The sequence below is a fragment of the Echiichthys vipera genome, assembly GCF_963691815.1.
Source record: "Echiichthys vipera genome assembly, chromosome: 7".
NCBI classification, from domain to species: Eukaryota; Metazoa; Chordata; class Actinopteri; order Perciformes; family Trachinidae; genus Echiichthys; species Echiichthys vipera.
The window spans coordinates 17,707,227-17,779,315 of NC_139832.1; the positions used below are offsets into that span (position 1 = coordinate 17,707,227).

Below are 72,089 nucleotides of genomic sequence, written 5' to 3' on the forward strand. Positions count from 1 at the left end.
CTTGACCTGTCTATTAATGAAATGAAAGGGTGTTAAAAAACAAGAAGTCAGCCATTTTGTGGCTTTGCTTGGTGTTAGGTGTTGCCCAACCATGTTTATTGGAATCCATTTAAACATGCCAGCCTGGTAAAGCAGCTCAGGTCAGAGGCCGGGAAGAGAGGGCGGAGGTCACTCATTCATCAATTAAACACGCACCACTTAGCTAATGAGCTCTGATTCACATTCTCTCTCTCTCTCTCTCTCTCTCTCTCTCTCTCTCTCTGACCTGTGTGTGTGTGTGTGTGTGTGTGTGTGTGTGTGCGCATGTGCGTGTGTGTGTGTATGTGTGTGTGTGTAGATTAATAACATTATTAATGGCTACTTGCATGGAGAGGACCTTGATTGAATTGGTTTAGACACCATTCATATTTAACAAACTGTGTCACGATTTTCTAAACGCATGATTTGATTAGACTTTTGATTTTAAAGGTTGGGATTCAATTCAATTCCTGATTTGTTTTCCCCAGCACTGACAGGTATGTCATTGTTAGACTACGGGGTCTTGATTCATGGTTTTATACCTTTGCTGTCATTGAAATTTTCAAATTCCTCTTTAAAAATATATAGGCCGCATGATATCAAGTGTGATGTGACTGTACCATATAAGGCCAACCTAGACTCCAGCTGCTGAAGACATTATACAACTGTTATTCAGTCAATTGACTTGGACCACTTGGACATGTAAAATCAGTGAACTTTTAAGATTGTTACACATTTTTTTGTCGATCTGTTCTGCAGATTGTGAAGGAAAATGTATTTGCTGCCAAAAGAAGTAGGATAGCAGTACCACTGAAAATGTGTACATCATTGACCTATACTGTGTATTTATTAATGCTTAATTCATATTAACAATGTACATTTTATCTGGCCTGTGCAATTTAAAAGCATGATTTATTTGAGTCATGTGTGTGTGTGTGTGTGTGTGTGTGTGAGTGTGTGAGTGTGTGAGTGTGTGAGTGTGTGAGTGTGTGAGTATATGAGTGTATGAGTGTATGAGTATATGAGTATATGAGTGTATGAGTATATGAGTGTATGAGTGTGTGAGTGTGTGAGTGTGGGCATGTTCAAATGTACATACAGTATCCACAGGCCATGTCATGCAGTCTGACTTGTACAGTCCCATAGGCAAGTTTGCTCCATATGGAAGTTTGTAGCAGAGAAAATGTGCTGCTCTAAGGCAGACCTGAGGCTTTCAGTATGTCAATCAATCTGGACGCTGACCGCTGTAAACACACACACACACACACACACACACACACACACACACACACACACACACACACACACACACACACACACACACACACACACACACACACACACACATAAAATTTAAGATAAGCCACTTTAAGTATAATTGTGTGTGCTTGTGTGTCTCTCCACTTGGGGGCAGTGTTTTATCTGCAGACCGTAACAACAAGGCTGCTGAAACTAGAGCAGCGTCACTGTTGTTCCACAAAGGTGAAGCATCTTACTTGTCTTTGTTAGCGCGCACACACACACACACACACACACACACACGCTGTGACTTCTGTCTGTGGCTTCACTTATGTGTTTGAGTGTACTGTTTGTCCTGGAGCAATTTGCAAAGGGACCCCTGTGCATGTGTGCGTGCGTGCGTGCGTGTGTGCGCTTGCGTATATGTGTGTGTGTGTGTAAACCCCTTTTCTCTCCCCCAGCAGCCACCAGGCAGTGAGGAGAAGTAGGCCGCTTAAAGATAGCTCCTGGCAGCCTCAATACTGGCTCCCAAAATATATCTGCTCATGAGAGTCATCATCTCTCTCCCTCCCCCATCTTTCTTATGCTTCTTTTGCTCCTTTTGAAAAAAGAACAAGAATCCGCCTTTTGAATTTGAAAGTCAATATTCGTAGTGAATGGATGCATATCTATTTGTGTGTACCTGTAAGCGCGCGTGTGTGTGAGTTTTCCTTAACTTAAATTATGTGTTTACTAATTAATTAATTAAATAGTTGTTTTTTGTGAACCAGCTAAAATATGAATTGATGCTTTCTCTATTTAGTTGTGTGTCTCTCTTCACACCTTGGTTTCTTAATATGATATAAGTATATATAACATACATCAATAACATGCAGGTAAACTGGTCAGTTGTCAGGTTTTTTCCTGCATCAAATTAATCTGGTGGCGAGATAGGCTCCAGCCCCCTCCCCCAATCTCCTGTGACCCCGAAAACAATGGTTATGGAAAATAAATGAATAAAGTGTGCCCTTTCACATTAGCTCAATATTCCTTTTGCTGCCTGGATGCACTGAGACCCAGAGTGTACTTTACCCCCCGTTGGCCCACATCCACAGAGAATGAGGACAATAGTTTGGCTCAGAGACATGTGTGCCTAATGTAGTCCTTTTATGTGGGAAAGTGGAACTGTATGGATATCGGAGAGAAAGGAGATCATTGTATTCCTGTTTTCTTTCTGTCTCTGTGTCTTAGGCATGTCTCATGCATCTGTGTTTGCACTATTACGATGAAAATGCATTTTTGCAAAATCAGAACCCATGATGCACCCATATATTTATATATATATATTATATGATTATATTATATATATATAAATATATATATATATTTATATATATATAATATAATCATATAATATATAATATAGATTATATATTATATATATATATAAAATATATGCACCTAATAAAGTGGCCTGCACTTTATTAGGTGCAACTGCTCGTTTAGGCAAATTTCTAATAAGCCAATCACATGGCAGCAACCACATGCATTTAGGCATGTAGACATGGTCAAGACGATCTGCTGCAATTCAAACCGAGCATCAGAATGGGGAATAAAGGTGATTTAAGTGACTTTGAACGTGGCATGGTTGTTGGTGCCAGACGGGCTGGTCTGAGTATTTCAGAAACTGCTGATCTACTGGGATTTTCACGCACAACCATCTCTAGGGTTTACAGAGAATGGTCGGGAAAAGAGAAATTATCCAGTGAGCGGCAATGTCGGCGCAAATGCTTTGTTGATGCCAGAGTTGTTTGAGCTGATAGAAAGGCAACAGTAACTCAAATAACCACTTGTTACAACAGAGGAATGCAGGAGAGCATCTGTGAACACACAACACACCCTACTTTCTAGCAGAGAGGGAACAGCAGCAGAAGGCCACACTGACACGTTATTAGGCACCAGGTGCACCTGATAAAGTGGCCGGTGAGTGTATATACATACAAACATAAATACATAGAAACAGCATTACTATAGTATAATGATTTATATTGGAATTGTATCGTGACTGTGTGTTTTTTTGTTTTCTTATTGTCATCTGTCGTCCAAATGAATTAACCCAAATTAAAACCAGAAATGACTTAAAATGAGTTATTGAGATTTTTATTTACACGACTTTTGTTCGATTTGATGCAAATCATTGAAGCACAGCTGCATTAAAGTGTGTGTGTGTGTGTGTGTGTGTGTGCGTGTGTGTGTGTGTGTGTGTGTGTGTGTGTTTGTGTGTGTGTGTTACAAAAGAGCAAAAAACACAATTGTCAACACACATAGTGACCATGAACGTGACAAGATGGAGGCTCTGAAATAACAGGTTCACCTGCAATTACATCTTACCGCCACAGGGGTTGCTAGAAACAACGTATCTCAAATCTTATGGAGTACAACTTTAAACATCGATCTGAGAAATAGGCTGAGATAAGAAATAATTGATGTTAGGCTATTGCTTATCTAATATGGTCATTTTTTACAATATACACCTACATGTAATTTCTGAGACATATTATGTCCATACCATAATGCTAGCTAATGCATTTGGAAATGAATGATTTCCTAATGTTACACTGACAACAAACTATGTTTTTCCCTCTTTTGTACTCGACTTCTATACTTCCCCAGTTGCTCTCTTTGTATACATTATCTTTATAGTCATTACTTTTTTTTTTTTTTATCAAAAAAGCCCTATGTTACAAGACCAAATGGATCTAATGATCACTATCCATGCCTATTGCTCTATGCTCTATGCTACCATGACGACATCCAAGAAAATCAATAAACTCTGTGAGCAAAAGTCAATATTTAATTGTTTGGTATGTCTTAAATCAATCCAGCTTTTAAATTCATGCGTGGTATATTCATAGAAACTATTTGCTTTTGTTCTGAAAAGAGTCTACAGCCTCACTAATGGTGTGGTGAGCTAAAGGCTATTGTCAGCATACTACTCTTTGGCAGGTATAATGTTTATCATGTTCACCATCTTAGTTAAGCCTAAACAGAGGAGGTGTCAGGGCATCAACAAAGTCATTGGGATGCATCCTCTGGAGACCATGAATGTAGATAAAATTTATTGACATCCATTCAATAGTTGTTGAGATATTTCAGTCTTGACAAAAGTGGTGGAACAACCGACTGTCTGACCAACCGACAATACCCAGAGCCATGCCACAAGCATAACTAATATTCAGATAATTGTGCCTTCTTTTGGAATACCCACCAAATTAAATATCTGACAAAACAAGATACTTTATCACACAAATCTAATATTGCCATAAACAGCCATGCTTATTAATTAACAACATGCTTGCACTGGCCTAAAAACACAGAGAGATAATTAAGGGATAGTTACCTTGCTAAGATCTCTTTCGGTAAACAAAACTTTGTCATCTAACATTAGGCTATATTTGACTCCTATTTATCCATAAACCTTTGCTGTTTGAAAGTCTTATGCACACCGCATCATTTGAAAAATCGCAAGCGTTTTAGAGAAAGAACCTGTAGATACTGTAAACACTTGTCCTGTACTGTATGTGTTTCCCCCTTTCTCTCCCTGGATATTTAGTCCCATATAACCTCAGGATGCCCTTTCAACCCCCGCTGTGTATTTTCAAATGCATTCACACATACATACTGTATACATGTGTACATACATGCACACACATACATCTGCATACCCACACACCAATATTGAGGTCAGATTGAGATAAAGAGACAGACCCCCAATCATGGCACACCCTCCGGCTTCCTCTCTGTGAACTGTTCACTCATGTAGAAGAAGATCCATCTGCCTAGAGAGATGATGAGAAAATAGAGACGGACGGGGATAGAGGCAGAAAAGGATGTGTGTGTGTAAATACTGTATATGTGTGTGTATCCAGCATCCGAAAAGACAGAGGTGAAAATGGGGTTTAGAGAAAAGGAGGGAGGATGCCAGATAGAGAGGAGAAGAGGGGGGAGAAGCAAGGCAGCTCTGTGCGGCGTTGCCCTGAGATACAGGATGTCGTAATAAGGCAATTGGGAGAGAGAGAGAGTGAGAAAGACAGAGAGAGAGAGAAAGGGATTGACTAATTCAGAGGGGAAAAGGGGGGGGAGAACGTGCCTGAAGGAAAAAGACATTTATTTTCCTGTTGCTGTGACAAGCCAACACCCCTCTGCCTGTGCAGAGAGTGGAACGTTCCAGCTTGCTCTGGGCTCTGTTGTTGTGCAGAGCTGCAGAAGGCCCGATAGAGCCAGCTAGACAGACACAGAGAGAGAAGGAAGGGAGGGATACACAGACAGAAACAGACGTACACTGTGGATCTAGAGCTTGTGTATTTATTTCATCATCATCACCCAGTTCAACCAGCAACACCAGAGAGGAAGGACACAAAGGGAAGAGGAAGACAAAAAGGAGCTTCAGTGAAAGCAGGGGAAGTGAAAGAGAGGCAAGGTGAAAGAGGAGAAGGAAGGAAGGAAAGGGAGGGAGGAAGGAGGCTGGGGCATGAGGAGGGGCGACTGACTGACATTGCTGCTCTCGCTATCACCTCACACACTCACACACACACACAAAGCCAGATTGTGCACTGCACAGTTGCTGCTCTTTTTTTATCCTTTTGCAGAGATTTGTCCTCCATCCTTTCTTCTCCTCTGAGCAAGAGGACAAGAGAGACAGAGAGAGGAGGAAGAGGAGGAGGGAAAAGGACGGGGAGGAGAAAGAGGAGGAGGAGGAGGGGAGGCAGTAACCCTCTCCTCTCTTTTACCCAGACACACAGAGAGAGATAGGGAGAGAAGAGTAAAAAAAAGAAGAGAGAAGCCGCTTTCTGTTGTATTTCGCCGTCTCCTGTGGTCCCTCGGCCAGCGAGCGGCTAACAGGCACCGCTCATGTCCGTGAACTCGGAGAAATCCTCGTCCCCCGAAAGGTAACACCTTCTCCCCTATGTCCTTATCTACCATTTCATTCCCATATCTCTGCGTGCATGTCCTTCTTTCTGTCATTTTATTTTGTATTCTTCCTTTCCCCCAAAACCCCCTCAGCACCTCTTTCTGTTTCTGTCTGTGTATCCTAAGCTGGTTTCTTCTATTGTCTGGGTCACAGCAGTCTGACTGTATAGAGGGGGAGAAAACGCAGTAGTTGATTGTTGCATGGTGCTGTAACCTTTAATTTGACTGCCTAAACAGAACAATCTTACATACATACTGTACACACACTTAAATATCATTTGTAAACATAGTCTCCTTTCACCTCTTTGACATAGCTGTTACCGCCTTCTGTGGCTATACATCTATGACAACAACTACAAAAACACATTCTCATATACACACCAACACACACATTCTGTCTCTTTATGGCAGAGGAGCACAGAGCTTACACAGCAAGAGGGTCAACACACGTCAAGATTAGCAGCAGCAGCAGCAGCAGCAGCAGCAGCAGTAGTGCATCTCAGCAGCGATGCAAGACAACAGCTCGCCACATGACGCACCTCAGTGCATGGCATTACTGAACAATGGCACCTCTGAATGCCACACAACTTCTATACAGCACACAGGCAGTTTGATCATATCTTGACCAGCTGTAATGCATCGTATATTTACATTACACACTGAATCATCCACTAACTGTGTTGCGCTTGAATAGCAAAGTCACAAGGCCTCACCAGTCACATGGCACACTGTAGCTAATTGAAAATACACACACACACACATATACACATACACACACACATGCCCACTCAAATTGTCTTGACAGATTATTTTACAATACATGACGAGCATGTGTATCTAGGTTAGCCATCCACCCTTGTTATTCAATAGAGATTAAAGGCCTCTTTAATCATTCTTACCTATTCATGTCAAAGTAGATCCTCCCATGCAGACTTACAAGATCAAAGTGAGCACTATTTTATTTCTTACAGGTTGTTTAGATGATCCTAATTTAGAAAATCTCTGTTGTCATAGTGGCTCATAGTTCTGGGAGTCACTTCAATTGTCAATTAAGGAAGTTTTTTTTATGTTTTTTAATAGAAAGACAGGTGAGGAGACAGATGTCTGAGAACAAAGGCTCTGTTGTTGGTAGTTTCCATCTCTGACAGATTTGCGTTTAAATTCACTGCTCGAAACAAAGTTGTGACATTTGTCCAAACCTATTGACTCTATACACAAGAAACTGAATCCATTCAGATTTAATCGGACCAAGCCCACATTCCTCTATCAGTGTATGAATGCGGAAAGAGCTTGATCTGTAGGGTGCTGGAGGGTGAGAAGGAGCAGGCAGACTGAATGACTCAGGTAGCCACTGATGCTGTGCCAAGTACGATCGGGCAGAGCCGCTGCCATCCACACAATCTAGCGCCAGGCCCCAGACTGGCACACTCAAACACAGTACAGTGGGCACACAGATAGGCAGAAGTAAATGGGCACTTCCAATATCAGGCGTTATTACATGGGCAGTTGGGCACAGAGGAGAGCAGCGTTACACTGGCAGTTTTGTGTGAAGTTTAATTTGGAGCAGCAGGCAGTGAATACAGATACATACTGCAGAAAGGCATCTAAGAGTGAAGTGATAGATGAAAGTGTTCATATTTACTCACATGTTTAGCCTCTAGACAAGGAAAATAGGATTCCTGACCTTAAGACACACACACATAAATACAGAGTATCATCTGGCAGCCCACGTGTGGTGAGGTTTGTGGATTTCATCACTCAGCTAGTTTTTCCCTTCCTCTATTGTTTGGGTCACAGGCGTCTGACTGTAATTAAGAATAATGCAGCGGCCCCTTGTTGCATGGCAGGTAACAACAAAGAGCTACACTCATACACAAACTGCTGCCCTCTTTAACGGCTCACAACAGCAACAATGCATGCATGTCATCTCAGGTTGCAGTCTGAGAGTATCCAAACAAGTGTGTTACTATAACTAGTTATGAGGTTTTATCATCTTCTCTCTCTGAATTAATTCATAGATACCCAATAGCACTGTCAGTTATGAATGTCAGGAACAGACAAGCTGCTTATACCCCCATGCTCAAAGCTGTATTTGAATGCTGGAGCTGAACTGTGTGCCAAGGATCAGAGAGGGATCTGGAGCTTTGTGAGTGTTACATGGACAGCTGGGTTGCCTTTTGGGCTGGTTACATGCAGATAACAAACACAGCAGGTCTTGCTTTTCATAAAAATACGTGCATCATTATACTATTCATTTGCATAATTTGGCAGCTCAAAAAAGAGAGTGATATGGAAAGGGATATGTTGAAAAGATCAAACTAATTGAGATAAAGAGAGAAGCAGTGAATGCCACCCCTGATACAAACCGAATGTAGTATATGTAAATATAGTAGTATACAAAATTGTTGATTAATGAACGAGAAAATCAACCCAAAATGACTCATCAACTATTTTCATTATGGATTTATCACTCATTTATCAAGACAGAAATGTATATTTTCAGCTTTCAGCTTCTCAAGATCTAAGGATTTGCTGCATTTCTTTGATTTATATCACTGTAAATTAAATACCATTTGGTTATTGGGCTGATGGTCGGAAAAAAACAAGCAACTTCAGGCTCACCTTGTGCTTTTGTAGGGTATTTGTAATACAGATTGCAGTTTTTATATCAACTGACTTCAGACATTTCTATTTTATTTTTTGTTGTTTATATTTGAGTCTATATTGGGCCAGTGTTTTGGGACATATCAGCACAAGTTTTCTGTCTACAACACCATCTGGGCCCTAGGTACCATGCACACACACACACACACACACACACACACACACACACGCGCGCGCACACGCACGCACACACACACACACACACACACACACACACACATATCTGAAGTTCTTCATCTGGGATGTGCACTTACGTGTTTTATCAACAATAATGCAGAATGGATTGGATAACTTGTGTGTGTTAAACCAAAAGGATGGATGGAATTTGGCTTTGAAAGAGCAATAGGTTGTACTGTAACAAATTTCTCTTGGAGCTCTCGCATTAGGAAGATGATTCCTGTTGTGTAACTTGGCACTTGAGGCATGGCAGATATGGTGATGGATGGAGGACAAGGAGTGAGTGTGTGTGTGTGTGTGTGTGTGTGTGTGTGTGTGTGTGTGTGTGTGTGTGTGTGTGTGTGTGTGTGTGTGTGTGTGTGTGTGTGTGTGTGTGTGTGTGTGTGTGTGTGTGTGTGTGTGTGTGTGTGTGTGTGTGTGTGTGTGTGTGTGTGTGTGATATAAGAGTTTTGACATCCTTATGTGTGTGAGCAGCTTAAAGCTACTTTCTTAGGAGTGACGGCACATCGGTTTAGGTTATAACCGACACTGTTGGGTGGAGGGCTTATGTCCTTTGAAGAGGCTTTCTTTATTTTAAGGATTAAACAGAAAGTTTGATAAATAAACACCCAAAGGTCAAGAGTTTACCAGCTTTGTTGCAAAGCTGGCTTTTAGGTCTTGTAGCGATGAAAGGAAGAAGTGCTGAGAGGTGGTGGGAACACCTTGCTGTTTTTGATGCTGATTGTCTCACCTTCCTGGGGTCTTTAACTTAGTGTAGTGAAAAGAAAAGAAATTAGAGAGGAGGAAAGGGAAGGATAGAGGAGGGGAAAACGAATAGGAGAGGTGAAAGGAAAGGTGGGAGGTAAAATCAGATTGGTAAAAAAAATACAAAAGGTAGCATCACAAATCCAGATTAATAGATGAAACTCCCCTTAATCTGACATTAGATATTGGGAGGTCAGACAGAGCAGCATAGACACACACACACACACACACACACACACACACACACACACACACACACACACACACACACACACACACACACACACACACACACACACACAAACACAGCCATTTCAAACACTACTTAAAAATGTCCATCTCATCTCCTCTTTCCTCTAATTTACACCAGTTGAAACACAAGTTACAGGATACATCCAAATACTGTGCAGCCTCCTCTTCTGCCTCCCTTTTTTTCTCCCGAGGATTTAACAGCTCTATGACACTAAATATGGTTGCAACTAATGATTGTTTTCGTTGTTAGTTAATCTAACAATCACTTTCTTGATCACGTTTCAGAGCCCATGGTGATTTCTTCAAATTGCTTGTTTTGTTGACAACAGTCCCGAATAAAAACTCATAATCCATTTAGAACCAGTTATTCAATTAATAGTATATAATAATAATAATTTTTTACACTATGATAAATCTAGAAAATAACCAGCAGATAAATGGATAGTACAAGTAATTGTAAGTTGCTGCCCTAATTCAGTCAATATTCATGTTTGAGAAGCCAGAAGCTAGGAGGGCTTTGACATTCTTATTTAGGAGATGGTTTGAACGATCAATTGGTCAAAATAATTGGCAATTAATTATCTGCCAATTATTATGTCCTCATTGATGAATCGACTATTTGTCTAAGCTTTCAAAGTAAGGTAAAAAGTTGGAAAGAAACTAAACGAAAGCAAAAGACAGAAGGAAGGAGAAAATGGCAGATAGAGCAGCAAAGGATGCTTTGTGAAGCGTTGGAATGTGTCCAGGTGGTCAGTAAACCAGGCTGATGCAGCAGACAACATCACATCCAGCTCTGGAAGACTGTATGATGGCAGCGATCACATTCATACAGTATATGTAGCTTCGTCTGGCCTTTATGGCCTCCACCATCTTCTCTGATCTGCCCCACATTGCTAAAGACACACACAGGGCATACGAACACACACACACACACACACACACACACACACACACACACACACACACACACACACACACACACACACATGAGCAGCCCCAGCCATGCAGCAACATGACAATAGCTAATGAAGCGTGGCAGTGTTCTAGCTAGCAAACTAGCCAGCCTGCCCTGCCTGTCTGGCTTCCTGGCCTCCATTATCCCCACCAGCCCCCTCGCTTATGTGTGGAAAGAAGCAGATGACTACTTCTACTTTCTTTCCAGCCACCTCCTTTTTATGTTATTTATTTATCCACGCTGCATTTGAGACAGACGAAGAAGTAGACATCCTCATGCGTGCTATCTTTCCCATTCCTCAGAGTCCCTTTAGTTATGTAGAGATGGTAAATAAAAGTGCATGTAGGTGTATGTGTAGTCGAAACTGGTCTGAAATTGTCAAGCCTCGCAAACAAGTCTAACCTGACTGCATAGCGCAACTCTGTCAGTGTCCCCACAGAATAACACTGTGAATTTCCACCTTGCTCAGTGAAATCCTATGTGGTTAATCAGTAATAGGAATCACTGACTCAATCATCCAGCAGCGAAGAACAAGACACCTCACGAGTAGTGTGCAAAACGCAGTCGCCATGGCAATAACCCCAAGGAGTGGGTCATGTGATCTAGGGCTGAAACAATTAATCGAGTTACTCGATTACAAAAATTTGAGGCAAAATCTCTGCCTCGATGATTTGTTTAATTCCTATCTTGCGCGTCAGCGCAGGGATCATTGTTGGGGATGCACACCACTACATCCCGAAAAGGCAGAGGATCATTTCACACCTAAAAAAGAAGCCAAAGCGGTGCAATGTGTCCACTGTTAACTAGAACTGTTATGCCACAACAGCACGACATCGATGTTTCAGCATCTGAGCCCAAAGCCACCGTTATTAACGCCATTTCACCAAGCGCCGCCTTTAACACGCACACATCTCGTCTCTCTCTCTCCCCCTCATGCAGATGTGCACACTCAAACACAAACACACACACACACACACCTGTTAGGTTACCGAACTAAATAGGCCTATCACAGACATAATATTTTGTTTTGCAAAATATCGCAAATTATAATATGTTTTTACACAAAATTATATATTTTTTTAATCCGATCGCTCAATTAATTGATGGAATAATTGGTAGAATACTCTGTTACAAAAAGATTTGATTGCTGCAGCCCTAATCCAGACCAGGGGAAACCTAAGCGGGCGTGTGTGCCTCGGCAGGGTTGTGGTGTCAGCAAGTGTAGTATAGGGTCAAAGGTCACACTGTGGTTGAAAAATCTATACACTGCTGGATGATACTGTTGAAGTGGTGGGATGGGACTAATAACTGAAGAAAATCCTTGAGAACATATTCTATTTATTACATGTGCAAAGGCAACAGACTGCTAACACTCTCATGCCAACAGGCTCACAGTGACAATGCTTACTTTCTGAGGTAAGCATGGCTAATGTTTATCATGTAAAGCATTTTAGTTTAGTGAGTTAGCATGCTAACATTTGCTAATTAGCAACACAGCTGAGGACATGAATTTTCATGCCAAAATTCATGGCAATCCATTCGTGACGTTTCACTCAAAACCATGAATGTCAACCTCATGGCGGCATATGGCAAAAGTCAGAGGATTACCAAATTCATTAGGTTTCTTCCTCTGAGGATCATGAATATCTGTAAAAAAATGTCTTGACAATCCTTCCAATTGTTGTTTAGATACTTCAGTCTGTACCACAGTGGTGGACAGGCAGACCGACATTGCCATTGCTAGAGCTAATGTCACGAGAATGGCTAAAATGTGACAAAAAACACATTGCCGGCACAATATTTTCACACCTAAAGAGCCTCTCCCAATTCTTTTGTCAGGGTGTGGGCAATTTTACCTAATATGTGGGACTGTTTACCTTAGATACACACACCTACATTACTACAACACTTACAAAAGCCTGGAGTCATGTGTTTATCCCAACCAGTAACAGCACACTTTCCTATTGTTAACACTACTGCATTCCACTTTGAAAATATTTAGTTAGTTTCGCCAAAAGCTTTGAGCCGTTTACCACTAAAATGATGTTACTTTGTCTAAAAAAGTAGTAATTATGCCATTGGATCAACATTACAAACAGATTATAATTGTATTGGGTTGTTTTTCTACTGCTTTAGTCTTTGTGTGTTTGTGTCCCATGCTCCAAGTCCCCGTTCACTTAATATGTTTACATAAACAGCATTCCGGTCTTTCCTGTGCTGCTCTGGTAATGTCAGATCGCTCACTCTCTCCCCTTTCTATCTTTTCATCTCTTTGCTATATCTTTCTCTTTCTGTCAGTATTCTCTCTTCTTATCTAGCCCTTATTTAATCTTCCATATCTCCCTTGATCGCTTGGTGATGCTTCCATTCAGGAGGTATTTAGTTTCTCTGTTCTGTTCCCAGATCTCATTCAGTTCACTAGTGGTGGCATTTGTCATGTTTATTGTTGCTGTAGAAGAGTTATCAAATTATTTTTGATAAAAATGTGCATTTGTGCAACATTGAAACATAGACTGTATAAAATATGGACGTGGTCTCTATGCAGAAGTTTAAGTCTTGATATAATTTTAACAGGAGAGTTATATAAAAATTTCACTTCAAAGATGTTGTTGTTTTTTTGTACCAGGCTGTTGACATGTTTATTTCTCCTAAAAAGTTGGGCAGTTCAACATGGGGGTCAATGGGGCTTGACTCGCTTTTAGAGCCAGCCTCAAGTGGCCATTTGAGGAACTGCATCTTTTGGCTTTTCTGCATTTGCTTCATTTATCAGCCCCAGAGGTTACATTGAAACTAACATAATTAAATATATACCCAGCATGGATTTATAAATTAACTAACTAAGTTTACTACACACACACCCTATTTGGTAAAAAAAAAAGGGGTTGAATACTTGCATCATTAATATGTTGTTGGCCACCAACTGTGAACCAAGATGAACTCATTGGTTTTAATAAGCAATTCCAACAATGCTGCTATTAGAATGCATTCTCATTATGCAACAAGAGCTTGTAGAAGGAAAAAATTGAGGAAAATATTCACTGTTAGTTCGCCTATTTTACTTTGTAATGCCTTTAGCTGCAGTGTGGATAGTTAGCATGCAGCCAGGGCCTTTCTCTCATAATTTTACAGCTATCTGCCATCAGCCTATTAGCTTTTTTTTGAGTCGACTTTACTGCTACGACACTGTGTAAGTTATACTCAGCTGAAATAGGGAAATGGAGGAAGAGTGAGCAAAGGGGGAGAGGGAAGAAAAAGGGAGGTTTTTTATAAAGGAGGAGCAGAGGAACGTGGTACAAGGAAAGCCCTTGGAGAGAGATGAACCCATGAAGCCTAGAGGGACTGAAAAAGACAGCAGCCTAAGGAATAATGCTGGGGAGAGAAAGATAGAGACATAGAGAGCAGAAAACACGAAAGGACAGCAGAGACCTCAGGAGAGAGCCGATGGAGACGACCGTGGAGCCTCTGATAGACAAAGATAAAAAGCAGAAGGAGGAAGGAGAGGGGGAAAAGTGAGGGAAGATGGAGGGTGAAGATAGCTGGCTCTCTGCAGACTTGCGCAGTGTGTTGAGTAATGCTGGGTCACCGGGGGACTAATCTTTACTGATGCTGCAGCGTTGAAGCAGTAGAATGATAATGGCCTGTTTGTGTGTGTGTTTTGGGGAGGGTGGGGGACATGTGTTTGTTTGTGCAGCTTTGCATATGCATGTGTGTGAGAAGATATCGCGCTAGCATTTGGAGGTACCACTTTTTGTCTCCTTTTGTCTGCTGCTACAGTCACACATAAACGTACACAAACACATACACGTGTACACATAACCCCTCATCGACGCTTTATGCCCTGTAGGGCTGAGTCACTCGTCTGCTGCATAACTGAGAACAATATTCATCTGTTGTGTCTGAGAACACTGTTCAGCTGTCTCTTCCTGCAGCATGGTCATGGGTGATTTTATATTGGTCTGTCCAAATTGGCCCAGAGTGGGTGGGGTTTCTAGAGCTTTGACCCTCGAAACACTTCCTGATTGTCAACATGCCAACTCTGCATATCAGCTCACACCCAGGCCTCTAATTTAAAAATTTTAAAGCGGCAGTAACAACAGTAAGGCACTCACCAGCGGGCTGGGTGTGGCCATCCTGATGTGGATACTCTCATCCAATATGTGGAGACCATCTAGATTGGACGTAGTATATGGAAATATTCAAATATCAGAGAAAAATATCCTAAACTCACTGAGTGGCTAACTTATGTTACTATACTAATTAAGATAAATGTGGACAAAGTCACAAGGCAGAGCTGAAATGATTAACAAAATAAATATCACAGATTAAAAAAAATATATATATATCAGGAGAGTCAAGAGTAATTCTATGATAGTAAAGTAAATATCTTTGGGTTTTTAAAGTTGTACTCCATAAGAATTGAGATATGTTGTTTTTAGAGGCCTCTTTGAAAGAACAGGCTCGCCTGCAATTACATCTTACTGGCAGAGTCCTCCATCTTGTCACATTCACGGTCACTATGTGTGTTGACCTTTTATTATTATTATTACTTTTTTTTTTTTTTGCTCTTTTGTAAACTTCATTGACTTTCGGTCCGTCCCCTATATGTTACCCTATTAAATCCATACACACATGTTACGATTACACTTCTGCTCTTACTACAAGCCTGACTCCGAAAGTTCCCGGTTTCCGATTACGAGTAAACGCTGCATACCCGTTTGTGACGAGTTCAGCCGGCATACCGACCGCTGTCAGCAGCGTCACATGGCTGCGCATTAACATCTAGCCCGCAAATGTTGCCACAGACAATCAGGTGGGAATATTTTGCAAAAAGGAAAGTAGAAGTGGTTTTTATACAGTAAGTGGGTCATATGATCAAAAAAAGGAATTTTAATATCCCAGACCCCCCGACAGGGATTTAATCCGGAAACATGTCACCTTTTTCACCTCTTGTGAGTTTGCAGGTCTGAGTAACGTATTATGTTACATTTTCTCAAGGGTTATGATTATTGTGAACTGTTGTTAATGTTACAGACCTCCGCTAGCAAACAAACCTCTACCTGCCTCAGAGCTTTCAGACAAATCTTTTTGACAATTGTCAATTAAAAGAACTGTCTGCAGGGGCCGACGGGCCGTTTTTATTTAGAATTTTACACATATACAGTGTGAGTACTCACAGTTGTGGTTTTATGAGTGGACCATACAGTGTGAGTTTGTTGTTTGTTTGAAAGCATATGTATTTAAGTAGTGAACTGATTTTACATATAAAGTTCTGTTTAACTCTGATGATGTTTGTGATATCAGTGGTCAAGCTGGCTGATACTAGGGCAACCCAGTCATGGCATTATTTTTAATCAACTGCACCTTCTACAGCTGGCTTTTCACATGACACCACTGGTCTTTCTGCGGGAGAGCTGACCGTTGTCTTGAAACTGGAAGCCTTGCGTTCTACTCATAAAGCTTTGACTGCAGACTGGTATGCTAATGAGCTGACAGTCAAATCATATTATTAAATATTTTGGGGAACAACGGTTGGGAGTGTAATTGACATGGGATTTCTTTTCAGAGTGCTCAGGGTGTATTTTGGTAACAAGATTGTTTTAAAGGTTATGCAGATGGAGGGGTGTTAATGTGTTGTAGGTGTTGCATTTAAGATCTGGATGTGATATTGTGTGTGCGTCAGTTTGTGTAAATAATAGATGCATCTCGGCCTATGTTATATGTGTGTGCATTAGTGCCGATTTGCTTACCCACACTCCAGACGCAAATGGGCCTTGAGAAGGATCCTTCGCAGGTGGGTGTCATAGTCCCATGTGATTTGAGCTGGAATTCGAGGCTGGGTTTGTCTTGTCCCTCCACTGTTGTGTCCATGACTCCACAGCAGAGTGCGGTAACTTCTGTACAGCGTCCTCTGTTCATACGTCCATTCCTCTTCCCGACCCTATGGAGTTAAGCTCTTGTTTGACCACTAAGAAGAAATGGGGTCTGGCTTTGTGCGTCCTCCGCCTGCGCCACAAGGCCCTCCGAAACAGGTAGAGGGAGAGATAAATAACCTAGAAGCTGGATTGACAAGAGTAAAAGGCAAGGTTTAAGATGTGGTATGAGCTCTTGTTTTCAACTGGTAAAGCTATGTTTTAAGACTATAGTGTGCATTCTGGCTTAATATTTTATTTAATGATTTATCCCTTGTTTACTCCTCTGCAGGACTCCTATAGAGTTTCAAAAAATGAAGGTGAGAAGGGGGCAAGACTGGACTGACAGGAATAATAGGCTAAAAAATAAATAATGATTTATATCCATCCAGTGGTCAGGGCTGCTAATTTTGTTTTGTGCACCGTTTCTTACTAGGAAGTCCCAGAATGCTAAATGTTTTAGGTTTCCCCTCTAAGGCTACCCTACGTTATTGGTGGAGGTTGTTGGGGTGTATGCAGCCTGACAGAATACCTGCAGACAATACTCATTGTTTTTCAAGTGTTTTTAGAGCTGCAACGATTATGCGATTCATTGATTAATCAATTGCCATAAAATGAATTGAGAACAATTTTGATAAATGATAGATTAACTATGTTTTTTAGCTTCTTAAATGTGAGGAGTAAACGATTAATCAATTAATCACAGTGGTGGTTAGCACTGTCGCCTCACAGCAAGAGGGTTCCTTCTCCCGTGTCTGCGTGGGTTTTCTCCGGGTTCTCCGGCTTCCTCCTACAGTCCAAAGACATGCATGTGTTAGGTTAATTAATGACTCTAACTTGTCGGTAGGTGTGAGTGTGACTGGTTGTCTGTCTCTGTTTGTCTCTATGTGCCCTGCGATAGACTGTCTTCCTGTTCGGGGTGTACCTCGCCTCATGCCCAATGTCAGCTGGGATTGGCTCCAGCCCCCCCGCGACCCTGATAGGGACAAGCGGTTGAAGATGGATGGATGTATTTCTAAGTTATATATGTATATATAAACCGACAGATAGCGAGAGAGATCTCATTAATGGTGACATTTACTTTGATTGGCAGTGCTTAATAGAACTGATTTAGAGCCTACTTCAGAAAACTAATAGCATTGTGTTACTTTTCAGGAGGATTACTGTTACCCAGCTCGAGATAGGGCATTTACTATTAATGAAGGCCCTTTGGAGTGCAGGCTGCAGCAGTGCTAATAATTTAGAATAGTTATAAGGTAGCTAGCAATTAATGACCGTTGACCTGTACAGATTAAAATACATTTTCTCTCATGAAATGTCCTTCTCAACGTGGTATTTACAGCATATAGTCAATATAAAGTTAAGTTATTTATTAATAAACTGGATTTCACTGTGCTGTTGTTGTTAGCCACAGTAAGGCTAATCAGCATAAAAAAGATCCAGGATCCAGGATTCACAAAAAGTCTTGCAGCATGAGTAAATTTAGGTTTAAAATGGAAGGAAATTCAGTAAACTAGGTTTATTATCCAGCCTAATAGAAGTATACGTAGGGTTCTGATCCTTTTGAATCCTCACTTGAGAAAGTCTTTATCTGGACCATGGGGCTATGAACATACATACATCATATTGGTGAAGACAGTTAAATTTCATGTATTTAATGTGTGCCTGTAGTTTTTATTTGCATTTAACACGCATGCACATGCACATGCACTTCGTGTGACGCTCTTGCTTGCTGTAACTGAGTGGGTGGATGTAACCTCCATAATACCAAGCTTTGTGGCTGACTGACGTCATTGGAATGTATAAATACAGAATGCAGTGAATGAGTGCACTAAATAGAAAAGAGTGCAGAGGGTAAAATGCACCACACAATGAAAGATAGAGGAGATACCCATTGGCTCTGTGTGTAAGAAATGTTGTTGGGTGTTTCTATACTGAACATAAGAATTAATGAACAGCAGACTAATGGCTTTTTGAACAACAGAGCACAGAAAGCATAAATGAATATGAAAATGAAGGATTTTCTTGGTGTATGTTTTTGTATATTTGGGGATGTGGATGTTGGTCTTTCTGTTTAGGAGATAGGAATGTGCTTGTCCCAAACGGTCTGCAGTCATGTCACTTGACTTCCACTGCCCTAAGGCGTTGTGTGTTTTGTGTACACATGCGCACATGCGCCACCCCACCAGCCATGTAGAGCAGTGCTCCTGTTTTCCAATGCAAATTTTATTCCAAGTCAACTGGTTTTATCACAAGGGTTTTCCATGCAGCCACAAGTATTTGCCTCCTGCAGGTTTATTTTAGTGTTCCAACATCTCTCTCTATATGTGCTGTCCATAGAGGATTGCATAGATTTTGTGCATTAACCTTTGTTGCCTGTCATCTTGAAATGTGTTTGCATCTGTGCCCCTGTGTACTGTATGCATTATATATACTGCAGAGTTCAGCCAGTGCAATGTGTGTGGTCTTCTGCCTTGTCCATCGGCTGCCTGTGGAGAATTCCAACAACAGTCGATTCAGCTTGCTGGTGAGGCCAGATTGAACCTTGCGGCACAAATCAGAGTATTTATGTTTTTCTGTGTCTATTAATACAGTAGGCTACAATGTATGCTCATTGATCATTGTCCTCTGTAACAACATCTCTGCAGGATGCCGGATGAATCTCATATTTATTGCTCTAAGGGCACACTCACACTGTCCTTCCGTACCGTACCCAAACAGGTTTTTCGGATAAAGCCTAGTTCGTTTGACCAGTGTGAGTGCAACCGCTCCGCGCCTAGCTGCGGCCAGCTGGCCGACCACGGCCCGTTTGAGAGAGGTGGGCTTTTCTAAAGCGTGTTTGCACATGTACGAGCGCGAGCGTGCGCACGTGTATGAGCACGAGCACGAGGTCTACGGCGGCTCTGACATCATTTTATGTGCTCCTGTTCGGACATAGAAAAAAAAAGACGGACCATACGCGGACATTTAACAACAACAACAATGCTGGCGAATGGTTTACGTTGATGTGATACGGAGGTGGAGTTTTTACTGCAGATTTGGTCTTAAAAACAGTTGGACAAGATACACAAAAACTCTGGAAAGATTTGTAAACAAAGCGACGCATCGCAATGACGTCATTTTATGTGCGCCTGTTCGGACATATAAAAAAAAAAAAGACGGACCATGCGTGGACAAGGTTCACGTTGGTGTGGTGCGGAGGTGGAGTGTTTAATGCAGATTTGGTCGGATGAAAACATTCAAAAACAGTCGGACAAGACGCACAAAAACGCAGAGGTCTATTGAAAGATTTGTAAACAAAGCGATGCATCGCGATGACGTCAATCAACGGCATGATGACGTATGGACAGGCAAGAAGCATTTGCGCGAGGCCCAGGCAGTATGAGTACAAACGGGCTGGCCAGCGGGGGGAGAGGGAGGGGGGGATAAGTTCCCCTAAAGCCCGGGGCACGGTACGGGCGGACAGTATGAGTGCGCCCTAAAATGCATTGATTCATTTAGTTGCATTGTGTATATTTTATTGTGTTTTTTGTCATAGCTAGCTGGAGTGCCATGTTTATGAATCTACTTCATTGATTACTGTGTAGAAAATTAAATTGTTACAGCAGCTCAGGGAACAAGTGGTAGATGACAAACGGCAATCCAGATCTTAGCATAAACGAAAACAAGACAACAGAAACTAAATGAAAACTCTGCCTTCAGGAAAAATCAGGTTTTGTTCAACAGCAGCTGCCAAAGTGCTGTATATTGGATAAGTAAGCTGACTTATCAATTTATCTGATGATTATATTATTCTATTGATTTGTGCTTTGAGGAACCAGTGAGATTCCAACATATCTGCATCCACTGCTTTCTCCTTGATGGTAACACGTAGAATCATTGTGAAAATCTATCTCAAGCTTCAGTCTTGCAGAGATTTGAATCTTTCTGTAAGACCTCTGTACCCCTTTTTGGATTATTTTAATTTATGCATCTGGTGATAGAGGAGTCATCAGAATCATCTTGTAAGTGGCAACAGATCCACATCACATTCCAAACATCCAGTGCACAATATTCCAGTGAGCCTGTGAATGTTCTCTGCCTGTGAATTTGTCCAGGTCATCGTTATCCCCAAAGCAATTTCAGTCAAAAGCAACTGGACTTGGTTATTTGTCTAGGAATACCAGTCCCAGCCTGGTCAGATGCGCACATGAACTGATGAAGCCTCTTGGATGAGAGGTGAAACGTCTTCCTAAATAACCAAGTCCAGTTGCTTTTGACTGAAATTGCTTTGGGGAATATTCCAGTGCATTCTTACTGCTCATTGTGTTGTTGACTCGCAAGTCTCTTGCCAAACTTGATGAATGGTTTTGAAAGCACTGGACAGGTTAAAGGGTAGAGGGCCTCTCTACAGTAGGTGACAGTAACAGATGTTGTTTTACAGAGGGAGTCTTTTCATGCTTTGTGAGGTCAGTGTTATTTGTCTTTTTTTTCTGGATCCATACTGTGTATCATGCTCCCAGATGGCTATTGTAGGGAACCCCAGATATTTTCAACATTCATAAGATTTACAGGAAAGACTGTTGAAAATGCAAACTCACCAGAGGGAAGGACATCCTCTTAGAAATTCAGGTAGTAAGGTCCCATTTTGTGCTAATTTTCAGGTTCATAATTGTATTTTGGCTTTCTCTAGAACATGTTTACAGGCTTTAATGTTCATGAAACATCTGTCTGAATTTACCTGTATTCACCTTCTGTCTGAAACATGTTTTAGTGCCTGTTTATTTAAGCCCCCTCATAAAAAAACCCAGTCTGCTCTGATTAGTCAGTGTTTCTGGTCTTCCTATGTGACCTATGTATTTGGTAATTAGACTTTATCACTCGGTTTTTAGTGCTGGTGAGAGAGCACTGACACAGTGAACTTCCCTGGCCTCTACCGCTACCATAGGACCAGGGCCGAAAACAGCTGTGGTACAAGAAAGTTAAAAAAAAAAACTATGCGGGTAAAAAACACAGTTGCTCATATAACAGCTGACTGTTTCCTGCAACAAGCTCCGTCAAAAAGTACAGTCCTTCCGTCTTTTCTCACTCCATTTAACTGCTGTGAAATGATGCTGCCTTCTGGTGCAGTTGGAAAGATTATAAAAAGACTCTGACACACTGAAAACCAATAATTGTGAAATATAGATATACTTTTAAATTTGGGGGTTAAGGAGCACAACAGTATTTCACATAAATGGGCAATTTAAGTGACACTCCCACACTGCAGCAACACCCTACGGGGAATTGCTCATGTGAATGCAGCCTAGCACACCTGAATCTCGAAAATGTCCTCACTGTGGTACTAATAAGAAGTATCTTATCTCTTGTCTTATCTCAGATTGAACTGTCAGTGGTCAAGTTGAACTTTCACATTCATAGTGTATATACAGTGTGGGAATCTACCATTGCACCTTATGATAATGTATTGAATTGATGGCTGGTGGTATGAAACAGGATGCTGCTGAGCCATAATGTGCAGCTAGAGGTGATGTAGGGGCAGTGCAGCCAATGATGTCAGGCTGCATCCTGAAAATAGCAGTGAGATCTCACTTCTTCACACAGACAAATACTCTGGAGGAGAGGAGAGAATGAGTCAGCTGCCCGACCGGGCCAAGATGGAGAGACGGAGAGAATGAAAGATTAACGATGAATCAATCAGAGGTAGAGACTGTTGGAATGTTTAAGCAGAGCTGAAGGACACCCGCGGTCTGAAACCCACGCCTTAACATTGAGAGTGGAGGATGATGCTCTTGTTGCTAAGGAATACCTGTTACCTTGGTGATAACAAGACGTTAAAGGATGAGTCATCAAATTTGAACTCACGCGGTCAACTGTTTGATGCAGCTTCTCATCGGTCAGAGATCTGTTAGCAACGCTGTGGTTTTCTTTGTCATTAATAGCAGGATACATCACTGATGTCAAGTCTCAGAAGGCATGCAAATAAAATGATTAGTTACAGTTAATAATAATAATAATAATACAGGCAAGGGAGAATAAGGCAATTCATATGTTTTTGTCTTGTCTATAAGATTCATGGAAAATATATGAAATAAAAGAAGGCAAAGAAGATATGCAATGAGACAATGGGTTCACTATTAATTTTAGTCTTTTCATATTAGAATCTGCTCATGAGAATCATTCATCATTTATTTTGATGTTTTGACCTGGCTATAGCACAAAGAACAAGACTGGAACAATTTCAAAGCAAGCAGGTTAAAAAAAAGGCACATCTCATTATCACTCTTATTTCTCTTTACACGGATGTTTTCAAGACAAGACATCTTTTACTTTCCTCTTTTTTTCAAGCTTGGTAGATATGTGTCATTAAATGGGGCAAGCACAGTGAGACACAGTTGCTCACAAGCGAACAGGAATAAACAAGCAGTTGTGGAATTCTTTCAACTCCGTTACAGTTCAAATCAATTACTGATTTGCGGATCGAGGAGTTGCCACACAAGCAGCAAAAACAAGCCAAATCACAACAACAGAAATATGTATGGACTGAAATACTCCCGCACAGCAACAACAACCCCCCTTTCAACTGCCCTGTCAACTACCTAGCTTCAGGGGCATTTCCAAAAAAAATTAAGAGATAGTCCTGTCAACAATTAATTACAATTATTATTATAGAATTGTGACCAATATATCTTCAAAGTGGGGCATTTTACAATGTAAAGATCAACTTAATTACAGACATACACAGTACACTAAAATGTTATATTTGCAATAAGCTAACATCAGGCTTTCGGATGTACAGAGCAGTTAAAATGTCTGCCATCTGGGGACCCTTCTACTATCTCTGTATTTTTCCCCCTATACCAAAATGTTAACTTGTGCAGCCAGACCATACTCCAGCGATGGAGTATCTGGCAATGCTTTCCATCAACCAGAGCTCAATATCCAGAACTTTGTTGAGTCTGAAACTTTAATTTCTTTGTTATGTTGACAGGGGATTATTATAATTGTGGAGCTGTATTTATATCAAAATGAATGCTTGTTTTGAGGGTAAATGTAGAAGTTGTTTAACCTCTAAACTGTCTATATTTTCAGTGCTGCCCTGTCAAGTCAGCAATTTACAGAAGTAGAGCTGTTCAGACACGATATTACGGTGTGGTATGATGAGGAACTTACTTGAAAGAAAAATATCTTTACTGTTGGTGAAAAAGCTTCATTGGTGTCTCAGTTTCCATCGACTCCCTGTGGAGTTTGTCAAATGAAATAATCAGCACAACATAGCTGATTATCAACAAACAAACCATTTAAGTTGACTTAGTGCAATGCCATATTTGAATACTGTACATGATATGTCTATTTTAGTGGTTTGTGGTATGGTAATTTTCACATAAAGCATGTGGGATCCACAAAACCGTGCCCAGCTGTTTAAAATTTAACACTGGGGCTACAGATGCCATTGTGATGCCTAAGAGTCGAAAGGCTGACACTGAAAAGGGGAAGTGTGTGTATTAGTGTGTTTACATCTCACCACAAGTGTGTAAGAAGCAGCCTGGGCATGTCCACACACATAACAAGATGTTGAAAGATGCACGGCACATTCTACAGTCATTTACTTCCACAGTACAAGGTTAGAGGCTGAGGGATTCTGCCTCGACCTGTACTCTACAGTCACATGTGCCGGGACAGCACTGGCGCTTTCAAAATAGTGCTTTCAAAGTTTGTGCATGAAAACATTTTTTTTAAATATGCATTTAACGTCCTATTTTAAACATGCATTAGCGCAGGAGTGGATAACGCCTTAATAAGCTCAGCAACACACACACTTTTACATGAACATAAAAATACTTACAGGACATTCCTGATGGTTTATATTTTCTTCACCCACACTGCCCTGAGGCAAGGTGATCACACATGTGCACAAACACACACTAGTCAAGCTGAACCATTACAGTGCCATCTTGATAATCAGCACAGCTCTTCCATTATACCTACCTTTAATTAAGTTAGTGCTAGCTTCGTTTTGTCCTACATGTGGGTAAACAAATTACTGGTAAGAAAGTGACAGTGATCATCTCTTACTTATCTTGTGCTGTGGCACACAAGCTCAGAAATGCAGACTTTTCCCGTACAGCCTGTACCCCTTGGTTTTTTTTGTTTTAAATCTTTGACTATTTAAAAACGGTTCAAATTAGATTTTATGAAATAATGAGGGTTGAACATATGGTAGTGAGTGCATTAGCGAGGTACACACTTTTGTTGAGGAGCAAATTGACACTGCTAGTGTGTACAGTAGTGCCAATAACCAGAGGTGGAAGAATGGTTCGCATGAAACCCTGAATACCTTTGAACCTCAGTGGCACTTCTTTGAATCCCTAGTTTAAAATTGTGATTGGGGTTGAGTAGTTAAATTGGCATTGCACAGTGTCTAAGTGAAAGAATGAATAAGTGAACAAATTAATTAATAAAGTATCGTGAATACAATATATATCAGTGAGTTACTCTCTGGATCAATGAAAGGTATTCGCATCTTTTTAAAAAGGATGTAACATTTCACCTTTGGACAAATTGAAGCAGGAAAAACAGACCACCACTAAAAAAAATAATTCATTTCTAATTACACAAACGTCGCACTGCATGTTTGAAGGTAATGACCCTAGTTGTGTTTTGGTGTTCAAAGATGAGCCGGTTGTCAGCCTCCCGTTTGTTTTCCGCTTGGTCAGCGCTAATGCTTTCTCCACCTCCACCTGTTTTTCAGCAATTTCAGGTGGAATGATGTACAGTATGTCTCAGTGTGGATCGATCTCTGTAAAAACACATACACCCACATACGAAGCAAATCTTTCTATTTTGCTCCCTGATTTTATCCATTATTTATGTTCCTCCTGTCTCTCTCTGTTCTTTCTAATTCTCCATTTTTTCTGTCTGCTGCCTCTGTTTTTCTTCTGCTTGTGTCTCTGTTTTGTTCTGACTGGTCTCTCTGCTTGTCAGCCTACACTACTCTCTTTCTGCCTCTCCGCCTCTGTTTTCTCTGTCTCTGCTTGTGTTTGTCTGTCTCTATCTGTCTGTCTGTCTCTCTGTATACTGTACTTGTATCTCTGCCTCTTTCTTTTTCTGTCTCTTACCTGTCTCTCTATATCATTCTGTCTCTATTTCTGCCTGCATATTTTTCTCTCTACCTCTTTCTGCTCATGTCTGTCTCTTGGGTTGTTGGTTTCATCTGATTACACTTCTCTTTATATCTGACTTCTTATTTCCTTCTTTCTTTTTTCTGCCCACCTCTTTGATTATTCCTCTTCCTTGTTTTTCTTGGTCTATCACCTTTCTGTTTTCTGTCTCTTCACCCACTCGATTTTTGTTTTTATTCTGTCATTCTCCTTTCTCTGCCTGTTTGTCTTTCAGGCTTTGCGTCTTTGCTATGTTAATGTTTTTGGTGCTCGGCTCAGGTCCAGAAAGTTATGGAAGGCTAAGTGTTCGTACAGCCAATGGCAAGATGAGCCTGTATAAAAGCACTGAGCTTATAGCCGTGACGTATGACAACCTACGTGACTGCTTTGGTAAAGAAGCAGCATCCTACTGCAAGGACACAGCCCTCGAATACTGTGTGTGTGTGTGTGTGTGTGTGTGTGTGTGTGTGTGTGTGTGTGTGTGTGTGTGTGTGTGTGTGTGTGTGTGTGTGTGTGTGTGTGTGTGTGTGTGTGTGTGTGTGTGTGTGTGTGTGTGTGTGTGTGTGTGTGTGTGTGTGTGTGTGTGTGTGTGTGTGTGTGTGTGTGTGTGTGTGTGTGTGTGTGTGTGTGTTTGTGTGTGTGTGTGGTAAAACAGCAATGAAATCTCAATGCCAAGTTATCTGTTGTCCTCGTTGCTGTATTGGAAGAATCGCTGTTGTATGCGTGTGTGTGTGTGTTGGCCTTGCCACCACGTTAATGCTTTGTGTCCTGGAATTGCCCCCCCACCTCCTCGCTCTGCAGTTGCCAAGGCAACGCACCAAGAGGCTCCATCATGTGTCTGAGCCTGTGACCACAATTTTATAACAGCTCACAAGCACTGGCTTTGTGTGTTTATATTTTTTTCTGTCCTAATTTAGTGTTTGATAATGTTACTGGTATAAGAGTGACTAAGAAGTGTTTGTTGAGCTCTCTTCGGTTGTCTAATTCTAGTCTTACAGCGAAATCATGGAAACGATTTGCTTAAGAAGATTTGATTGAGTCATGATAAGAAACCTTTGATAGATAAAAATGTCAACCTTGTTCCCCTGTACTGAGGAATGTGATAGCTACATTCTCACCTCCAAAGCACATATCACATTGTTTTACAAAAGAAAGGGCTAATCTGACAGAAACAAAATGAAGAGTGGAAGTAACTCTATTCTCCAGTCACAATAAATATGTGGATACATTTGTTTGAGGACATTAATGCATCCACACTGTGGGTATTGCAGTTGCAACACAGCATATAGTGGTAGAGTTTAGTGATCAGTACTCTAAAGCAGGGGCTCCCAGCTGTTTTTGCTTGTGTCTACAACTTGCATATGTCGAGAACAAGGTCAACCAAAGGTTTCCCCTGTTTTGATTTTAATAATTTAGGGATGCACAATATCAGTACCAATAAATTATCAGCTGGTAATGGGATATTTAAAGAGAAAAGTATAAAATTACAAACCGTAGTGAACAGGCTCAAAAAGTAGCCAGGCCTGGAGAAAGAGGCAGCCTATTTTATGCTCTCTCTCTCTCTCTCTCTCTCTCTCTTTTATGCTCTCTCTCTCTCTCTCTCTCTCTCTCTCTCTCTCTCTCTCTCTCCCTCTCATGGGCTCAATATCAGTTTAGACAAGCAAAAGGAAATGGAACAAGGCTGTCAACAGAGAGGACTGACCGTGGAGATGAACCATGTCTGATCAAGTCTAATCTATCTGTTATCATATTCTATTATTTATTATTACGCTAATGTCATAATCATGTAATGCATTTTAAGAATGCCTGCTACATACTGGTAATACTGCATATTTTCAGGTCTGATGAAAGTGTTGCTCTTGTCTGATGTTGGAGGGTATACATTTTTCTGTCGATTCATGTCAGAGGTTTTGAGTGGGTGTTGGTCTGTTCAACTTGACTGTCTGTGAGCCACAAACAATACCAACCAACTGCAGTCATGCATGATCGTTCATGGCCATTCTAGTTAATGGGTTCATAATATTTAATATATCACACTGAGCTGGCTTATTATCCTCAAGTTGAATCGTATTGATATCTGTCATAGTATTAGATCTTAAAGTGTATATAAACCTTCTTAGATACATTTTTGAAATTGCTGTGACACGTTATTTTAGTTTTTTTTGTTTATATTACCCGATTTTGAATACTTCAGAACATGAATTGATATTAATATGACCCTGTGGTTATTATCACAGTATTAATGTTCATAGAGAAGACCTCTTGTGTTTTGCTTTATTATCTATCTGAAGGTTTTCTTTTACAAAGACGTTTTAGAATGCAGGAATGCTATCCATTGTGTTTGGGTTTGACTCTACAGAAGTGGTTGCAGAAGTAACACATTTCTTGAGCACTGCACGTTTAAGACATGAATTGTTTATTTTATTGTGTCAAAAATGTAAAACTTAAAACCAACTTAAAACTAATATATATATATATTAAGCATGTTTTGTAAGTAGATGGTCTTCCACTTGCAGAAAATGCTTGAATAAATATCAGTTTAGCTGACTAGTTTATCATTGTTTTGACCAGAACTGTTTTACAGTATATTGCATTGCAATCAAAACATATTTAGTGTTGTGATGTCCCTCTTCTTCTTCTTGGACTTTCTGTTGATCAAATATGAGTTTCTGTGGCGCCACCCCTATTCTTTATTTGTTCAGCAACACTGACTACTGACTTTGATGGTCACGCCAACTGTAGTTCTTCTTTAATTTATTCTAAACAGAGACATATAAAATGTCACTTCCTGAGAATTTCTGTCTCTGCATGAAATATCTGTCTGACACAAGATGTTCAAAACAGCAAATGTAAAAAGAATAATATGAACATCATGAATCACTGTTGAATGATGCCAGTCAGTACTTAGATATTAGTCATCCGCACACAAAGCTCAGTCTACAGTTGCACTTGCTTCGAGTCACAGCCAGAAGTACAAAATAAGTTCAGGCTGGGAGGTCACTTCCCTGTAATAAAGTTAGCTGATACGTTACCTAACTTCCGTCCCACTGTTGTGTTTACAGGCCTGAGACCCAGCAGAAAGCCCCGGTGACAGCCCCTCCTCCCCCGCCGCCCCCTCCGCCTCCCCCTGAGCCGGCAGGGCCCCCGGAGCCGGAGGAGGAGATCCTGGGCTCCGACGATGAGGAGCAGGAAGACCCAGCGGACTACTGCAAAGGTCAGAACGATTTAAAAAAACAGACAGACCCACACATACTGGAGTCATCCATCCCAGCCCATTACTTCCACTCTCTACATCTGTCGTACAGAGCTCAACAATGTCTCACACTCTCTGCTCGTGTCTGTAATTGTTCTCCTCATTTCTCCCTCGATCCTGATGGGATTTGCAGTAGTGTCGCCGTAGCCATCAGTGTGCAACGCCAGGTAGTTGTGACACCAGGGTTTCAAGGTTGTTGCTGCCAGAAAGGAGCAGCAGTCTAGTTTCCTGCAGTGGTTCAGGATGCCAACGGCTGTGCTGTCTGCTCAGAGGCTTTGTTTCAAAATGCTACACCCATTCTGTAAACACCGTAGAACATTACACTTCACTTATCATTTGATGTCTGTAGGAAAAAGTAGAGCGGCATGTTTTAATCTTTATTTTGCTGTTATGATTCTAAATATACCATGATTCCTTTTGATCATGTGCCATAACACATCATGACATTTTGGAGGAGAACTCTCGATTTCTGTGGGGTTGTTTTGGAAGAAGCACAGTCAATCATGTCAGATCTCACTTCAGTAAGATGAAAGACTAAAAGAAAAGAGAAAACTCAACATCTTCGTATTTTGGGATCTTTTCATTGGATTTTCTGTTAAAAACAAGTGATTCTCCTCATAAAGCCTCATTTTCTATAATGGTTGTTCTATACCTATTATTATTATTATTATGAGCTGGTGTAGTCATTATTTGTTGTAGTGTTCTCTGTACATATTTTGGCATGCCCACCCTTTTAGTGTGTCTGTGCTATTTTACGTAAAATAACACCATCCACCAGGTTTCTGTTCAATGAAATACACCTACAACAAATGTAACCCTGGCAAGCCTGACTTCTCTCTCTCTGCCAGCTGGTAGAGTCATTGTAGCAACAACAAAGGGTTTTGATGTCTTATTGAGGTAAACATTTTCCACTTCAGCAGGTTGAATCATTACAATTATTGAATTGTTCTTTGTTTAACCTCCTCGTCAGGGCCCCCTTTTGTGCACATGCCCAAAAATGACATACACAAAATAAAATGGTTATTATTTCCGCCAGCCACCAGCCTAGAAGAAGATCATGCATTTGGTTGTGTGTTTGTTCGTGCACGTGTGTTTGTGTCTCTGTCCACAGTCCACTGTCATCTCACATACTACCGGACCCATCAGCCTAATATTCCTCGTGCACATTCATCACTGTATGCTCAAGGACCTCTCATGTTTGTGATGATTTTATTGACTGTTTTATGAACTGCTCACCTCCTCTTGACTGGCTGGCCCTGGTAGCTTGAGCTCACCAGGTAGAGTGTGAGCCTCGTTTGAATAGGTTGAGTCCTTACTACGTTGGTTCGAATTTAGCCTGCGCTGCGTACAAAGGCTAACTGCAATAACTTAAAAGTCAATAATAACATGAGTTATGCACAGTCTTTTGAAGTTAGAATTGATTTAGATAAATAGTATACAATGGCAAGCCAATAAAACCAGAATCTATAATATATTTGCCAACTATTCATTTGTTGGAACAGCAAACAAACTTTGAAGTAATTTTTTGTTCCATCCATCCATCCATCCATCCATCCATCCATCCTTCCATCCATAACCATTTGTCCCAGCTGACATTAAGCGTGAGGCGGTGTACACCCTGGACAGGACGCCAGTCTATCTAAGGGCACATAGAGAAAAACAGAGACAGACAACCATTCACATGCACATTCACACCTATGGGAAGCAGGAGAGAACCCACGCAGACACGGGGAGAACATGCAAACTCCACACGGAAGGGCCCCAGTTCAGATTCAAACCAGTAAACCTCTTGCTGTGAGGTGTTGTGGGAAAATTAGTCAATAAGGGTCAATCAAGAAAGATGAAGAAACAAGTCCATGGAAGAGATACGTTTTCTTAAAAATGTGAGTTTATTCCAAATCATTTCTTTGCAAGAAAAGCCCTCTTCAAAACGCCTACACAAACGGCTCCCGTCTCGAAGAGTGCCACCGAGGTCAGGTTCTGTAGAGTTTAAATACAAATAGTGCAAAACAGCCCAGCTGGCATGAAGTTTACAGAGCATCAAAGCCGTGATGCTTTGAGTATCACAGAGTCATAATTATAAATTTTAGTCCCACTTGTATCACAGGATAAGGGGAAGTATCTTCACAAGCTATACATGGCTGTACATTGCATGAAAAGATAAAGACAACTTCTGCATCATGAGGGGGTAAAGAATGTGTTTTGTCCCGTGATTTAAAACCCAAAACATGTTAATTGTAATTCCTGTCACAATCCCCACTCTGAGCATGACATGCTCATTGAAAAAGGTAATTACAATTTTTTAAAGCATTTGGTCATTCAAAGGGATGAGCATGCATATGCACACATTTTTGGAAAAGCCATTTTTTGTACATAGATACAAAAGAATATCAATGAAACAAATCACAGGAAAAATAAATGAGCTGAAATAAATGTACAAGAAAATATATTAGATAATAGGAAAAAAACACAAACAAATAAAACAAACAAAATCAACCCTAGTTTCTCTCAGTCCTGTTTTGTGTGCATATGTTAGAAAAAAAAAGAGTGATATCAAAATGGCTAATTTTTAATTTATTTAATTTTCACTTAAGTTGGAACGGATGCCTAATGGATTACAAAAAGCTATACTATAGAGCTTACACTGTATCAATATAATTAAATCATATTTCTGACACAGGACAGGGGAACAATATGTACAAAAATGGCAGCGTATGGAACACATGTTGAGTTTACTATACATCACATTCTATTCTTGGATGGCTTAAGCTCCTGCAGAGTCTCACCTGCTACGAATGTGTAGAGCAGTATGTATGCCGGCTAATGATTATTTTCATTATCAAATTCATTATCATGCTTCATGTTTTTTATAACTTTATTGTAGCCTCACTACGTAGATGCTACCTGCCGTTAGAAATTTCCGTGTTGTATTTTCCTCATTCATTTTCTGTCTGTTTGACCTCCCTCCATCTCTGCTGCTCGTCCTCCACTTCTCATCACTAATGGATTTCATGTCCTTGCGTGGTTATCACCAACAGTCGCATGTAACCTTCATCCTCTCTCTCTTTATCCCTGTCAGGAGGGTATCATCCGGTGAAGATCGGGGATTTGTTCAATGGGAGGTACCATGTGATCAGGAAGTTGGGGTGGGGCCACTTCTCCACCGTATGGCTATGCTGGGACATACAGTGAGTCACTCACACACACACACACACACACACACACACACACACACACACACACACACACACACACACACACACACACACACACACACACACGCGTATACAATATAGTACACTAGACTCATAAGATACATACACTCACCATAAACATGACCTAAAAAAAGACCTCAATACCCATACAAAGACATGTGCACACAAAAGCTCTACTTGCAGTCCTTTTTACATTGCTCTCTCTCTCTCACACACACACACACACACACACATCAAATAAACCACACACACAACATATGCACCTGTTGACACGAGCTGGCACGTTACCAAGACAGTTGCAACCAACACCACCCTGCAATGGCTCCAAAGTCATCCATTTGCACTATAATGTTGTTTCTGAGTTCACGTGGCAACCAGGATGGGTGGATGACAGTATCGTCAACCCAGTGTCACCTTTCCTTGACTCTTTCTCTCTCTTTCACTCACTCACAGAAACACACACACACACACACACACACACACACACACACACACACACACACACACACACACACACACACACACACACACACACACACACACACACACACAGACACACACACACAGACACACACACACACTAATTTACTCATGTCACTGGTGTTAATTACACTAATGGTGGTGATAAATTAGTGAGTTGGAGTTGGGTTACTTTACACACACTGTACAGTCCGTCACAGTCCTTGACAAAGGTTATAGTCAGTGTGTCAATATTAAGACTTGCATCGTCTTCTCTTAGCCCCTTAGTGAACATAGTGGAGCTTTTGCAGAGAGAGACAGATATTTCTCTCAGGAGCTACCGGTTTATATATATACTGTATATATATATATATATATATATATATATAGCTATGTATATGAAAGAATAAGAGAGACTGGAGAGAAAGGAAGTTTTAACTTCTACCTTTTAATTAATTTATTTCTATGTTATGAAATTCCACATGTGCATTTCCAATGGCATTGTGAGCAGTGTGAACGATAGCTGAACAAATGTGCAATAAAGGCAGGGTGAGGTACATTTTATAATATCGGTCATGGATTTTGACACAGACTCATTAATCAGCATTACTCATACCAGGCCCTGGCAGCACATCACCCCCACCCTTATCCACCTTCACTGGCTAACGCTCAAGTCCCACAACTCATACAAAATCTTCCTCCTCACCTACAAATCAATAATCCCTCATCCCCCAGTACTTATCAGACCTCCTCTACCCCTACACCCTGTACTGGACTCTCCAGTGTTTGGGCTTGTGACTTTCAGGAACAGAGCCTTCGGCGTGACCCTCTGAAACTCTCCTCTCTCTATAAAACAGCTTCAAAATAACCCCTAAAAACCCACCTGTTTCCCAAGGCCTTTGTATTCACTTAAATCCTGTTATCCCCAACAAACACGGCAGACACTATTCTTTGTTTGTGTGTTATTTGTTTTGCCTCCCTATATGTAAAGCGTCCTTGGGTGCCTTGTCATTACAGAGTGAAGAACTTTGTGGCGATGAAGGTGGTGAAGAGCGCCCAGCACTACACAGAGACGGCCCTGGATGAGATCAAACTGCTGCGATGTGTGAGAATCTGATTAGTTTGATATTTATGTGTTTGGGTATCTTATTCTTTTCATGTTCTTGTTTTGTGTGGTCCTTTCTTTTTTACTTCTTCTTATCCTTTTCTACTCTGTTTTCATAGTCATCTTACTGTACATTTTTCAGCATCTTTATCTCCGACACCCACCCCCCCTCTTTTTCTGTCCTTTTTCCTTCAACATTCCTTGTTTTTATCCCGTCTTTATCCTAATTTGTCTTCTGTTCCTTCTTCCTGTCATGTTTGCTTCATCTCTTTGACCTCCTGTCCTCCAGGTAAGAGAGAGCGACCCCGGGGACCCCAACAAGGACATGGTGGTTCAGCTGATAGACGACTTCAAGATCTCTGGAGTCAACGGCATACGTATCCCAATCAGAAAAGCGTGCATTTAATAGTGTGTGTATGTGATGTTTGTGTGTGAGTGACACATATGATAGGATTTTGTGAGTTCAGTCCTTGACTTTCCATTACAGATGTGTGCATGGTGTTTGAGGTTCTAGGTCACCACCTGCTGAAGTGGATTATTAAATCCAACTACCAAGGTCTGCCACTGCCATGTGTCAAGAGCATTATCAGACAGGTAAGGACACACACACACTCACAAACCAAATATATTTATAGAAAATATTTCAGACATTGCTGGCTGTATTTTCACAAAATTTGGATCTGACAGCTTCAATTAACATTGCATTAACAAGGTCACTTTTATTAAATATATGTCCTGAATGGAGCTGTTTCCTTACTTGAGGATGATATTTACCATTGGCATGTTTAAATCACATTTAACATTCAATTACAACTACATCATATACAGTAACTACAGAATCAACAGCCTACTGTACTGACAAACCTGTGTTTCATGCGACACACATTAAAGACATAATGTTAAACTGTGCATTATATGATGATCATGGTGACGATGCTGATTATGATTGTATAATCACAAATACTTCCACCTTTCTACAAACAAATTTGGCATATATTAACACAGAGCAGTTGACTCTTTTGCATGGGCAGTAAGATAAAAATTCAAGTGGTAAGGATAAAAATCTACATGTTCTTAGATCTAACAGGTTCAGGTACTGTCAAACAACTCTGCAAATGGAATCAAATATTTCTACGTGGAGTTTGTAAATCTAATAACATTTTAATTCAAACTCAAATGCTTCCTCTGTAACATTTAAAAACATTTGTGAAGCCTTTATTGAAAGATAATATGCCAATAATGGCAATAGGCTCACATGGGTTTGTGTTCTGAGCTTTTTCACCAATCCACAGATGCATGTTGTTTTTAAGTGCAGGATATCCGGCTTTTCATTGTATTCATGTGGAATTTTTTATCTTATATTTTTTATATTATGGTGTATATATTTTTAACTTGAACTTCACTGGTTCGACAAGCATGTATATAAAGTGTTTCTCTTGTTGACCATTGTCCGAACAAAGACATGGCTCCCTCTTTCATAATATGATTACAATTATTAAAATATAGGAAGCAATCTGAGAGGTCACTTGACATTACTGGTGATAAGTTATGTAGCTTTTGCAAATTGGTCAAGTGGATTTTTCAGTAGGACTTATTTAGAAGAAATATACCTAAAACCAAACATGCTGCACCCATGTGGATGGACATATTCTTATTATTCTGTGAAGCAGTGTTGCTTCATTGTTTTTCCAGCCTCTGGAAATTAGACTTGCAGTATTTCTATCCATAATACCTTGGGTGGAAGGGGTTAAGAAAACGTATCTCTTTCATAGACTGTTAGAGACTGACTTGAGTGGATGAAGAAATATAATATATATAGAGCAAGAGACAGACTCTGCAAAATTCACACCCAATAACTGGGCCTAATAATACAGTGAATTATATTGTGCACGTCACACTTCACACTTCAATAACGCTGCCATATTAAGACTCAGGACAGTGTGAGCACGCTCAGTGCTTTCAGGCATTTTCCCCTCAGCCACCTGATGAGCATGTGAAGTTGTTGAGCGGTTTCGGCCACTGCCAGCCTCCCGCCTCGAGAACGCCGGGCGGAAGATGAGTGGGAATTAAATGAGACTGTTTCCCGCTTCAATCTCGAAGCCGCTGGACAGAAACAAATGAGACAAACAGTGAACCAAAAACATCAACAGCCTCTCCTCTCTGCCCTCAGAGAATGACAAGTGTTAGAAGAATAGCTAATTTGACTCTGAGAATGAAAGGGAGAGGGATAGAGAAGCAGAGCTAAACAGGGAGAGATACCTTGTCTGCAAAGAGTATAAACGCCTAAACAAGAGGCGTGCGCATGTTTTTCCGTGATATAATCTGTCTGTTTATCTGAATGGGTTTGTAGGTCCTGCAGGGTCTGGACTACCTCCACACTAAATGTAAAATCATCCACACGGACATCAAGCCAGAGAACATCCTGATGTGTGTAGATGACGCCTTTGTTAGGCGTATGGCCATGGAGGCGACTGAATGGCAGAAAGCTGGAGCCCCCCCTCCGTCTGGATCAGCAGGTAGACGCACAAACACTCATACTATGTGTATTTAGATAGTGTAAATAGAATTGTAGTTATAATTAAAAGTGAAAGAAAGGCAGTAACATGTAATAAAGAAACCAAGCATGCAGTGACATCTGTTGGATTAGTGTTTTATTTTTGGAAGATATGTAGCTTCATAGAAATTTAGATTTTAGGTATAAAAAAGGGAAGCTTTTCATTACACATAGTAGGTTAACAGCTGATTACCCTGATTTGAAAGTGGTATTTATAGTAAATGCAAATAAATAATGAATCGTCAATAATGTAATAAATCTTTTGTGTTATATGTTTCATTAATGAAAAATCCCCCAGCCTTACTATTGAAGTGCTCAGTAAAGGAAAAGGATTCACAGAGAAGCCTTTTTTGCCTCCTCAGTTTTTGCCCAGACAGAGACATTTCTTTCTTTTTTATCTCCTGTCACCAAGTTCCTCCGCTGAAAAAAAAAAAAATCAAGTTCTTTCAAAAAACAGTCTTGACAAACTCGACATGAACCCTGTCCTCCGAGTGAACCCCCACATGAGCTGTCAGTTGCTTGCATCAGCCAATGGAGTTTGTTCTGAGTCTCAGGGCAGCCAGTTATGCTGCTTACATTTCTACACAATTAAAGAGACGCAAAATCGTCAACTGCCAAAACAGGAGGGCTCTGTGGTGGCCGAATTTGTGTATGACAAAAATGTTTTACTGTCACTAACATCAGTGCACTTGTGCTTTAAAAAATATATTTTGTTACGGCTTGTTTCATTTGACAATTGTGTTGTGTTTGGGGAAAGAAATTGAAAGTACAAAAATGGCAACATACTTGTTGTTGTTGGTGTTTATTTAGAAATGTCTTGATGAATGTTTTGTGCACCACTTTTTCTGTTGAGCGTATTGAAAGACCATTTATGTGAAGTATGAAAGACTGACCATATATAATTAGCAAATATGTTTGAAAATGGTCTTATACCAAAAATATTGTTTCATGTACTGTTTATTTAATATCACTCTACTGTTACTCATTTGAAGCTCATTATCCAATGTTTTTTATTGGTAGCAGATGATATAGGTGAAAGAAATATATATTATTATACGGGAGCTACATTCTCAGGCATAAGAAGAATAAGCCTTTAATATTATGGATCTGGGACTGAGTGAACAACGCTGTGGGAGTGTGAAAGATCTTTTTCTTCATTTGTTTGCAATTCTTTCCCTTCACCTACAGAATCTGTATGTATTAGGTCTCTGAGAAATTGTACAAAACCTAACTAACTCTTTTCCATGCGAGCAGAATATTGAACGTGGTGTGACGGATTGATGTTGGTGACACTTTGAAGCCTCTGATTGTTGTTTTTCTTTATGTTTGTCAGTTAGCACAGCCCCCCAGCTCAAACCGGTGAGTACAACAGATGTGAGTATGAAATGAGAGGAACACACACACACACAAACATAAACACTAATACACAAATTCACACAGTCAAAAATAAGGTACATACAGCCTACCACACTGTTTTTTAGACACTCCTCGAAATATCTTTGCAGTTTTTTAAAAAAAAGCTTTCAAAGCTCCTTCCACTGTAAGTCAGAAAAACTGTTTGTTTTATGAATATATATTTTATAAATGGGGTTGCCGCAATTTTCCAACTTTCAAAAATATCTTATCAGATGCAATAAAATTATAAATAGATTTTATTGTATCATCCGTCAGAGGAACTTGATGGAAAATAATGGGTTTTTTTTGAAAACCAGATATTTCTAAAATATCAATTTGTCATAAACTAAGAAAAATAACCGTTTTCAGTTTTATGATATTGCATTTGTTATTTATTCCATGAGGGTTTAAGGTGTTTATTTTAGCCCCCTGACAACCTTATTTCAAATCTTGAGTAGTTCTTTGTAAGATTAAATATGTATCTTACTAAAACCAAACAGTTTTAACTTTGGCACAAAGTGTTGTGTTTCTGTACTTGGGTCCCTGTCACTCAGAAAAAAGAGGATTTCAGGACCTCTAAGAAGTTGGAGAATTCTTCCTCAGTTTTCATTGGACGGTGATCATATGCTCTATTTAAAGTGAACTAATAGTCATTATCAATATACACTAGAAATGTTAGTGGGCATTACTTACAGATCATAACCCACAATTTAATTAAATCAAAACTTTTATTTCTTGAATAGCTCATATTCATTCATGTTCTTGCCTCCCCTGTGGCTCTCCCTTTCCTTCTTCCTCTCCTGTTCTGTTTGTTTGTGCCAGGTGGGGAAGATCTCCAAGAACAAGAAGAAGAAGCTGAAGAAGAAACAGAAGCGGCAGGCAGAGCTTCTGGAGAGGCGAATGCTGGAGATCGAAGCCCTGGAGAGAGAGGCCGAGAAGAGGGAAGAAAGATCCAAAGACGGGGGAGAGAAAGGGGAGCATGAGCACAACCTCTCTTCATCCCTGCAGCCACCACCACCACAGCTGGGCCCCAGCATTGCTCTTGGAGAGAGCGATGAGGACGATGATGATGAGGAGGATGGGGAAGATGAGGAGGAGGAAGGAGGAGAGAGGGAGCGGCCCATCAGGTTGACTAATCATACATGTGAGTCATGTTTTCCCCAGGTTGAGTGCTGTGATTCTGACATGGTTTGGACAGAGAGATCACTTTATTAAAAGGAATAAATGCTGTCCACCCTTAATATGATGAATACAGCATGATGCCGTATTGAGCTTTACTAAATATTGAGGTTGTCAAAAATGTATATTTTTTATGGCTATATCAGCTTCAAAAAGCTCATATTGGTTGAATCCCATCTCATTTTAGGCATCCTTTTAGGCGATTTAACATACTTGATACTTAAACATTTATTATTGATTAACAGTACGGTGTACAATTTTATTTATTTATTTTATTTTATCTGTTTATTTTTTAGGACACAACATATTGATACACATATGAACACATACATGTAAATATGTATGGGATTTTAGTCAGGCGGCTAATTTGCATCCCTTGTTCCATTGGCAGGTAGATAGAGAAGAGAGAAAGGGAGAAACATCAAAACAAGTAAAAACAGATATGGTATGGATATGGTATTGTCAGAGGTCATTCAAAATCAGAATAACATTTAAACAACCAAATTTATCTACATCTGGCTGATCCTGCAGAGTAAGTTTTTTTTACAGGAAAAGTAAGGAAGATATTTAGGTTAGGTTGCTGTATTCAGGTTGTCAAAAGCAATTTTCTAAAGCAAAGATCTGTAGCATGAGTGAGTGTGTGACTATGTAGGCTTGTGCCGTCTGTCTGTGAATGAATGAGGTGGATTGGCTCCAACCACTCGGCCCACGCTAGTTCCACTATGTATGGGAAACTAGGCCTATTCACAAAAAATAAACAGTCTTTCTCTGTCTCCCTCCTCCACCTTCTGTCTATTCACCTTCTGTTCCTTTCATTCTCCTTTTCTCTCTTTTGCCTCCTTCTCTCCAATCTCTTTTCATGCTTTCTCACCCTCTGCCTACACTGTCTTTGATTGCGTTTATATCTCCTTCCCACCCACTTCCTCTCTTTACTGTTTTCCCTTTGCTCTCTCCATGTTAGGCGCAGCACCTCCCCAGGAGCAGAACGAGGCACCCCACATCACTGATGATGACCCCGGTGAGGAGGTGGAAGAGGAGCCCACGCCTGTTGCTGAAAAAGATGCCCCCATCCCCCCCACTGCTGATGAAGGTAATGGAGATGCAGAGGTAGCGGATGAGGAGGGGAAGGAGGAGGGGGAGGAGGGATTAAAAGGGGCAGAGAATGAGAATGAGCAAGAGGAGGCTGAGGAGAAGGTGGTAGAGGAGGAGGAGGAGGAGGAAGATGACGACGACGACGAAGAAGAAGAAGAAGACGACGACGATGAAGACGAAGAGGAGGAGGAGGAGGAGGAGGAGGAGAAAGAGACTGAAAGGGAGGAGAATGAGACTGAGAAACCAAAGAGTGAGAGCAAAACAGAGGAGGAGGCGGCGGTAAAGCAAGAGGAATCAAAGGAGCAGGAGGGTGAGGAGGATGAAGATGAGGAAGACGAGGATGACGACACAACAGCGGAACTCCTCACGGAAACCACCTCCCCCATCAAACCCCACAACAACAAAAGCAATTCAGCCAAAACCAACGGTCACATTTTGTTGGGATCTGATGGTCTGAAACCGAACCCCGGCAATCCTCCGCCTCCCTCACCAACCCCCGAGACTCTCCTCTGTCCCCTGGTGGAGTCCGAGCTCAGCTACACGGACAGAGACAACTCTCTCAGCTCTGGTTATGAAATGTATAACGGCGACTTGGGCGAGCCGGGACTGACCAACGGCGGCAGTGACCGCCATCGGGCCATCATGCCTATCTTCCCCGACTTGCCCCTGGACCCTCTGCCGGGAAACCCTATTTCTGTTGGAACGGTAGACATTGGAGAAGTCCCGTCACCCAACAGCCCCACTGCTGACCGCAGCCGCACTGTGTCGTCCTCAAGCACAGGAGACACACCCAAAGGTAAGACGTGGTTACTGTATACCCATTGATTTACAGACACAAAATGACTCATTTACAAATGCAAGAAATCCATAATTGAGCCCCCAAAGCGATGAACTTCTCACTTACACATTTTTTCCACTTTACTCCTCATACATTCAACATAGAAAACAACTTAGAAATATCTGTCCTCTTTCAAACAGTGTAACAATCTAAGCAAGCAGACTTACACATACTGGGCTACGAGCATCACAGTGACAAGAGAACCATCCAACTTTCTTATTGGCTCAAATATAAACGAGACCAGAAAAACTTTAGCTTACTCTTTTTCCAAAATGTTTGACACAACAAACACAAACTCTCCCTCATGATGTAAAAATCTAGGAGATGGGATTTTTTTATTTTAATAATGCGGCATATTAATCAAATGAACCAAAGACTCAAAAGTTCAATTGGTGGCAATTGGTTGATTCTTATCTGACACTTTTTTCTCAACTCTTTCCACTAACTAAAACTCTAGTTTCAATGCCTTTAGATGCTTAAACTATATTTTGCATCCTTTTCTCTTATTAAAAACTCTTCATATGCTTTTAGCTGCTCCTTCATATAAAGGCAACTCCCAGCTGTCCAGCTACTAAAAATGTGTCCACACATTCCAGCCAATCAGAATCCAGAATTATAATAATGGTATGGTATGAGACATGAATAATCACATGAATACATTTTTCCCACATTTATACAGTGTATTTTACACAACATATTCATGTGACTAGTTATTTCATGATGTACTATATTGAACACTAGGCTGTCAAGTGTTTTAATCAACTTTCTTTCACACAGTATTGTATCAACAAATGATCTAATTCTGCCTGATTAATGCTACCTTCTTGCAAAGGTGTTTATTGAAAAGGAAATTGTAATCTACATGTAAATGAGAAAAGGAAAAAAACATATTGATAATTAATTTAGATCTTAGGTGAGCCAAGGGATCAGCAGAAAATGAATAACCATAACTTAGTTTTGATTTTCTATTTTATACATTATAGTGTCCACATATCTGCTCTGGGTGTTATTAATGACTCACCACCACCATTACTCATCCACCCACAGCATTAATTTTATTATCATTAACTTGGACCATAACTTTCTAGCTCTAGGGTTACTTCTAGGATCACTTCTCCAGATCCTAATAAGGATTTTAAACAAACATGTTCTCAATAAGTGTAAACACCATGTAGAGCCAGTGAAACAACACTCTAAATAGGTCCTTTCTCCTTACATGTTCTACTGTATGTGTTAACCCTGTTCTTTCCCTCTCCATCTTCTCCCAGTCAGAGCCAGAGCTGCAGATCTCTTGATCAACCCACTAGACCCGCGCAACTCTGAGTCTATTCGGGTCAAAATCGCTGATCTTGGAAATGCCTGCTGGGTGGTAAGACACAGTACCTGGGATTTGATATTACTTTTGATTACGCAATTACGAAATGGTCTTTTGATTGACAATCAAAATTCACAAAATCCAAGAGAGGGTTTAGCATGGTTTGCATAAATCTTTTTATTTGGATTTTTGAGAAGATCTGGCTTATACAATTTACAATTTCAATACAAACAATACCTGCACGCAAATACCCACAGGGAGGAAGTGAGGAATATGTATGGCAAAAAAAGCAGTGACCTCTTAATAAACTAATCACATTCATGTGAGCCATGATATCCTTGTTACAGGGAAAATAAATAACATTAGCATAATATTTATATATTTAATTCAAGGTGGGTGTCATAGGCTAACAAGATGGTAGGGGGCAACAAGAGTCATTGTTGTTTACGTCTCCTCTCCTTTCCTTTCCTCTCCTTTCCTTTCCTCGTGTAAAGCACAAGCACTTTACAGAGGACATCCAGACGAGACAGTACCGGTCCATTGAAGTCCTGATAGGAGCTGGTTACAGCACTCCTGCAGACATCTGGAGTACTGCCTGCATGGTGAGGACAAATACATACATAGATACATATACTAGATACATATAATAAACACATAGACTTCCTGTTAAATTATACACACATACACACACTCAGTATAGACTTGCGTACAGTACTCTATTGCTCTCTTGTAGGCTTTTGAGCTGGCTACTGGAGATTACTTGTTTGAGCCCCACTCTGGAGAGGACTACTCCCGTGATGAGGGTGAGTATTGAAATCTGTATGACGTACACGCACAAATTTGATTTTCAAATATAGAAACTATGTTGTTTACTGTCTATTCTAGATGTTGATGAAAATTTAAAAGAGCTAGTAGTGAGGGGAAATGTTCAATGTACCCCATAAATACAAAAGCAAAGTGTTTTTAATGGTTCATGAACTGTTTTTTTTTTTTTACAAATTGTAATTGATTAATTTTATTTCATATGAAAATTTGGCTGTGCGCCAGTTTTCGCTTTAAAGATTTTCTCCATTGTTCAGACGCATTGCTGCTGACTATGCTCCAACATGCAGTGGTGCAGTCACAGCCTCAAATGCATTGACTTTCATTTTCTCATTCTTTTAAATAAGTTTGAAAAACACGTAGCACAATTGCAGACACTGATTTTTGTTGCAATGTTTTCTTTTTAGACAACACTATTGGATTTTGTTGATTGCACAGTGTGGGGAGTTTTAAGCATGCTTTTGTTGTGTGAGGATGTCTTCTATATACAGTATAAGTGGGGTTACTGTTCCTAACAATACATCTGAACAATGGACACAATGGTGATAGATCAAGATCGATTAAGTATAACTTGATCGAAATGGCCAAAGTGTGCTTAGTGTAAACTGTAGCCATCCCTCTCCCCAAATCCCCCTATCCACTGTCAGCTGCAAATCCTGTCCTTTTATTGTGCCTCCACTCATCTTCACTCTCCTGTATACCTAAATCGGAATTGTTCAAATTGTATAGATACACAGAGAGCTCACACAACTCCTGTCATTGTGCTCAATGTCTAGACTCTGTCTAGTCTGTAAAACAATGACAGGTAGTAACTGAAGCGTGAGAGCAACATAAGCCAGTTAATGTATCCCTTGAGTATACATCTATATCCTAATCACATGTTACTCTATCAGATAATACGGTCCTTATATTTGCACAATCATCGTCTCCTCTATCTCTTGATCTCCTGCGATCTTCCCAGCTCATTGTGTCATTTTTCTCATTGTATGTGACTCACAGTTCACCTTTTTGCACGTCTGGCACAGGCAATAAGCCAGAGTCTGTTTTATCATGAAGTCCTGATTCACACCTTTGATCTCCCGCCTTTGAGGCCAAATTGAAAATCTAGCTTTGGGTTTGAGTTAATTCAGTTCATTCAGTCCTGAGTCTGAATGCATGCCACTTTTATATTCCAAGGCTAATCATTTCATTTCATCACCTCTGCTGTGGAGGCACAGCTCACTAACACAGGTTTTTCTTCTTTACTGTCTGTAACTGTCTCTTGTTTCCTTCTTTTCCCCCTCTCTTTTTATTCATTCCTGACCCCTCTGTGACCTTTTTCACCCGTCACTTCCTGTCCCTGTTTTTATGTCCCTACCCACAATCCAACCGGTTTACTATTCCCTTTCTTTTTTTTAATCTCTCCTTCTCTTTCATTTAAGTTTCACCTTCTTTGTCTTAACCCTTCCTCTCTTTTGCATCTACTTCTCTCTTTTTCTGGCGTCCTTCTTCCTTTTCCCTCTCTCCCTCCCCCTTCCCTCCCTCTCTCCTCCATAGACCACATAGCCCACATCATAGAGCTGCTGGGCTGTATTCCGAGGCACTTTGCGCTCTCCGGAAAATATTCCCGGGAGTTCTTCAACCGAAGAGGTAGCGCTGGCCAGAGAGCTGGTGGGACTAGGACACACAGAAGTCTAAAGTGGATAGGCATGGACACTAGCTGACAGTCGGGACACCATATAAACTTGAAGCGCATGTTGCTGTGTATTTAATTTTGGTGATAATTGGATGTATTGACTAAAATTGTGACTGAAAACAGTGAAAACAATCTTATAAAATGCTCAATACTTTAAGGGGGTTCCAATAGCAGTGTGTCCATGCAGTACCCTAAGACAGCAGTGTGTGTCAGTCCCATACAGCCAGTCGTATTGATGTGTGTGTGCATGCTGTAATGCTGAACCGTGCCTGTTCCCTCTGTGATGTATGTGGTGGTGGGCAGACCACATCGCTCTGATCACGGAGCTCCTTGGGAAGGTCCCACGCAAAGTGGTCGCTGCCGGGAAGTACAGCCGAGAGTTTTTCTCCAAGAAAGGTAAACAACACCGTGGTTAGTGGTTGGTTAGGTGTAGGGTACAGAAAGGTCTTGAGATGGAAGTTCCTTGTGTAGTAAAGTCTGTATGACTGCCACAGTATTCTGAATCAAGTTCAGTTTCAGGTAAGTTGTCAATCACAGCAAAAATGCATGATTAATTATAGGGCTGGGCGATAATTAATTATTATAGTTTTTTGATTTTCATTGGTATAATATCCTCACGATATGTTCCCCTTGTATTCGGATTTCAGGCTTTCAGGTTTGTGTTACTTTCTTTTCCAAAAGAGAGCATTTTTTTTCATGGACTGATGGAACTGCTGCCAAAAGGACCATACTTTAAATATAAATGCACCAATAAATTAAGGCATACCTATTATCGCCTGATGTAAATGGACATTAAAAAATGCTCACTGGTAAAGTTACAAGCATTCTAGTCCATACACCACAAAGACAGTAATTGTTGTTTTACTAAAGTATGTCCAAATTAATGAATTAAAGCTAATTGTGGTTTAAAACTTTATTTGTCTGATTTAAATGATGACAGTGGTACAAAGCGCATATCTTTGAACATGAATTCAATTGTTTTACATTTTGTCTAGATTACCTATGTTGTGACATTCTTCAACTTTATCGCTAAAGTATTTAAATACTTTGATTCGATTGTTTTAACCATCTGGTGCTGGAATGCAGCAAAATAATCAATTTATTTCACTACAATTAAAAGCATTTTTCTCAAACTAATCTGAAGATGATTAGAGTGCTACAGGGTCGAGGTACTTTTGACGGCCGACCTGGAAGTTAGCATCACCCTCGTTTCCTCAACAAAAAAATCAGTGGGATTGGAGTGGATTTTAGATCCGGAAGAGCAAACCACACTTTATGAATTTTAACACTCAGCAAGTAATGTTCACAAATGAATACCACTTTATGTTTTTTAAAATATAAAAAAAAAAAACAATCACCTTCAGTAAAAAGAAAGAAAAACGTTAGAAATGATAAGGGCACATCAACACAGTCGCATGACTATCCTCGCCATTAGCTTCAAACTTATCTTGCATGTTTGCGTGTGACAACGTTTGAGAAACCTCTGTATTATCATTTAGTCAAAAGCCTTTATTAATGTAAAACCTTCAAAACTCACAAGTCTTATTTACTGATGTATTTTATGCCATAGAACAAAACATGAAATTCTTCTTAAGCTTGTGTTGACCACAGACCATAGGCATCTAACCAAAACCCCTTTTTACAAAAACATTGACTTTGAAATGAGGGAACTCCGAGTGCAAACTTCCAACTAATTTCCAGGTTTTAAGACTCATTCCTACAGCACTCCATTATCTTAAAATAGACTTCAACAAACAGGGAATGGATAGTCAGATGTTTTACTATATAATGTTCTTATCAGCAGTTAACAACCAATTAAAGCTAGAAGAAATGACTATCCTCACTACAGACTGTATGTCGACGTTAGGAAACATAACTTGATAATTTTTTCGATGCGCAAAAGCCTCCACACTTTAAACAAGGAGTTAGTCTACTCTGGCAATAGCTTCACAATAGTATAACATAACAATATCAATGACAGTAAAGTCACACTCGCAGAACAGCAAGACTTTACTGCATCTAAGGTCTTAAGTGTGCCATACCCCTCTCTGATTCTATTCTCATTTTTGAGCCTGGTAAGTGTATGGATCTGTGTTTGGTATAACTGATAACCCTGCGCCCCCTCAGTTATTCTCCTTTTTCTCTCTCGATTTCCTTCTCTTTCTGCTCATATATTCTTCATATTGTGTCATGAGACCTGAATATTCTGCCTTTGATGTTGTCTCTATTCTGAGGTCTGAGCCTGCACTCGATGTCTCAATGTTCTCCCCTTTTATCCCTTGGCTCTCTGTTAATCTGCACTGACTCTCTCGCTCTGTCTCTCTGGGCTACTCCTGTCTGCCACGCTGCCTTCGGCCGTGCAGTGCAATCGAGCGGCTTCATTACTTTATTTCCTTCATGCAAACTGATCTATATTGAACGTGGGGGAAAGTAGATACACTGATTGGAGACAAAAGGACTGAAATTGACATACTTTCATAATAATACAAACCTTAAGATCAGAATCAGAAAATATTAAATAATAATAAATATACAATGTCAGTTGTTCTCCAGTCTGTGTAAAGGATGGAGAGGTTACCTTGGCAGCCATGAACTGGACCATCATTAATCATCCTCTCATTCTTTCTTCTTCTCTGTCAGTCCCAGCCATCATTTTCCTCCTCTCTTTCATAATAAACACCTTCTTCTCCTCGTCTCTTTCCATTGCATCACCAATTTTCTTTCACTTTTTATCCACCTCTCGCCCTCTGTTCTTGTGGTTTGCAGCCAAGAACGCTACAGGTTTTCTCTCCATCGTTACAGCACCTAACTGAGTAGCACCCGCTCAAACAGAGAGGCTGACCTAATCAGGGAAATAACTTGCTGTAGTGTTTGGCTGGAGCCTGTAGAATTATGGCCGGCTATGGCATGACTTAAAGAATCAGTTCACCCAAATAACCCCCTAAAAAATCTACTAACCTTTTGTGGGATCTCGCCATGCAGATCGTTTTTTGTGTGCATAAAATATTAAAGAAATACATTTGAAAATTCAAAAGCAACTAAAAACATACCTAAAGTTTACATGCTATCGATACAAGGTCTTGTTTTGAATATTGATACTAGCTTCAATAAGAGTAATAGAGGAAAAAATGATTTATTATTTGATATCGAAATCTAGCGGTATCTCCCACCTTTACTCTGGATCATCTATACACTTAATTGGTCTCTACTTTCTACAAAAAAAATGTCCATTAGTGTGAAACTGTGTGTTCTGTGGATCATTGTGAGTGTTTCTGGAAAAAGATGTTGCTGTTGAGTTTCTTCAAATGTAATTTTTCAATGCTATGACTAGCATAAATAAGATTTTGTTCTACTGAACTGCACTGGGGTGGAGGCAGAAATCTCAGAGATGGTTATCCTAAGCAAACATTGAATCTTATAATATCTGCATGTCTAAATATCACAAGGGTTAAATGATAATGCTGGTGTTATTTTATAGTTTTCTTCTTTCAACTAATCCCATGAAAAAAAAAGCCCCAACAAGCTGCTAGGCTCTCTCAATACTTTCTGTTCTCCGTAACATGTGGCACTCAGCCCATTTGTTCCTACTGATAATGTGAATCTTTAAGAATGGGTCATAAATATGTAGGCTAACTGATTTCCTAAAATAGCTGGGCATTGCAGTTTTTAGTAAACGTTACTCAAGGACTAAATCGTTATTTAGTTAGCACAAGCTATATCAGGCGTTGGCTAATACAATACTTGCAGGATCCATTCATCATTGGTGTAGTTTTTTTCTTGGGATTTGATTAAAACAAGTTTAGAAAAAGAGAATACCACCAGTCTTATTGTGATTTTTGTAATTTGGGTGAACCAGCCCTCTAAACTTCGCCACTCTCTTTTCTCTCCACTTCCTCCCGCTGTCATTGACTTTGCTCCCTATTGCCCCCTGCAGGTGAGCTGCGGCACATCACCAAGCTGAAGCCGTGGTCCCTGTTTGATGTGCTGGTGGAGAAATACGGCTGGGCGCACGAAGACGCCGGCCACTTCACCCACTTCCTTCTGCCCATGCTGGAGATGGTGCCTGAGAAGAGGGCCTCGGCCGGCGAATGCCTCAACCACCCCTGGCTCAACTCGTAGCCACAGTCTCTGATCAGACGCCCTCCTCCCCTTGTCCCCCAACAGTTAGCCCAAACATCACCTCCTGGTGGCAGCCTGTGGAACAACAGCATGGAGAGACGCTCAAGACAAACTGAGTCGGAGTAGATGATTAAGACTTCTTCTTTCGTGCCCTATCCCTTGCATCCATTACATGCTTATCTGAGTAGGCTAAAGTCCAACACAAGCCCTTCATCTTTCCCCATAAGGAATGTAAAGACAAGCCTATGGAGATAACATGACATAGTAGCTGTGTTTTCCAAAACATCTCCCAAAAAGATCATTTGTAGATGAATGCTGCTCATGTAAGAGGGAGAAGTCAGGTTCTGTCTGAAAGAGATGTGCTTTCTTCTTCTCTTCTGTCATCAAGATGCCAGCCAGCCCCTTCCATCAAATCCCCTCTGAATTCTCTCTTTTACTTTGTTTTGATCCAGTTATGGATCACTGACAGCTGCTGATCTCTTCAGTGAGGTGAAAGAGAAGTCAACGAAAAAAGCTTCTTCTGCCATGATCTTTAAATAGCCAGGATCTCGTTTGTGTGATTTTGAGAGCGATATTGAGCACATGGGCCTGTGCTTAAGATCTGCCTACATAGACCCTTCTCCTCTCTTTCCAGCCCAGTGTCCCCTCCTGCCTCTTCACCCTCACCCTGCTATGGAAGAAAGCAACACCAGACTAAAAGTTTATACCCAGATTTCTTCCACAAATCCAGTCCCTAAAAGCCCTACTACCTGTTTGGTTCCCCAATTACCCCCCTCCTTAATTAGCTGCATGCTCCTGCTGGGGGCAACCTCAAAGAGCTGGAGGGCAGCCAGTCCTCCATGGGGCACCATACTGACAGTTGCCGCCCTAACAAAGACGGACAGAGAAAGTGCGGGATGAGCAAGAAACAAAAATACAATCAATTCAATATGGAGGAGGACCGCTTGGTCTTTAAAGACTATTTTTAAAATGCATGGAGAGACTGATGGATCAGCATGAACGGATATGACAAACGGACGATGGATGCGTTCTTTTATTTGTGCGTTTCGCTGGTTTCTTTCCCGTTTCATCCCCTCTCTTGGACATTCTGTTTGAAAGAATTCTGTTAGGATATTTTGGTGCCCCTTCTGAGGAAGGTAACTACGTTACAACCCCTTTGTCTCCAGCTTTTGACATTCCTAAATCTTGGTCCTCCCAACCATTCCTGAAAAATAGACTTAAGTCCCATTGTGGCACGTTTACCTGATCTCATTGGTACTGTTCTCCCCTTTTCCCCATAGAGGAACCCCTTGATCCCTGAGCTACTCCAGAAAGGTGATGGTCACATGGAGGTTGCACTTGTCTTTGTAGATGTCCTTCAGGGATTTGAAACCTTTGTACATAGAACTGAGATCTTGCAACGGAGATAAGCCGCCGTGGACAAAGTTTCAACACACAAGCACCATTCCAAAAAATAGAGTCTGTTGTTGGCATATCTTGACTTCCTCTGATACAGTAAGGGGGTGGGCAGCCATAGCTCTGGCCCTGGAGGAATGTTTAGACTGAACTGTGCCACCTGGTGGCTGAATGAGAATATAGCATTGCCACACACTGCTGCTGCTCTTCAGTGCCAACGCTCCAAGACGTTCCACTATACTGTATAACTCCACTTAATCTCTATTTCTGTCACACACAAACACACACACACAAAAACTTGCATCATCACAATTAGTCCAGTTGCCTATTTTTCGCAATAAATGAAAAAAAGATGAGTATAAGTAAATGGTGAGATATTTTTAAAAACTATTTAATTCATTAAAAAAAAAGAGGAAAAAAAAAGAAAACAACTTTTCTCTGGTTGTTGTGACCGTGACAGAATCTCGTCTTATACTGAGGTGATTGTGTTTGTCTTTTGGAGATGTTTTTATTTCTTTTGTCATCATTATTATTAATTATTATTATTGAAAGATTTTTTACAAAGTTGTCACCTCTCCCCTCCCTCCTTACTTGAACAGTGCTGCTCTGTATGGGCTCTTGATGGTGATATAAAAAAAAAAAAAAGTTTTGCAATAAAGGGTATGTGATGAGTTTTTTTGCACCAAAACCTCCTGATCTTTCTCTTTCAGCCATGCTGACTGTTCTTCCTGATGACATTGACAGAAACGCGTCTCTTGTCTGTGTTTTTCATTGACAGATTTAATAAAATTGTAAATTAATGGATCCAGTGCCCTTGATGTAGTGAATTCTCTGCTTTGAAGCTGCATCAGTCCAACCCACTAAACGGGTGAGAAAATTTAGTCACTTGAGACAACAAAGGAAAGGAAAAGCTCCGTTAGCATAGATTCCCTTTTTATTGATATGAATAATTCAAACAAGTCTTCACACTATTTTAATGGGAAGTTAAGAGACATGGGTCAGTTGTGACTAACTGTGAAAGGCTTCACATGGTCAATGTTACAGTACACTGTGATTCACACTGAAGCAAATGTGGTCCATTAGACAACATTATCTAAAACACAATAAAAGATGGAGCACTAAAAGACATCCTGAGCTCAATACCAGTCATTAAAAAGTAAAACATGTTAAAGTATCAACTAGGGATATTTGCAGTATTTTCTTTTTATATCATAAATCACTACAAATGGTCTGACGCCATCTGTGTGTCTGCCAATGTGTGTGTGTGTGTGTCTGCCAATGAGTCCATTAGTACTCAATGAACAAGTGGCACCTTGTGCAAAGCGCACATACTCTCGTTCATTAGGCTCTGTCAGAAGTACCTGGAAATGTTCCTGTGGGTGAAACGTTTGTACTTACACCAGAAAGTGGATGATAAAATTTAAGATAAAAGTGGAAATTCCACCAATGTAAAACTCAATGGAGGTATTTAGGGCGCGGCTCAAATGTAATGAGACAGGTGTCCTGCGATCTGCAGTGGAATCTTGTAAAGTAAGCTTGAAGACACCCCACCGTCATAGCATTAGGAGGATACAGTATTCACTTCACTGTATCTATGTACAGTTTATAGAGGTGTGTGTGTGTGTGTGTGTGTGTGTGTGTGTGTGTGTGTGTGTGTGTGTGTGTGTGTGTGTGTGTGTGTGTGTGTGTGTGTGTGTGTGTGTGTGTGTGTGTGTGTGTGTGTGTGTGTGTGTGTCTCAGAGCATCGAGGCACAGTTCTTTAGCAGAAGGGGTTTGACCATATCGAGGATGTCCAAGCTTGGATCGAGTGTCCTACCAAGACCCTCCAGTACCATGATGGCAAACACAATAGAGGCGAAATTACTCTCCAGCTTCACCTAGAAAAACAAATCAACATTAAGGTTAATAGCACCACAACTACCTTTTTGTTATCACATCATGATTGTGGTTTTTTTTTCGTTACATGACAATTATTATTCAATACAGTCGGTTCAGCCTGCAGATGCAGAGTTTATTACATGTAATAAACATCTCTAATGACAATTTGCACTGTTTGCTAATAGCACAACAGATTGATTGCATTTCAAATACTTCCATACATATCTACGGTCACGTTTTCTTGTGGTTTACGTTTAATTACTCGTGTTTCCAGAGTCTACTCCATTGACCTGTGGCGGCAGCCAAGACCTCCTTTATGGCAACATGAAGAGCTCAGCGATTTAATCTGACTTTTCTTCAAGCTAAAACACAAAAGTGCTGCAAAACTCGGTACTGAAAAGTTAACAGCTAAACCCCCCAAAACCTTTTTACTTGAGAAAACTTTATTAGGAACCATTGCAACAACAGGGGTCAGTAGTTTCCTGTTGTAATGATAAGCAAAGGAGAGTTGCGTTCTGAACCAGATAAATGTTTGTTCAACACAACCACCAGATGTTTTACCTTGTGTTTGATGAGTAGACCAAAGACTCTGGAGAGTAATTCACCCACTTGGAACTGTAAATACAGTGAAAACACACCAAAAGTTATCAGTGGCTTTAATTTCCATAAATTACTTCACCAGAATGTTTTCTGATAATAATGGATGGTCCTCTGCAAATTAGTATTAACTGCTACGAGAATGAGTATTACACTGAGGGAAATTGGTTTAATTTGCACTTAAGTTTTCTACACAAGGGCAGTGAGAACGGGAAAATGCTTATTAAATCATAATAGAACCCACAAGAGGCACACAATAGAAGAAAACAAGATATCAAACCGTGGTGTATTATTTTAATAACAATCACAGAACAATGGCAAAATGAAATATCATTATTATTCAATATTTTCAATTTCACATAATAGTACAACGAATAAATATAGTAAGATAATAATCATGACCATCATGGTAGCCATCATCATGCGACCCTGCATCCGAAACACAAATGAGAGACAATGAGAGAGCACAAATCAAGGTTAGTACCTTTCCCAGAGAGAGGGTGTTGCTGAGGGCATGGTCCACTAGCTGGGCCATCTCTTTCTTAAACTGTGGCACGTCTTGGCACTCACTGGCTCGAGCATGATTCAGGATCAACTCTGCCACCCGCTCACCCTGAAGAATAGACACAAAACCACAGAGACAGTTTGTCCAGGCTGGAGGTTTTCTTTGACCTAGAGATTACATTGCCTCCTTGAATGCCATTTTTAAGCATTTTTAAAGTTAAGTTAAACACTAACTGGATTTGCTTTGAAAAAGTAGAAATGTGGAAAACAAGTTTTAAAATTTGTTCTGCTACATTCCTGTAAAGTGAGAAATGTCTAAATCTCCATATTTCCTGATTTCCACTAGGGCTGGACGATATGAGTAAAGGATTTATTTTGACCGATATCGTACTGTATATACACCGTCTATTGCGATATAATTCACAATATTGATATTGATAACAAATACTTTTTCTTACGTCTGTAGAATACAGCTTGTACTGTAGGCTGGGACATTTCTGCATCACCACAATACTTCATTCAGAATGCTATTTTGATACGTTTTGGTAAGTATTGCGCCGCACTGTAATTTAGATATTGCACTAGCCCATATTGTGACTAAGATAAAATTACTATTATTTGTGAATCCCTAATTCGCAAAAGATGTATCCTTGAAATTCCTAATCTAGAAAAATACCTCTAAAAGATTTCATTATATTTAAGAAAGTAACTGGCCAGGTAACACTCCTTTTAATTATAAACAGTACAGACACAGTAATGGTACCCTGCATCCATGTCTTGCTGCAAAAAACGATTACTCTTCAGGAGATAAATAAAACACTAAACACTATTTTAGTCACTGGGTTTGGTTCGAGTGCATCTACAACTCAACAAATCCAATATTAAATGATACATTTTGTTAAATAAAACTCCTATCAATAGTTAAAACTAATTATGTTCAGAAATTGAAGCAATCTCAACCATCCATTGTAAAAAATAAAAATAGATAGATGCTAAATAAAACTTCATATATGTACTCTTTCCCTCATTACCTGATGCAGCACCACAGCTGTGAAGACAGCTTTCAAGTTGGCAAGATCGTAGTCACTGAGCTGGGCTACGATGCCGGCGTCTAACAGCACCAACTGGAGAGGACACCGGTCTGGTCTGACGCTGACCACCACTGTGTCCCACAAATCAGTGAGGGTGGTCTTACCCTGGGCCTCCCCTGAGATACCAGCACTGTCAGTGGAACCAGGAAGAGGCCCACCACAGTGGACCAGAATGTTCCCTGGATGGAGGTCCCCGTGGACAAAGTTGTCCACAAAAACCTGGAATACAGACATATAGATGGGGATGACATATAAACATAATCATATATTTCATGTTATGAAATAACAGTTATGGTAACAATTCTTCAGAGCTCACCATCTTCAGCATGGTCTCCATTCCCATCCTGGCTATTTTCTGCTTCACCTCCTGGGGAATGTCCGAGCTCAGGTAGTTTGATACAGGCTCACTCTCCTGAACGAGAAGGTTGAATATTAACCGAACAATGTTGGACATATAGTCACACAACCAGAATAATTCTATATATTGCCTAGAAATCAAAAACATTTTGTCACATGTGTTGAGTTTGCTAAAGAAGACAATAGTGCATTAGTTACAAAAAATGCATTTGATATTCTGATGTGTGACCTGCTTGTGCTGTGTACAGTATTTGGAGCTCAATCTAGCTCTCAAACATTCAGTCAGTGTTTTCCATGGATTTCAAATCCTTCTGTACTCACTTCAAAAGTTTCCACTAAAACAGTTCTGGTGACAAATGGTCGCAACGTAGTTGGGAACTTGACATAATCCACATTGCGGAAATTTTCCTGGAAACGCTCGATGTTCCTGGCCTCGAAACGGAGATCGATCTGAGATAAAATGTTCAGGCAGATCAATGAAAGGATTTATTTTCACGGTGTTCATGTAGGCGCCTTAGTTATTATTATTACTTGTTACACTCTTGCATCTTTACAGAAATGCAAATACATTTAAAGTTATTGATATTGATAACAAAAAGACAAATCCTATGTGTTATTTAACCCATAACACTAGCACAAAGTCAAACGACTTAAATTCTGGATTTTTCAGAAGGTGTTGGTCTGAATACGCCTACCTGTTTGGTCATGAGCTTTTCAAACTCCTCTACTATCTCACACAGACTAAGCCACTTGAGTCCCGGCAGACACTGCAGGAGCCAACTGCCCGCTTTCATCAGCAGCAGGTCAGTTTCCACCTGCCTCCTGATGCCTGGATGGATCACCTGTAAGACACCAGTAACAATGTGATTCGGTACTATCCATCCATCATTGACATACTTTACTCCAGAGAGGATATTTGTGATTGTAACACTCACCTTGATAGCCACAGGTATCAGATGTTGCTTCTCTGCGCTGCTCTCCTCATGTTCCACCTCTGGATGACTTCTCTCCTCATAGCCTTCCTCCTCCTTTCTCCCCCTCCAAAGCTGCCACAGGGACCTGACCACTCCTCCTAGACCAGGGATCTCCCAGGCTTCCAGCATGTCTTCTTTCTCCATCTCTTCCACCAGCGACTGGAAGTCTGGGTCATCCACCTTGTCTGCCTTAGCCCAGCCTCTATACACCTGTGCCACACATCCCGAACCCACTGGCTCTTTGCTCTTAAACACTAAAATCTTCCTCCAGTCCTCCCCGAAAGCCCTCTGGAGGCACTGCTTGGTGTGGGCCCAGGGGTGAGGGGGCACCTTGACATGAAGCATGGAGAAGCGCTCACAAAACTCTGGAGAAAAGATGTCCCGTCTGGTGCTGGCCCACTGCCCCAGCTTGATGAAAGTTGGACCAGATGTTTCAGTAACCCACAGCAGAGCATCCAGCCAGCAAGACGCCCAGCGAGTGGACACAAGAGCCAAGGGGGACAGGAGGAGAAGGGGGCCAAATTTAAGGAACAGCACCAAAGCACGGAGGCTGAGGCGGAGAAAAAATATAAATTTGTGCACTTGGACTTTGGCTAGAGACTTTTTGTCAGCGGTTTGACGTGGAAGAACTGCTTCCTGGCATGTGGCTTCACAGGACGATGCATTGACTGCACCCCAACATAGTAATGTGACCTTGGGTATCTGTATTAAAACTTGCCTTCTTTTTAAAAAACAGATCCTGGAGCTCTGGATGAGTCTGGTTCTGGTAAAGGAGCTTGCTTTCTGGAAAGTGTTCCTCAGGTTGAGAAGGACTGCTCTCGCTCCAAAGATGGTCATCGTGTCAAATGGCTGTTAGCTCAGTCCAGGAGTCCACATGAGGCTGTCTTGTATCGAAACACTCGGAATAATCTGTGGCACATAAAGCAACATCCGCCACTAGTTTATGGCGCTTTAAGATAAAGGGGCGACCTGGATTAATGCTAACGTTAACGTTGCGTTAAAGCTAGCTTCAAGAATATTTACCTATTTTACTTATGGATATAATACATCCATTATTTTACTACAAATCCATTTGATTTACGGTCAGTTGCAGTTACCGTATTGCTTCTTTTCCCACTGCCGACGAGTGACATATTTCATGGTTTAACTGGTGTTATTGCACCAGGAGAAATATCATTCATATGGCATCTCCATGGACAACAGGAGATACATGAAAACATTTCACGACAGCCGCTTGACTTCCGGGTATGACGTAACAGCGACGAGATCACGTGGCTTCGTCTTAAAGTCGCGCGGACGCCACAAAACAAACGTTTTAACCCGGGTTTAAATTAATACAAGCCAGGGTTGTGTGTGTGTGTGTGTGTGTGTGTGTGTGTGTGTGTGTGTGTGTGTGTGTGTGTGTGTGTGTGTGTGTGTGTGTGTGTGTGCGCGTGCGTGCGTGTGTGTGCGTGCGTGTGTGTGTGTTCACTGGAGGAGACTTCACGGTACGTTTTAGGCGCACAACTATTTAAACCAAACCTACATATATTACGAGCAACGCTAATTAGTATTTAGTAAAAAAAAGAAAAGAAAAAAAAAGTGCAGAGACGTCAAATGCCCTGCAGATGGAGACATATCACAATCACACGTTGGTGTGGGTGCCGTTTCTTTTTCCTCCTACCAGAAGGAAGTAAAGAAATGAAGGGAGGAAAGAAGGATATAATAATTGAGACTTTTACTGACTAACTAGACCTTTTCCCAGAGGATATTTTTGACTCTGCCTAGTAGGAAAAGCACAGTTGGAATAACCAGCTAACATTAACAATGTCTCTGTTCCATTTAGTGTCCTAGGAAACATTTCCAGTGAGCCACCATGTAGGCTTAATACCAAGACCCTGGACCTTAATACAGCCTTTATTGATGTTAATAAAAAACACCCCTGCTGCTTTGACATGTCAGAATTTCTGCAGGGAAAATGATGTTTTAGTCATTCAAAATAATTATAGATTCAATTAGAATTTAGGCCCAATACTATCAAATAAAAGCTTAAAGTTCCTTATGGCATCTACATTTGGAAGTTCAATTCAATTTCAATTCAATTTTATTTATAGTGCAAAATCATAACAAAAGTTATCTCAAGACACTTTACATATAGAGTAGGTCTAGACCCCACTCTACGACTTGTTTATGATATACAGAGACCCAACAATTCCTCCATGCGCAAACAGCAACAGTAACAGCAGTGTAGACCATAGCAACTTAAAAATCATATTTTCTTATATAGCATTTTTTTCAAAACAGAAGTTAAGTGCTCTGCAGAAGAAAAAGAAGAAAGAAAACGAGGTTACACTTTTAAATGTGTGCTCTAAATTGGCCTCTGGGAGATGATTTTTTTGTGATTATTTTCTTGATTAATTGATTAGCATTAGGCATTAAAATTCCAGGACTGTGAGTGTGATGTGAGTTGGAAGAAACATTTTCTAGCCTCCTGGTGATCAGCTGTTCAGGAGTCACTGGGTTGAGCAGAGTTACAGTATGTGGTCTGGACATTAATGGAAGTGGCAAGAAAACTACTTCCTGATAGGATATGCTGTCTTTTCCTGAACAACGTTCCTAAAGGATGACTTAAGAGTCAGTATTGGTATGGCTGGCAAATGTGTATCTGGGTCAAATAGGAAAGGAGGAGGCAGGGAGCAAAACACACCCGGGGTTTGATTCCATTGTAATTTCCTCTGCTTAAATCAGAGGTCTTGCAATCAGCCTACTACGCATCATCAAGGAATGAGAACTTGTCCCAGCCATGTTCCCAGTCACGGTGTGAGTCCCCTGGACAGTGGGCTCGGTACGCTCCCAGGACCCCATCTGTAGGCCTGATAGAGGACTCAGCAGCACAATAAGGTGGGATAAACGCCAAACAGATGTTACCAGCCCCCGCCTCCCACCCGGTTCCCCCCACAGCTATTGATGGACAAGCCAGGCTTTTTTAGATCTCTCTTGCATTTCAAAGGCGAGGTCAGGGTTTGGGCTCAGAGGTCAGCCAGATAGTTGCTCTGCAGAGGTGATGTTGTTAGATACTTTATGAAGGCTGCTCAGTGAAATACAATTGTATAGAGATACTTAGTTGTATAGTACATCTGAAGAGTAAAATTAAATCACAGGGCAACCCTGATACCCAATCTTGTGGGCTTGTACAGTTTTCATGGATGTGTCTTGGTTCTTTTGCTTGTGTATGTAATTGTGTGTCTTTTAGTTGTGGAAAGTAACTAAGTACTGTACATTTACACAAGTACTGTACTTGCATGCAATCTTGAGATACTTGTAAATTATTTCCATTTGCTACTTTGATGGATCCAACCTAACATCAAATAGCAAATCTTTAGTGTGTTGCGTAACATAAATAACCAAATATTCATATATGTGTATAACATATTTTCAATATAAAGATAGTAGGCTTTGGAAACTGTCCGTAAAACATACATTTGTAATAATGGACTTGCCAAAGAGGGCCTGTGGGGTTGAACAGGTCGTTTATTAATCACACTGGTCATCAGTATGCATGTCCAGCCTTGTTTCCTGCTCTCTCACTCTTTTCCTCCACAGGAGCTTTGAGTTACTATGCAGCCCTGGGCCTGATGGTGAGCTGAACTCCCCGATTGGTATTCTTTCCCTGAGCAGAGGTCAGCGGTAATCAACCCAAACACTGCCAAACCACTTTCTGTCTCGGAACACTCAGTCCCACCACACACAGCATTCAGCACACACCACTTATGGCTCTACACTACTTGTTGTAGATGTTTTTGTTGTTGTTGATGTTGCTGCTGTTGACTGGTGCATGTGAACCAGTAAACAAAGTCTTGCAGAGATAAAATAGATGAACATGCCGTCCCCTCATTTAGAGAGGAAGAGTGGCTCTTGGGCTTCTTTAATTGGCTCCCGGAGGAGGCTGTTATTTATGTATTCAGTTGTGTTCAGCTTTGCCCCTTCCTGCTCCATTCCTCTTTTTTTTTCTTTTTTTTAGCAGGACACTCGGTTTCCTCAGCAACTAGTGCTCCAATCGGCCAGCCAGCTGCAGATTAGTTCAGTGGTGGGGGGTTTAAGTGGGTAGGAGGGGATGTGGAGGGTGTGATGATGGAAAATGGAGAGGGAGGAGAGAGAGAGAGAGAGAGAGAGAGAGAGAGAGAAGGAGGGAGAAAGGAAGGGGGTGGGAAAAGTTTCAGAAGGGAAGAGAGAAAGGGAAGGAGCCGGCGTCATTCAGAGATAGGAGTCCGAATGAGTGAGTGTGTTTCGGGGCTGAGAGCGGAGAAAGAGCTGTAAACATTTTAGCCCGGAGGCTGGACGGGAGGAGGGATTTCTCTGACCTTGTGCCTTTTTCAAACTTTTTGTGTGCTTGGAGCTTTCTCTGTGTGTATATGTGAAAGGTACAGGCAGGGGCTATGCAAAGTGAGAGAAGTTGGAGGCAGTAGAGGTGTACAAAACCGTGGACGTGAGAGGGAGAGAAAGAGGGGGAAAGGCAAACTACTTTGAAGGAAAGGAACCATGCAAGTGGATGCTGTCTTCTGCGGAGTCAGGTTACGCAAAATGAGAAACTACTCCAAGAGCACTTCACAAAGGCTCACCCAGCTCAGAAAGGTAATGTGAAGAGTTAAAGAGTATCTGTGAGTGTAATATCTGTTGGCATGTACTTTTTAAAATGTTCTCAGAAACAAAGCCAGTAAAATTGCTCTAAAAATGTGGCTATCTTTCTATGCAGTTTAATGAACACATAGTGATGTTAAAATACTTTATATGTTCAACTTTCTTTGCCCCTTAAGTGTTCTGCTTAGTCTGAGAATCATTTATAGTGCTTTATGATTCATCGTCATACATATGCATCAATGTATATGCCTGTGCGTGACCTTGAATGTGTCAGCATGCATGTGTGTTTGTCCATGAAGAGAATGTGGGTTTATGCTTTTTAAAATGATATTGGATGGTAAATGTTAGGATGTGTTTTTTCTGTGTTTATTTGAGTATATTTCATTCTGGACTGCTTTGGCTCCAGTTAGAGTATGCCTGAGTGTTTCTTAAGTAGCCATTCTCAAAACTTTCTGCACCAAGTCCATTACTGCTGCCCACAAGAGAGTCATCTGTACCTCACTGAAGTATCTGAGCACACACACACACACACACACACACACACACACACACACACACACACACACACACACACACACACACACACACACACACACACACACATGCACAATGGCTGTCAGCTCTCATCTGCTTATTAAATGAAAACAAAGTGAATGATGGTTTGGTGAACATTTGGTGAACAGTCAGTGTGCACACTAAAACCAACACATTCCAATCCAGTTTGTTGAGGGGAAGAGAGAGAAAAGAGGAGAGGATAAGTGAGATGAGCATTCTTCGCTGTGAACAAAGGCACCTCTTCATGTTGAGTCCCAGAGCCTTTATTGTTGTGAGGAGGCAGGCATGGGTGGAGACCTCCCAAGGGCAGTCAGAGGAGTTCAGGTGGCTCCAAAAAGTCAGCTTTTCAAGGATTAGAGATAACAAGTTGTTGGCAGCTTCATGATCAGGCATGATTGAAACTGGTGGGTTTGAACTTTTTAGGTTGTACCTGTGGTCATACAGCTCAAGTTTCTGAAAACAGGATGTCAGTGAACACTTGGAGGAATGATCTTAATAGTTTAAGGGACGTCTGCGATATAAGATAGAGTTTGTGGCATTTTTAACATTTTATTTTAATTGAATGTAACCACCTTCTGCATTGTGGCCTTGGAAATTTCAGGAAGTGATGCATTTCGAATTTGAAAATTTTGAATGAAAAAAGATATCACCATATTGGCCACACTGTTTGATTGCCAATATATTAGAGGAAACAACTGTAAAAAAAAAAGAAAAAAAAGTTAATGTACTATGCGGATTTTTCATTGTAAACAAACACAGTTTTCTGCAGAATTCACCCTTAAGGCCTACCAAACACATTTGAATGCATTCCCTACCACACAAAACTTTTGAAATATGTTGGATGGGTATGTTTGGAAGTATTGTGCAGCTTGCAAGAACAACTTCTTCTTCTCTTGATTGGTATATTGTCACTATACTGCCCCCAACTGATTACATGTGAAATTACAGGAACAGGGATGACTTTTTACAGTACATTTCTTGACCCTTTCCTTCAATAAAAATGACTGAACACCAAAGACCAATTTTAGTACCAACACATTGGGCAGGTTAATGTCTAGGCCTGTCTGGCAACTAATGCGTTGTTTTCCGACTGGGAATGTCCACCTCATAACTGCCCTCTGCAACCAGAAAAAACATGTTCTATGTCAAGCCTTTGTGACATGCATATACAATATGTTCTTAGTGTTGTGTTGGTTGAACTCGTGATACAAATACTGTAGGGACCTTTTCATCCAAGTATTGCTATATCCATGTATCTGTGTATCTGTGACTCAGGCATATGACTTCATCTGAGATAACGGATGCTCTGTTAAGGCAACTGGAATGTCTGCTGTGTCCTATAAGCACTGACCCTCAAGAGATGGTTATCAATCAGCCAACATAATTCATCTCAGCAGCTTCCTCAGGCCTTTTTGTTCAGCCTGCTGGGAAATCATTCAACTCGAGAACAAGATACATAGAGTGTGCAACACTAGAAAACTAATATTCTTGATTGTAATAGCAGTTGAAGTGCTCTTCGATTTGGGACAACTTTCTGCCCTACCTCTTAAATTCAGTTCTATTAACACATTGGCATAAATGAACAGCTTCAGCAGGTCAATAGCTGTTTTACAGACCACAAATCAACATTCCTCTGCTCTCCTGTTTCTGTCTGTCCTGGCGTTGTATTTACTTAACAGAGTAAAGTTGAGAGTTTATTGAATTGAGACTGGCTGACTCTTCAGTGCTGTGAGGAGAAGGTTTATAGAGTTGGAGATAAAGACAGAGGGACTGTCTGTCTGCTAGTCAGCAAGGTAGTAATAAGTGGGCTGCAATCTTGTCAAAGGACTCTGGTGTGGAGCCTGTGTGTGTGTGTGTGTGTGTGTGTGTGTGTGTGTGTGTGTGTGTTTGTGTGTTTGTGTGTGTGTGTGTGTGCGCGTGTGTGTGTGTGCGCGTGTGTGTGCGCGTGTGTGTGTGTGTGCGCGCGCGTGTGTGTGCGTGCGGATTGGGTCAGTTGTTTACATTCTGAGTCAGGGGCAGAGGCTAACTGTCTGCATTACTGCTCTGCAAGACAATGTGCACTGTGGTGGAAAAGACGGTATTTGTGACCTTGTATTCATCACTCATAATATTAACACTCAAAGCTTCAGTCTTCCACTCTGAATGAGTCATTTTACTCTCAGACACACACTCATTCATTCTCAAGGCATTTTCTCTCTAATTTTTTTGCTGTTTATTTCCCCCTTTCCTGTCTTTCACACCAAAATATTGACACACTCATATTCATGAGACATTCTTGCCGAATGCCCATCTATCTTTTCACTCTTTGCGGCTTGTGATTTCTAGCATAAACACACCCTGACATATCAATACATGCAAACCATGTGAGGTTAACATATTTTTTTTTATTAGTATGCATGCTTTGTAAGGGGAAAAAAAGAAACCTCAAACACCAGATGTTTATGTCTGTCATCTCTCACAACTGAATCAGCTTGTTATTTTTTTTTTTTGGAAGCATGCTGAAGTGAAGAAATTGGTCTTGATGATTGGTATGAGTCAGTAGAGTGCAAATTCATCTAGGAAAACAGTGTTTAGCTTAACTTTGATGTGTGTGTGTGTGTGTGTGTGTGTGTGTGTGTGTGTGTGTGTGTGTGTGTGTGTGTGTGTGTGTATCACACATGTCATAGTGTATATTTAACCTGTACATTCACAGAACTCACATACATGTTACTGTATCTCTAAACTTAACTTCAGTTTATTACATTTTCCTACTGGTTGCATGGCGTGCTTGTGTCTATGAGTGTGTTTTTGTGTGTGCGCGTGTGTGTGTGCATCTGTCTTCTCTATTCTTTTCTGCTCAGAAAAGTGACAGCAGGCCTTTAGGAGGTTACAGCCTGTATACCCCTCCTCTTACAGGAACCCCTCCTCTTACAGGAACTGGCTTTTGACAGGCACTCTGTGGGGCAGCCTGCAACTTAAAAACCCCACCGGGCCAATCTCCTGCCATCCCCGAGCTGCTGTTGTCACCACGGTGACATGCTCAGAAAGAATGTGTCCTGTGGTGATGGTGAAAGAATTCCTCTTGTTTCAAAGATATGGTGTGTGTGTGTGTGTGTGTGTGTGTGTGTGTGTGTGTGTGTGTGTGTGTGTGTGTGTGTGTGTGTGTGTGTGTGTGTGTGTGTGTGTGTGTGTGTGTGTGTGTGTGTGTGTGTGTGTGTGTGTGTGTGTGTGTGTGTGTGTGTGTGTGTGTGTGTGTGTGTGTGTGTGTGTGTGTGTGTGTGTGTGTGTGTGTGTGTGTGTGTGTGTGTGTGTGTGTGTGTGTGTGTGTGTGTTGGGGGGGTATTGTCTGGGATGTTGGTTTATTGCCATGGTTTAGTCATGATCAAACCCCCGCCCCCCTCCTCCACACACATAAACAGATGCATGGATAATGCATGCCATCTTAGACCCGTAACCCTGTTCTTGTAAGAGTCAAATCAACACAGATACATGCATGCATGTATGCATGGCTAATGCATACCATCACACTGGATACTTGAAGCATTTATTCAGTTGGCAGCTGGCCATGTTTTTTTCCATTAGATACTCCCTTAACCCTGACACACACACATATACACTCTTTCTCTCACTGCCTGTCGCTTGCAAGCTGTTGCTCTGTCTGGCAGAATTAATTGGGACATTTGACAGGACATGGCAGGCTGAAACCCTGTCCTACTGCGTTGTTTACACAGACTACAGTCAAGAATGTGTATCTCTAGTAGAGTTCAGTCTGGAGAGAGGGGCAAAGACAGAGGCAGCTACAGTTTTGATGGTAGGGAGTTTGATGTGGGCCGAGAGAATCATCACAGCAAAACCGATGCAAGAAGGCTATCCAAAAGCCCAGGGTTTCAAGCCTGGTTTGGCTTTGCAGCTCGCGCCCACTGGCAGTGTGTGGCGGTGGCATAAACCCCAACCCACACACACACTCTAGAACACATACACATACACATACACACACACACACACACACAAACAAGCGCATGTAGAAAAATGGGCATAGATAGATTCAAACACAGACATAGAAATATAGACCAGAACATGCACAGACACATGAATACAAACACATGCCCACAAACACATACTTGACCATCCACTGACATACTGTACTTACACGTGAATACGCATTTACCATTTGTTTGACATCCCCAGCTCGGAAAAAGAACTTGTATGTGGGAAGGCTGCCATCTGGAAAGGAATGCGTCCATTTGGGTTCAAAGTGTAACTTTAATGTGGCTGTATAGCTCGTTGATTTAAGCTCCAGTTGCCACGTTATAATGAGCATTCCAAGCTAAATGGGAAAAGTTTACCGCACGCTTTGTTAGTTTGGTTATGCGTGTGTGTGTGTGTGTGTGTGTGTGTGTGTGTGTGTGTGTGTGTGTGTGTGTGTGTGTGTGTGTGTGTGTGTGTGTGTGTGTGTGTGTGTGTGTGTGTGTGTGTGTGTGTGTGTGTGTGTGTGTGTGTGTGTGTGTGTGTGTGTATAATATTTAGGTTGGAAAAACTGTAAGAGCTATGACCTTCAAATCATCAGACTATTTCTTCTCCTTTTCTTCTTCTTTCTCTTGCAGCCATGACTGAGAATGAGAAGAATTTTGTTTACCTGTCATTTTAGGGATCCACTTTATAATGAGAATTAAAACAATGTCTGGAGGCTCATCCAAGTGTAACAACTTAATGAGTAGATACTCAGACACACTGCAGACAGAGAGCTTTGATCATACCAAATCATATCCAAACACTGTTTTGTTAAGCTCTAGAGCTTGAAAAGTAGTAGTTTTCTCTTTGTCTGTCTCCAGTGTAATGATGGTTACAATAATCTCATCCTTCCTATACTGCTATATAGTGTCAAATTGTATTTGCTGAGCCTGGTGTCAGTTTACATCCGTCCTATTTAGTTCTGTATGCATAGATAGATGTGGATAGAGATAGCCTTAATGAGATTATAGGACGATCAATTTTTGCATGAATGTTTTTTTTCTCCTCGTTATGTTGCTCAGTATTTCTGATGTAATGCTGAAATAATTGATAAATTAGTTGATCAACAGACATGTTTGCTTTTTGCAGTTTCAGAAATGTGAGGATGACTTCCTTTTGGTTCATATCATTATGACTACTACTACTACTACTTCTACTACTAGCTTTTTTAGGCTGAAGTTAAAAATCTTTGTCTCGTAATTTAGTACAGATTTTTTTAAATGTACAATAGATGTAGAATAACTGCTAAGATTCAGACTACAAAGTATATTTGCCATGTATTGAATAAAACTTGTCCTTAGGAAATTTCGATGGGTATGCACATCTTTAGATCAGCTTAGTTGGGCTTGCTACAGCAGAGCTAAACACCCCTCTCCATTTCACTCAGTTTTTTGTCCACTGGCGGTCTTGGCTCAGGCTCACAGTTGTCGGTCACAGGGTGTGTGGAGGTCAAAAACGTCGGCTCAGACTCTGACTCTGGAGTTTACACTCCGGAAGAGCACTTTCCCAAGCTCTCGCCTTGCTCAGCTCTCCTGGGGATTGGCGGGTGAATTATAAAAATCTGTTTCTGTGCAGGCATGCAGAGGAGCAGGGGAGCAGGGATGGGACGGGGGAGCTCTGGTGGGAATTCTCAAGCGGAACCCTCAAAATGTAAAGGGGGGGGGGGGCAGGAAGGAGAGGAAGAGGAGAGGATTTGGGCTTGGGAGCTCAGCTCAGAGTCTGTGGCTTGGAGGAGAAATTTGATCTGGGGCCCAGAGAATAATGTTAGTGTGCTAAAGAAGCCAGGTTATTGTTGAAAGGATCTGAAGGTCCTCTCAATGCTGCACATTTGCTGTGGCTGAGCCTGTTTTAGTTTTAGAAAGGTAAGGTTTTACCATTAGGTACAAAAATCCCACATTGTGTGTCAGCACAATGTAATATCAGATGCTGCAAATACTGCTCACTGTTAGGCATCTTATTTACCCGAATTATGGTGTATTCAATGACACTTCCTCACGTGTAAAAAATCAGGTCCTGTGGGAGTTGTTAACAGCAGAGACAGGTATTGTCTGATGTGTAAGACATGCCAGGTCTGAAACGGAATACAGCTGTTGCAGACGACTATGTGTGTGTGTGTGTGTGTGTGTGTGTGTGTGTGTGTGTTTGTGTGTGTGTGTGTGTGTGTGTGTGTGTGTGTGTGTGTGTGTGTGTGTGTGTGTGTGTGTGTGTGTGTGTGTGTGTGTGTGTGTGTGTGTGTGTGTGTGTGTGTGTGTGTGTGTGTGTGTGTGTGTGTGTGTGTGTGTGTGTGTGTGTGTGTGTGTGTGTGTGTGTGTGAATCACCAGGCATATTACCTGTGGCTGTTTATGAATTACCTTATCCATTACCCGACAAACCGATCATTGCCAGGAAGAGCTCCATGGCTTCTTTTGTTTGATGAGCTTTCCTGTCAACGGCCTTACTTACTCTGTCAGCGACGATTTACACTCGCTGCAACCATAGCACTCCAACCACAGGTGCATTCTACACCAAGGTAGCATGGTGTGCACTAATTTGACTTTGGAAGGAAGGGAGCTGAATACAGAAAAACGTAAAATGATAGCAGCCTTTTCAGATTCAGAATTGCTTTCTTGTCCAACACAAAAAGATGAAAATGTAAGTTTGACTTAAAGTATACAACCACATTCTGTGATGGTGTGCTTAGGCATGTGCTTTGAGGTAAATGCCAAGGTCAGCAAGCTTTAAGAGCCAAGTGTAACAGGTGTATATATATTAATCATCTTAATCCAACTAGCACTTTCATCTGAAGCATACTGCGGCCTAAAGCAGAAAATCTTTTGATTGTTGGCTGAAGAAGCACTACTCAACAGTTGAGTGGTGCTTCAGCTGCAAATGTCCCAGGTTTTGTAATTTGATGGGCAGTGTTGGATGGGGTTGTGCAGGCCAAAGTGAGTGCTGTTTAAACGCAGGCCCCAGGATGTGTTGGCATGGGCACTGGTCTGTGGAGCCAGAAGGGTAATTGGGAGCAGACAAGGGATGAGTCAGGAGCTCTGGTGATTGGGAGCTTTCTGTCTGTGGGTAGGAGGAGCTGACATGTCTATGGGAGGGAGTCAAAGGACAGATGCTCCGACTCTGCAAAGAGATGTAACATGACACCCTCTCCCAGATGGGGGATAGAGCCAGTTTTCTTTGCTCTGCCTCCAAGACAGATCCATATTCCTCCTCCACTTCTTTTTCTCTTCTTATTGTGAAGAGCTTCTCTTTTTCTCTGGTACAGAGGCTTATCTTCTCTTCATTGAGCTAGTCAATGTCTCTTTGTATTTATTAGCAACAGGTAATAGCCTTTCTTGAGATAGAAGAATTAATTTATAATCCAATTTCTGTCAGGTCAGTACAGGTTTAAAAAACTCCTCAGTGATGAAAAGCTTCCACACATCTTTTTCAATTATCCCTTAAATTTTCACTTTTATCAGGCCAAAAGTTGAAAGGCTCCCCCTCTAAACTTGTATTTCTAGAAGGGCTTATCACTTTGAAGACTTTAGCGCATCATTAGCCTGCAAACTGCACCATTTGCAGTCATTGGAATGTGGGATGGAAGCCACAAACTCCAAAGGGAAAGGGAGACCTTCCCCATTAAAAGCCAGTGGTTAAACTGTTACGGGGTGGTCATTTGTAAGCTCTGACAGGTGGAGCGAGTGAGAAGGACTTTTAGGAGGATTTTGCTGATTTTGTATAGAGTTTTCCTTCCGTTGGCTGCCATTCTGACCTTGTGGTAGTCAGAGCTGTCACATTTGTCAGCAACGAACTAAAGTTCTTACTGTACGGGGTGAATTCTTAAGCAAAGAAATACCTGCTGTGCTTGACAACTTTTTTTCTGGAGATACTCACACTTTCTGCAAGTTACATCACACTTTCTTTCTGTTTGGGTATGCACAAAGACAAACCAAAAAACAACTATTCATGTCATGCACTCTGGTTCCTTGGTTGTGCCAGTGTGCCATAATTACATCCATAGTAGCTTCCTCTGTGGCCCCAATTATAATTAAGGTTTGTTTATACATTTTCTGAGGTAATATTCTGGCCCATTCTTCCAGCTCCCAGTGGGATAGACTGTAAACACCCAGGCCGTCAGAGTTTCAGCAATAAACGACAACCACAATAACAAGAAATGCTATATATGTGTGGAGTTAGAAATACAACAATGGACACTGGAGTAGATTGATAAGCAAAAACACATGCAAGGAGAAATTAATTGTTTGTGGTATCCCCCATCAGTTCCTGTCTGGTGCTGTGGCTAACCCAATTTCAATGCTGTTCAGTGCTCCATCCTCTCCGAACAATGGAGGGAGCATGGGGGAGAAGTGGAGGGGCAAGAGGACACAGCACAGCAGGGCAGGACTATCAATAGGTTTGGATAGGACACTGGACAGCAGGATGGCGTATAAATGTACTGTGTGTGTGTGTGTGTGTGTGTGTGTGTGTGTGTGCGCGTGCATTTATCTTTTTCCCCCTAAAGGCTAGCTGATAAGCATCTTTACCACTGTACATTGTACAGCGGAGATCCCGGTGTGTGGTTGGATATAGAATGGAAAGTTAAGGATGGAAAAGTAATGTGAGTAAAAACAGAGAGATAGAAAGATGAGAGAGACGTAAACATGGCATGCAGGAAAAATTGATAATTTCATTGAGTGTGCGGCTTTGAGTCGCATGCATGGGCAGATACACACACGGATACAGACACACAGTCATAGAGTTGGCCTGTTTGGCTCATGTCCAAGGCCTTGCTATTAAATCAGCTTGGGAAAGCAGCAGGGGCCCTGAACAGGACACAGAGACAGAAACAGAGAGAAAAAGAGAGAGGGAGGCTGCTGAGCCCAGATAAAATTCCATTGTTTATTTGCCCGACCCTCTCCTTCCCCCCTCCTCTCAATACATCCCTTCCTTTACCATCAACGCTTTCCTCTTCTACTTCTTCGAGAACCAGTCAAAACCCTGTCAAAGCCTACCAGGTCAAGGTAGCATGTCATTCACTCTGAAATCCCCATATCACTCAAACCAAACACTTCATGTCAGATCTGGCAACCCTGCAATGCTCAAAACAAATCTGCGGAAGGTCAAACTTGGTACATTTCAGTATTAAAGAGAACGAGAAGCTAAAATAATTACCCCCCACCCACTCCCATCCTTCCCTCATATCTATCACTCTCTCCTCCATCATACCTTTGTCCCCACAACTCCAAGACTGAGTGGGAATGAAAGAGAGAGTATAAAAGGGAGAAATAAAAAGAGTGAAGGACAGGGAGGAGAGCAGCCAAGTTTGCCATTCCAGAAAGAGCAAGCTAAATGTGCAGTGGTGCATTAAATTGATTGCAGGCAAGGCTTTGACACATGCTATAGTGAGACACATCCTGTAGAGGATAGGGTCCTCAACTCAGTGTTGTTGCAGAAAGATGTTTTTCTTTGCAGTGTATAATTCCCATTTTGAGTAATCAAGTTCTCAACTTCCCAGTTTTATGTAAAACCTATCTCGGTTGCTTTCTATATTTTGTGTGACTCCATGTCCTTACTGTGAAAGGAAGTGTGGGCTGTGAGCAACTTTGCCCTTTTTAGGTATTTCGAAATGACAGAGAGAAAATGAGAGCATTTTGGGGAAGAACAAGCAAGAGATGATGATGTCATGGTGTTAGCTGTGTCTGCAGGGCTGGATGGAGGGACAGAGGGATAGAGGGGAGGATGAAATCTTTATGAGAAGCAGCTGTTGAGGAGAGGCAAGCAGGCAGGCCTCCAAAGCACTACAGCAGAGTGCAGCCAACAGCTCGCTGACAACAACTCAGAGGACAAAGCTTGCTACAAAACACTGACAGCGCCACCTGCATACAGTGTGATGAATCTAATTTAACTTCAACAGTCAAACCTTTTCAGATTATCACCAAGAGTTTACACTGAGAGATAACTAGTGAAAAGAGCTAGACACAAACCAAAAAGGCCAGTTGACGGTATCACTGTCTGAGTTGATACCACAAACAGAGTTGATTTCTGCACTTGTATTGCATTGCACTGTGAAATATAACGTTTATATATATATATATATATATATATATATATATATATATATATATATATATATATATATATAACAGGATTCACACAAGTACTGGTAACACTGCTGTGTGTGTGTGTGTGTGTGTGTGTGTGTGTGTGTGTGTGTGTGTGTGTGTGTGTGTGTCATCACATTGTCATTGAATGAGTCCAGGCAGATTCCTTTACTCCCTCTATGAATCGAACATGTTGTGAGTTCAGTATAACAAAAACCAGTTAGGCAAAGTGTCATCCATGAGAGGCCTGCATGTGTGTACCGCTGAGTGATTTGTGTGCTGGCTAACATACTAGACAAAAATGTGCCAAGTCTCTGTGAATCAGAGATTCATTTACAACTCAATGACTAGATCAAGTTCAAATGGTGTTCAAAAGTTGTTTGCCAGATGTGTGGAGTTTCGAGTCAATAGCGGCATGTTCTGTGGAGAAGGGTCATACTGCAGACCTATGTTGATATGGGACCTTTGGTCTGTGAGTCAATGGGAAAAGAGTATAGGGTTTTGAGATGTGTTTTTTTAATCATTATCATCTCATCTTAAATAGCTCTTTAGAATGAAAATATTTTAACCTGTAGTCTTATATCTGTCTCTTTTACTTAACTGGGACCTTTCTATTTTTCTTTTATCAGGGTCATGGCTCCATTGTCGGTCGGGCTGTTTGTCCATCTGTCTATCCATTTTTCCTAATGCCATGACTCCTCACCTTGCCACTAGCAGCTCAAAATGTCCAATACCTTAGTTCACTACTTCAGTATGACAGGATACCTCTGAGGCTCATCAAAGTTCTCACTGTACACATTTACCTGTAACATGTCATATCAGTATATCAGCACCCTTAAATAACTTTTTAGCTCAAAGAACAGCGGAGACTACTGCTATATAACACACACACACATATATATATATATATATATATATATATATATATATATATATATATATATATATATGGGGAACCATCAAGACGCTAGTTAACCAGCTAGCACGTAA

At 41.0% G+C, this 72,089-nt stretch overlaps 3 protein-coding genes across 4 annotated transcripts in view; 2 read left to right on the forward strand and 1 right to left on the reverse strand.

Annotated features, from left to right (window-relative positions):
• Positions 1–5,801: 5,801 nt before the first annotated feature.
• srpk2 (SRSF protein kinase 2) lies at positions 5,802–51,207 on the forward strand. 2 transcript variants are annotated; one of them, XM_083916311.1, is made up of 15 exons: positions 5,802–6,185; positions 29,111–29,262; positions 32,381–32,489; positions 33,993–34,080; positions 34,370–34,457; positions 34,568–34,674; positions 36,431–36,596; positions 37,968–38,008; positions 38,852–39,173; positions 40,170–41,096; positions 42,407–42,507; positions 42,948–43,055; positions 43,187–43,256; positions 45,254–45,346; positions 48,885–51,207. In XM_083916311.1, the coding sequence occupies exons 1-15, from the start codon at positions 6,148–6,150 to the stop codon at positions 49,067–49,069; spliced, it is 2,595 nt and encodes an 864-aa protein (XP_083772437.1). In that variant the 5' UTR covers positions 5,802–6,147; the 3' UTR covers positions 49,070–51,207. The 2 variants fall into 2 exon arrangements, with proteins under 2 accessions (XP_083772437.1, XP_083772438.1); XM_083916312.1 differs by lacking the exons at positions 45,254–45,346; positions 48,885–51,207 and adding an exon at positions 44,812–45,213.
• Positions 51,208–51,464: 257 nt separating this feature from the next.
• adck2 (aarF domain containing kinase 2) lies at positions 51,465–56,954 on the reverse strand. The gene is made up of 8 exons (XM_083917201.1): positions 55,827–56,954; positions 55,587–55,733; positions 55,213–55,341; positions 54,851–54,946; positions 54,475–54,753; positions 53,424–53,552; positions 52,904–52,957; positions 51,465–52,341 (listed from the first exon to the last, which is right to left on the reverse strand). Exons 1-8 carry the CDS (start codon positions 56,700–56,702, stop codon positions 52,201–52,203), a joined length of 1,851 nt encoding a protein of 616 aa, XP_083773327.1. The 5' UTR covers positions 56,703–56,954; the 3' UTR covers positions 51,465–52,200.
• A 3,228-nt stretch (positions 56,955–60,182) lies between these two features.
• Positions 60,183–72,089, forward strand: part of LOC310949324 (DENN domain-containing protein 2A) — a 36,766-nt gene continuing 24,859 nt past the window's right edge. Inside the window, exon 1 of the mRNA XM_083916733.1 lies at positions 60,183–60,476. The gene's annotated coding sequence lies outside the window, so the exon portion shown is untranslated. The remainder of the gene's footprint in view (positions 60,477–72,089) is intronic.

What these genes read in the sequence shown, in the direction of transcription:
- srpk2 (XM_083916311.1), top strand. Translation starts at nt 6,148, where the DNA reads ATGTCCGTGAACTCGGAGAAATCCTCGTCCCCCGAAAG. An exon ending in AAATCCTCGTCCCCCGAAAG is followed by an intron (nt 6,186 to 29,110) that starts GTAACACCTTCT and finishes TTGTGTTTACAG; the next exon opens with GCCTGAGACCCAGCAGAAAG. An exon ending in TCAAGAGCATTATCAGACAG is followed by an intron (nt 34,675 to 36,430) that starts GTAAGGACACAC and finishes ATGGGTTTGTAG; the next exon opens with GTCCTGCAGGGTCTGGACTA.
- adck2 (XM_083917201.1), bottom strand. Translation starts at nt 56,702, where the DNA reads ATGACCATCTTTGGAGCGAGAGCAGTCCTTCTCAACCTGAGGAACACT. An exon ending in TGGAGACCATGCTGAAGATG is followed by an intron (nt 54,754 to 54,850) that starts GTGAGCTCTGAA and finishes TCTGTATTCCAG; the next exon opens with GTTTTTGTGGACAACTTTGT. An exon ending in CAGCTGTGGTGCTGCATCAG is followed by an intron (nt 53,553 to 54,474) that starts GTAATGAGGGAA and finishes TCTATTCTTCAG; the next exon opens with GGTGAGCGGGTGGCAGAGTT.